The sequence below is a fragment of the Haliotis rufescens genome, unplaced genomic scaffold, assembly GCF_023055435.1.
Source record: "Haliotis rufescens isolate VD_foot unplaced genomic scaffold, xgHalRufe1.0.p SCAF_13, whole genome shotgun sequence".
Lineage (NCBI taxonomy): Eukaryota > Metazoa > Mollusca > Gastropoda > Lepetellida > Haliotidae > Haliotis > Haliotis rufescens.
The window spans coordinates 4,450,190-4,521,161 of NW_025963813.1; the positions used below are offsets into that span (position 1 = coordinate 4,450,190).

General features: G+C 41.5%; 2 protein-coding genes across 4 annotated transcripts; one reads left to right on the forward strand and one right to left on the reverse strand.

Moving 5' to 3' along the window:
* Nucleotides 1-591: 591 nt before the first annotated feature.
* On the reverse strand, nt 592-38,831 carry LOC124152339 (polyamine-transporting ATPase 13A3-like). Of its 3 annotated transcripts, none has more exons than XM_046525244.2 (31): nt 38,651-38,831; nt 36,617-36,702; nt 32,692-32,859; nt 31,345-31,385; nt 30,782-30,851; nt 30,064-30,149; nt 28,717-28,791; nt 27,448-27,517; nt 26,934-27,068; nt 26,485-26,551; nt 26,038-26,169; nt 25,204-25,377; nt 24,806-24,951; nt 24,293-24,493; nt 23,337-23,398; nt 21,779-21,923; nt 20,528-20,614; nt 19,959-20,115; nt 19,474-19,594; nt 19,106-19,302; nt 18,454-18,614; nt 18,047-18,148; nt 14,606-14,685; nt 13,580-13,732; nt 12,575-12,671; nt 11,224-11,296; nt 10,620-10,770; nt 4,040-4,185; nt 3,359-3,447; nt 2,525-2,608; nt 592-2,146 (listed from the first exon to the last, which is right to left on the reverse strand). In XM_046525244.2, exons 1-31 carry the CDS (start codon nt 38,814-38,816, stop codon nt 1,664-1,666), a joined length of 4,005 nt encoding a protein of 1,334 aa, XP_046381200.2. In that variant the 5' UTR covers nt 38,817-38,831; the 3' UTR covers nt 592-1,663. The 3 variants fall into 3 exon arrangements, with proteins under 3 accessions (XP_046381200.2, XP_048250057.1, XP_046381201.2); XM_046525245.2 differs by having other exon boundaries at nt 593-2,146; nt 19,178-19,302; XM_048394100.1 differs by lacking the exons at nt 12,575-12,671; nt 13,580-13,732; nt 14,606-14,685.
* Nucleotides 38,832-61,807: 22,976 nt separating this feature from the next.
* On the forward strand, nt 61,808-69,579 carry LOC124152342. The gene is made up of 4 exons (XM_046525255.2): nt 61,808-62,253; nt 64,904-65,083; nt 65,496-65,721; nt 67,911-69,579. The coding sequence occupies exons 1-4, from the start codon at nt 62,077-62,079 to the stop codon at nt 68,714-68,716; spliced, it is 1,389 nt and encodes a 462-aa protein (XP_046381211.2). The 5' UTR covers nt 61,808-62,076; the 3' UTR covers nt 68,717-69,579.
* The last annotated feature ends 1,393 nt before the right edge of the window (nt 69,580-70,972 follow it).

Below are 70,972 nucleotides of genomic sequence, written 5' to 3' on the forward strand. Positions count from 1 at the left end.
GTTATAGTCTGTGTGTGTACAGGGCCCGGTATAGATGAACCAGCCTTCACAGGTACTGCACTGCCTATAAATATGTTGCAATGTTTAGTCGACAACCTTTTCACCATGGCAAACGCGAAGTTTATTTGTGAAGGTCGAGGTGGGCACTACTTGTTGTTCATGTTTTTTTCTTCAAAAGGTGGGTAATCAGACCAAGTGGAACTGACAACATGTTCGTGGCATGTTCAAGCGTCAGTTGGTTGACGGTGCCAAGTCACTGCTGGAGTACCTGGACATGAACATTGTGCCTCACTTTCCCGGTTACTGAACTCGTCATTTAAAGTTATGATGAGTGAGTGAGTTTGGTTTTACACCACTTTTAGCAGTATTCCAGCAATATCACGGAAGGGGATACCAGAAATTGGGTTCACACATTGTACCCTTGAACCGAACCCGGGTCTTTGGCGTGACGAGAGAACGCTTTAACCACTAGACTACCCACCGCCCCAAAAGGTCATTATAAAAGATGAAATACTATGTTTGAATAAATATAGAATAGTTATGAATGTATAGTAATGAAAAAAATGTCAGAATAAATGTTTTTTATTTATTTATAATTTTATAGTAACAATAAATTATAGTAGTCAATAAATGTCAATATAAATTAAGAAATAAATCTAAATGTGACATGTATAAAATATATATAATTCTGTTTCAAACTAACAATGCAGCTTTGTTCATTTTCTACGTCCGCCAAGGGATGTCACGATACATCCTAATTGTATCTCCTGATACTTTGTACACGATCCGATACGTATATCGATACTCAATTCGCGGCAATTTTGCGTGACGCTGAATATTTAATATTTATAGGGCATAAACACTCTTAAAAAGGCTTGATTGACTTCTTGAATATGTTTGAATATAATTACAATTATATAATAATATATCTGAAATGAAAATGTCAATCAATACTTTATTTTTTAGATAAGGATGTTCTATTATTCAATAAAATAGCAAATTCCCCTTTCACAAAGAACTTTGATGTGTGCCCGAAATTAAATATACTACTAAATGTGAATGAAGGGGTCCATTCGTGAAACGATGATCATACGGATACATGACCTGAACACATGGCCAGTCTTATGGGCACTCATCCCCTATAATAAATCACCAGTCCCTTCTAAGGGCACTTCTGACATCTCAGAACTGAAGTAAACCAATAAATGTCAAAGATCAGATCAGACTTAAATAGACAATGGCTTACAGAGAAATAGTTTGGAAATTCAGCACAATAGAAAAAAGCTCAATTGCAACATGCCATAGACATATGGAGCTGACATAAATATAATAAACATACATCAATCAAATTTTTTCAGGTCATGTTTTTAAAAATGGCATCACTTTTCAACACATGTATGTCACACTGTCCCCTTGGCCAATACTGTTATATAAGCAGTGTCGATATGATTATGTCTATTGAAAAAGTCTGAAGCAAATGATCAACTCGTGCTGGGGTCTTGATTCATACAACTTGACTACAACGTTAATGCCCTGAGTATTGTTCAATGAGTTAATTATGTCAGTGACGTCTTGTTATAGATCTGTATTTCTGCAAAAAAAAGTTCGACTATGAGGATTATGGCCCATGTGAGTAAATGTCAGGGGTCAAGGTCACGACGGGTCACAAGAATGTGGTGTACCTGCCGTTGTCATCAAAACTTGTCACCACCGGATTATCTATCCCACCACTGGAATTTGCAGCGCCATCAGACAGAAGCGGAGTTTCAAACTGCTCCGTGTTGTGATGCCCACCCTCTGTCGATAACTGTCGCTGGGTGTAACTAGCTGCTGCATTCTGGGTATGACCCGGGGTCACCCCGCTGAGAGATTTGATACTCCGCGTCTCCGAGTCCGAGTCTTCGATGAGATCCTCCAGAATCTCTTTCCCGGGAGCAGTGTTGAGATCTTTCGGGACGTGGTGAGCACTGTCCAATCTCTGGAAGACCACTGCTAGACTGACGGCTGACTGACTGACTGGCGGCCATGAGGGATTTCCTGCTATGTCTTCTTCAATGGCAGCGTATTTGGTCTGCGCGGAAGGGAGAGAATGTTTTAAGAAGTTTCGACAGCTTCCCTGGAGAGATGTGTTGTCCATCACGTAGGTCTGTTGACAAAGAAATAGAGGATATATCACTTATGTTGTCACCTAACCTGTTTATCTGATCGGTTGAGGGGCATATGTTATTTCATATGAACCCAGTGGGGATTCCGAGTTGGAACAGATTCCCAGCAACCTACGCTGGTCGTTAGGGGTGACCAAATAGATCGGGCGGTCAGGCTCACTTGGTTGATGCATGCCATCTTATCCCGATTTCGTGGATAGATGCCGTCATAGAGATGTAATATCGCTGTGTGTAGCAAACAAACAGACCAAAGAGGTATAAGCCCTGCATCGCTTCAGGATTTCCTCACACATTAAGCTGACACGCTCTGTTTTACTGAAATACTGTACAAAATTCTGTCCCTCACATCGACTACTCACCTCAACCAGGATAGAAAGCAGGCAGTTGAAGAGGGCAATGCCGACGTGCACCATGGCGTAGGGTATGGATGGGAACACCAGCAACTACAACATCAGAGACACAATGTAATCAAGAAAAAAAACAGCGATTAGCACATTCATTCTTGTCTCTAAATATGCAGATAAGGAGATAACCATTATGCGTTTTCAGAGTTGCGGTTGTTATTGTGAATTTATCCCCGGAAATAATTTTGGGACCCGATGTTAGTAACCGCAGGTTTAAAAAATATGCTACAATTACTAACTAACACCAGCAAATATGAAAACACATTGTTAAATACACAAGCTTATCCGTAATTTTCCGTAGCATTTTCTTTCATACTGAATTCTGGCAGATGTAAGACAAACATTGCGTCAGACATGACAACCGAAGCCAATTAGCAGAAAAATGCAAAACTTGTTGAATATTGATGAACATATAACTGTTATTATCGCTGTATCCATTTCGACAAGACGTCTGCCACAATTTTCAAATTTGTGATTGAGAAAATATACAATGTAGCTATCTAAGAAAGTAGTCATATGCACAAGATTTTCGGGTTTCAAATCCATTGTAACAACGGTAATCAACCAGAACAGACCACACACTCCCACACGTTATACGATGTGCAGTCACTCCACAGAATAAGCAGAGTACGAGATACGAAATCACATTTTATTTTGCATATCACGAGATAAACCAGTGTTTGAGAAGATGAGCAACACCCCGTAGCTGTCGTGATCTGATGACACACATTCAAGCATGTCACCTGAACTGAAGGTGCCTCTCAAGACAAGCCTGACCCCGGGGCCTACCTCAATGATGTCCGCTAGCCCCTGTGGGGGCTGGATCGTCACCCACAAGCAGCCGACAAGACAGATGGCGATGTTCATGAGGAACAAGTCTGGAACCAATCATAATAACTCTTATCTCAGCTTCAGTAATCAGGAGTAACACTGAATATTCACCTCATTAAAATTAATAATGTATTTTCGTTCCGTTTTTAGCAATATTTCAGCAATATTGCGGTATGGGCTTTGTCCATTGTATAAACATACAGATTATATTGCGTTAAAATAACTAAATTAAATAAGTCAAACTATTCTCTCCAGCCAGTACGTCAGAACTCATGCTACCTCTTACAAATTGAGTCACAAGGGAGGAACCTCCCCCCAACCTTGTTAATGAAAGAATATCAATGAATTCCGGTATGTTTTCATTTGTTATTTTCAAAGATATTCAAAATCTACATACTTATATAATGCAACCTACTAAATATCAACATATGCTTCGAAGTAAGACAATGTTTTTTTAAAGAATTTATTGTGAAAACTAGGCAATTTTCCTAACCAATCATGCACAGGTAAACACAGATGTGTATCTCACAGGCCATGTTATCTGCCACAGCAAAATAAAGTTGCCCTCTGTTCTGAAGATACCAGCTATTTAATATCTTTTGTTAGTTTGAAAATACCACCTTCCTAAGTGTCGCTTACAGTTTGAAAATATGGGCTTCCTAAATGGCGCCCCCTTGGAAAAAGCGACGGCCAGAGTGATATATTGATACGAGGAAACCAGAAAGACAGCGGAGTTCTCATAGCTGACGTAGTTGTCGTCCTCGTTGTCGATGTAGGGTACAAACCTGCAACAGTGACGAGAGACATGCAAGCATGACAAGAAACATGCAACAGTGATAACAGTGAGTGAGTGAGTTTGGTTTTACGCCGCTTTTAGCATATTCCAGCAATATCACGGGGGGGGGGGGGGGGGGGGGGGACACCACAAATGGGCTTCACACATTGTACTCATGTCGGGAATCGAACCCGGGCCTTCGGCGTGACGAGCGAACGCTTTAACCACATGACAGACAACAGTGACAACAAACATGCAAGAGTGACAACAAACATGCAAGAGTGACAACAGTGACAAGAAACAAACACTGACGAGAAACAGACAACACTGACAAGAAACGGACAACAGTGACATTAGTTTTGTATCTGTATGAAACCTATACTGGTAATAAATTGTATGAATTTGTCATACTGGACATACTGGAATATTTTAAATCGATTACACTTTTGCGTAAAAATGAAGCCAGTATGACCATTGCATTTTATTGTTTATGAAAACCTGTAGTTTCTAACCTTCCAATGTAATAGTGGTTTATAGTACCTGAAAACGTTAAATAAACTTCCTTGAATACAAAATAGATTTGCATTTCACTGAAGATTGTTTCTTTCAGCTTCGAGGAACACATCACCAGCACAGAAAATGTGGCCACCAATTTACCTTAGAATGTTATTTACATGGACCCATTATCTGAATGTTATGTCAGGTATGCTTCCATGTTGGCCAGTTGTTATAAAAAAACTTATGCCAGACTGTTCATTGAGGGATAATAACACAATATATATATTTGTTCCCTTTCCATGTCATAGGATCCCTTTCCATGTCATAGGATCCCTTTCCATGTCATAGGATCCCTTTCCATGTCATAGGATCCCTTTACATGTCATAGGATCCCTGTACATGTCATAGGATCCCTGTACATGTCATAGGATCCCTGTACATGTCATAGGATCCCTGTACATGTCACAGGATCCCTATATATTTATCATTATCAACTCCCACGGGGAACACACAACCTGCATTGCCCATTTTGTGTTAAAAACGTATTAAGAAAATGGCATTATAACCTGGAAATTGGATCTTCAGTCCCAAAATGCATTGGCATAAACAGGATGGCATTATAACCAGGATGGCGTTATACCCAGGATGGCGTTATAACCAGGATGACATTATAACCAGGAAATGCTGCACTGGGGAAATCTCTTCCGAGAAACACGTGACATAAAATCCAGGGTTGCATTTTAATCAGAGGACTGTAAACGATCCATAACATTTACATCATACATGTAGGACACCAATACATATTTTACAATAAATTTACAACTTTATACTTTTAACTCAATTACTTTTACATAAGAATTATTGTGTCAAACATTTGAATAAGATAATATGATTCATCATCACTTAGCAGCTGACAATCACATTTTCAAGGTGTGTGTGTGTGTGTGTGTGTGTGTGTGTGTGTGTGTGTGTGTGCGTGCGCGTGTGGCGGGGGTCCTAGGGTTTAAAAAACAGACCAAAACATGTTGTGAAAATATTAGAAAATAATATATTTGCTGCTATCTGGATGCAAAAACCAGTTGTATAACAGTTCGAATATAAAATAATAAACCTGACGCTTGGGAAATGGGGAAAGAAATGGTTTGTCTTTGCCTGTCGCTGAAAAAGTCCACCTGTCCTAATAAAAATTCCAGCCAATCCCCATTGCAAGTTTTTAAGTTTTCAAGGGTTCAGTGTTTGTTTTGTTTGTTGATTAACGAAGTTCTCTTCCCAAACCTCGTTAAGCCAGATATAAACAACAAACACACAATGTGGCGTCCCCTGTAGCACTCGCCGAGGCATTTACTCTGCATTGAAATTTCATTTTACAAACACCAGTAGCGTCACTAGCCTTGATCCATATAATTTCAGAACCACGCCAGTGACCGACACTGAAACATCGTACTGTACGACACATGCATGTACCAGGTACCATCCATACTTTGTGGTTCAGAACCATACTCGTCACTGTGACGACATTTGTCTTGCAGCAACACCTGACTGCCAACACCTGACAACAGAAAATGTTCATAACCATAATGCACAGGACATAAACATAAAATAAACAGACGGCACTGTAACGGCGACACCACAGGAGAGATTAAACTACCCGGGCTTTACAATTCCTATGTATACCCCTCAGGGTTGCGCCCTCTACCGTGAATAACCTCCCTTTATATCTGGCTTTACCTTCAAGAAAAAACAATTTCAGTCTAATTCACTCTGTTCAACTGCATGAAATTTCATTTCTCTTCCCAAACCTCGTCAAGCCAGATATAAACAACAAACACACAATGTGGCTTCCCCTGTGGCACACGCCGAAGCATTTACTCTGCATGAAAAACAAAGAAAGGGTTTACAGGAAAACAACCTATATGACAAACCCAATCATTTGGACACACTTAATCTGGCTTTAACACTGTCTCTGATATACCCATCTTTGGCATTCTCACTCTTCCAGCGCCCGTGTCTCTTAAAAAGACGGCCGGGTACACCATTGTTTGCGCAGTGCATAGGAGCAATTGGCAACTAACTCGGCAAACCATGGGAATCTGCCCAATCAGAAAATCTCTTGAATCCCAATTTGTATGACCTCACTGTAGAGGCTGATCTATCCTCATTTAATATGTTCAAACCTTGTACGTTCGGTTTTAAACTTTCTTGGAGGGTAGATATAACATCATATACAATGTCTAACATATCTGATGTAAAAGTATCCACATTCTCAGAATTAGGGTTCCATTACCTAGAATCTAAACGATTTATCTTGTTGTAGTAAGAAGCAAAACTATCTATTGAACTGCCCAGTCATATCTATCAGTCAGCTTGCTCAGAACATCTGCTTGATCATTTTGTTCTCGGGGAATCCAGTCTACTTCCAAACGTATACAGGATCTCAAACACAACTGCCAGATAATTAATGCAAGATTTTGTAAATGTGTCATCATGCTACCCTTTTTAATAATAGCACATACATTGGTATTATCCGTGAACCACTTGACTGAGTGAAAAGCAAGAAAAGACAGAAAACTTGTCAGTACCATAGATTCAGCCTTCAACTCTCGCCATGTTGAACGTTGATTCATTTCGCTTTCGGACCACTGACCATGTGCCAGCCTTCCACCAAACTGAACCCAGTAGCCACCGTGACCTACACCACTTGCATCGCTATAAACAACCCTGGTAGGGGAACTGTCTGAACACAACGATCTGGAAATGTTGAATATTGTCCCGCCAGAACACTAACTGTTCCTTACTTTGAGCTGACAAAAACAATCCAGTCATTCCACGAGTTAGCCGTCAGACAATTTGTACTGAGTGATCTCGTCATAAGTTAACTGAACCAATAACTGGTTTCATAGCAATAATTTGACCAACAAGTGAAGATACATCACAAAAATACACAGACCTACTGTCAAGGACAGAGAGATGTGATGCAAATGGAAAGCTTCTCTAACTTCCTTTCCGGTATAGCTGAAGTAACATGAAATGTGTTCACATGAAATCCTAGCCATTCCAAACTTTGTGAAGGCGCCCATAAAGTACAAATCCAGAACTTATAAGGTCATCTGTAACCCTATCTGATACAACAGCATAAGTTGACATAGAATTTTCAATAATAATTCCATCGTCAAGAAACATCACGTTCTTGAAACCGAGTTAAAATCACCATTTTACAAATTGCCGGGTTACCTTTGTAAAGGACATAGGGCGCAGATGACAAACCAAATGGTAAAACCACAAACTTGTAATACCTCCTGTCCCATGGCCAAACCCATGAAAAGCCGAGAAAAGTTGTGTGAGGAGTATGTATTTCAATATGATGGTACGCGGAATGTATATCGTATTTAACTAACCAATCACCAACTTTGATGTACATAAGAGCGATTTTCCAGTCTTCATATTTGACTGAAAGCTTAAACACATGTTTGATCACCACAGACAAATCAAGAAGTAATCTTTTCTTTCCAGAAGATGGAATAGACACAGACAATGGATTAACAACACAATGCCTCTCACATTCCTCCACTATTTGTTTCCGCACAAGATCTGTAATAGCTTCACAAACAAAATGAGAATTCCGCAACGCCGACATGTTGTTTTTTAATTCCACAGGTGTCGGAGTAGAATAAAATGGTATCTTGTATCCACTTACAATAACATCAATCACAAAATGAGTACAACGAATGTCACGCCAAAACTGTATGCAGCGTCCTAAAAGATCCCTCATTAAAATTTAAGCATTTCCACGCTCATATTCATAATAAGTTCAACTTTACCTTGTTTATTCTGACACTCTGGTCTTCCTTCCCGGGCGACTTGTCGGCGTGACAGTCTCGTCTCCAGTGGCTGAGTTCTCCGCACGCAAAACACGTGCCGTCTCGGGCGAAAAAGAAGTCCTTGAGATGGTCCCGCTGGATACGCCCCGCCCCCAACTGTTGCCTGCGTGACAGTCTCTGTCGGTCTAGAAAACTTATATGGGGTATATCTTGACGATTTTGATTTCTTTTTGTCCATTTTCTTGATAGCTCTGGATTCCGCTCTGGAAATACGCCGATCATCGGCGGAATCATCATCAAGATCATTACAGTCATATTGGCGACCGGTCTCCCAACCTCCATCTGATGAGTCGGATCGCTTAATCAGCTTATTTCTACGCTCAATGCGCGAGACCTCCGCACAAAGTAGATCTTGCAAATAGTCCAATTTTGAGTAAGATAGCAAATTTCATTTGTTTCAGATTTTCAGGGGTCTCTGAATTGAAATAATACTGAAGCCGGTGCCTTTCCCGTTTCCATACGAAATCTTTTTCAGTTTTGAGTTTCTGAATTTCTGCCGTTGTTCGAGCCAGGTTATCATGTAAATTTACAAGTTTGTCTTCAACAGACCTGTCAACTTCTTCTCGACATGTAGATAACTGCTGTAGAATATTATCAAGTTTCTTGTTTATATCGTCAGACAGCTCCATAACAGCTCCATAACAAAATGGCGATAGAACACGTGGCAAAGTTAATAACAACAGACCGCACTGAAACGGCGACACCACAGGAGGGATTGAACTACCCGGGCTTTACAGTTCCTAAATATACCCCTCACGGTTGCGCCCTCTACCGTGAATTACCTCCCTTTACATCTGGCAAGAGAAATCAATTTCAGTCTAATTCACTTTGTTCAACTGAATGAAATTTCATCACTCAGCAATATTCCAGCTATATGACGGCGGTCTGTGTAAATAATCGTGTCTGGATCAGGCAAGCCAGTGATTGATATCATGAGCATCGATCCACGCCAAAACTTCAATGGGACCTCAATTAATAAATTATTGAAAAATAATTTATAGATGTCGCCTTTTCCTTATAGATACGTTGACAAGTTACAGCCACAAACATTTGCTAACGAGGAGAGGTGAGGTGAAATTGGGTTTAACGTCGTGTCCAAGATTATTGCACTTATATAGCAACGTGCATGTACGTGTGTTTGTGTGTGTGGCTGCTTGTACTAGTCCGGACTGATGCCGATTTATAGTGCTAACTCACTGAGATACCATGCCGCAGTTTAACATGAATACCCCACTCAGACACAGTATACTGACTCCGAGCCGACCAGTCCTTGTTTTAGCCCCTTAATGCCGAGCTAATGAACTATCGTAATATTTTAGTAGTTAGTATTGGAGTAGTGGGATTCTGAACATGCTTAATAAAAAATATGGCAGGGTTTTTTTGTTTTCAGCGAGCTTATGTTTTTTTTGCTCCGGCGAAACCGGAAGTGAATCGTGTATATCGAGCGGTATTCTTGCTTTTAATAGCCGCGACGTGGGAAAGGAGTATGACATGATTCTTTTCAGATCAGTATTTCTACTGAAGGTGAGACCAACAGTTATAAAGCTTTCTGCAATGCTTTGCCACCGAAAACATATTAATTAATCTTGTGTGCACTTTAAGAGTTTCATTCTGCAATATTTCCAAGAAGTGTCACTCTGTTCACAACCCCTGGCCGCAATCCTTACAGCTGCCCTATCTGTCAAGTTTAATGGGTGGTGGATGAATTCGCAGTCCTCGCACATTTGTTTCACGTCATCAACAACACATTTTGTTTGTCTGAATGTATTATGTATATCCGCCTTGCATTCATGTTCGGCTCAATATACTCCTCAAAATTAGTTAAGGACCATCATATTCTTTCATGTAATTACAGTTAATACGATATAGTTTTATCATGCCATGATAGATTAACAACAGTAATATTAAAGAATCGGATGGTTCTCAACTTTTTGTAATTAGTATTAGATTCATACTTGGCACAAATGACAACAGTTGGACAGAGCCTGGAAATTAAAAGTTCAGGGTATGTTTCCTTATGGAATGGAATATACTGCCCTGGAAAATCGAGGATGGTGGTGGTACCTACCAGGGTTGTCTCAAAACATGGAGGAAGCAGTACACCTGTGTGGCGAGTTGTATCGCAATCTGTGCCAGTATGGACATGATGGGTGCAGCAGCTATCAGACTGAATGGCGGGAGTTCCTTGACCAGTTCTTCACAAGGACCAGTGCGACCGACTGAAACAAAGGACGCAATTAAAGGAGTGACAGTATACCCGGGGCTATGTCAACCATTGAAACCGCCTGATCAACAATCAGTTTGTCTCCTACAAGAATAAAACAGTATGTGGGGACCAATTCTGTCCGGCACTATGTTCGGAGGGAACTATGACATTGTTTCGTATACGAGTACCATGGTTACCCACATATTGATGGTTGTGCCCACCACAGTGTTACCATGGTTACCCCCAGTTGACATTGATGGTTGTGTTACCATGGTAACCAACATAGGGCATTGATGGTTGTGCCGACAAGTGATACCAAGGTTACCCATGTGATACTGTTGTAATGAACACAGAATTGACATGGATACCTACGCTTGATACTATTGGTTGTGGCAAGTGTTACCATGGCTACTCACGCGTGATATTGATGGTTGTGACGGAGACAGTGTTGCCATGGTTTACTTACATGTGATACTAAGGGTTGTGACGATGAACAAGTCGATTATGAGGAAATCGGTGTCTGTGAGATTCGCTCCGATCTGGTGGACAAGAGAGCAGATTAAAGGTACAGTATACTTTGAGGGTGAGGTTTTAAAACGTTGATCAAGTGTATTACTTTCCCTCTTATGATTGTGTTCACACTAACGTATTAGGTAATAACTGAACTTCGCCAAAAACATAAAATTAGTATTATTTTATGAACAATTATTTCAGCAAAATAACGGCAGGGGAATCAAACCCTGGTCTTCGGCGGGACAAGTCAACATCTCAACAACTAGGCTACTGTTACTGTCAACGTATTGGCGTCAGGACCAGTGAAGATCTGGATGAGAAATAGAGAATCTCACCCGAGTGTCTAAGTTGATAAAAGTGGAAAAACTCTGGGGCTTGCCGAGGGGTTTTTCACATTTATCAACGAGTGTTGATATATTTGAGATAAAAGGACGCGGGGGTGAGATTATATTTATCATCTAACATCATTTTTCAGTTTGTAGACAGAAATAAGCAGTGTCTTTAGTGTAAAAAGTACTGCTTTCAGCTTCAGTAGCAGAGCCATTAGTGATGTCATTTGATTGTGACGTCATGGTAACAATGACGTCACAATGGTCTCCAAAACATCGTGATGCATTTCATTGCAGCGATATCTACAATGTGGATATTGCTTGATCTCTCCCAAGCGATATCTCCCGTGGGAGCCAGTTTTGGATGATGATAGGTCTTCAGCAACTCATGCTTGTCGACTTGACTGTATTGTCCAGACTCGAATATTTACAGACCACTCTCACATAGCAAGCAAACAAACAAACATTGGTTGATGCAGTCACCAAGCCACCATCACATCTCTTGAATAAGATAGCGTGCCAAGCCACTGTAGCTCACCTACTATATATATACATTCAGAGGGAGTCATCCGTGTTGACAAGTCCACTGCTTATAGGGTGTGAAGCTGTAAGCAGGGATACTCTGACACAGGCTTGTACAAAAGTTTTAAATATTTTCATGAACTTACCGAATAATGTGGTTTGCGTCATGTGAGAATGCAACACTCATACAATTTATACTGACTCCGAGAAGTCAAGTCTTTATTTTACCCGTTATGCCGAGTGTACAAGAACCACTTTTAACGTCTGTTGCTATGATTCAGACAAGGAATTAAACCACCGACCTTCCGCTCTCTGGGCTTACCCGCCGTCCACAACACCACGGAGGTGGTTTCATTGAATAGAACGTGCATGCCAAGTTTCACTTCGGTGGATATATAAACTTAATATAAATGGATGAGCAATGTCCGAAAAGTACACTGTCAACTTGCTGACCCAGTATAGAAGCAGGACAGAGATGAACTGTGTCAGACTGTAACACGCCATGAACTTGAAGATCCCGAAGGACGTCACCAGTGCGGCTCGGCCCTGCCTGAAACCATGCAGCAATATGTGGTGTGACACATTCATGCAGGGGTGACTGGTGCATTACAGTCGTGCAGGGATAATGGATGAAGCGAATTCAAGCAGAAATAGTGCATGCAGTTTAAATCATGCATAACAGATCATGCATGTATAAGTTGTGTATTAAAACAAGTTATAGTGCATGCAGTTTAAATCAGGCATTACAGGTCATGCATGCATAAGTTGTGCATTAAAACAAGTTAGGATCAATAATTTATTTGAGCATTCAGGGATCAACTGACTGTACCAAGAGTCCAGAGATCGCTTGGACACAAATCCTTTTCTTCCTCTGCTGCAGTATTTTGGAACAAATTGCCACTGGTTTTCAAGACTATACCTTCTCCGTTTGCATCTGGACTTATGACACTTCTTCAAAATTGTCTACCATCAGTCAACTCTCAATTACACCAGAGGGCTGTATATATGTGTATTTTCTTGAGCGTTATTTTGTATATTTCCAATCCTTATAAAAGGACTTATTATTATTTTCATTGATACCTGATCAAGACATGAATAAATGTAAAGGATGAGAATGGAAATTCTCCTTTTCAGCTGAAACATCTTTGCAATGGAGCGTGGTGTTAATGGGGGAAGCCATCAGATTTTAACAAATTCGCAGATCCGGGGAAAAATTATCATCTCTGAATATACACCACACAAACAAAATAACCAAGGAACATGATTTTGTGGTAACACTGGCAGTTGAAAGTCTGATACAACACCTCACTGACATGGACCCAAATACTCAAGTGGCAGGAATGTGAGGAGTGCCCAAACAGATCCTTCAAAACAATATGCTCAAACATGGATAGGTACATTGTATATTTAATGAAGTATCATTGATGCATTAGAACATGTGGCATGTAGGCTTCCCACCTGATGACATTTGGGACACACTCAATGGTGGGCTTCTTGGATGTGAAAGGGGAGGCCACGGAAGCCTCAGCCTCCGACAGAGAGATGCCGGCATGGGCTGTTTTCAATGCTCCGCAGTCGTTAGCCCCGTCACCGCACATTCCCACAAAGTAACTAGAAAAATATAATTTAAAATATTTAGAAGACTTCAGATGTTTTAATATGTAAGCTTTATAACATCCACCTATAAATTTGAATATTTAAGCTAGTAAAATGTAAAATTTAATATTTCGAACGCTTACGAATGTCTACGCCTTATAACTGTCAACACTTATATAGTAACTGGGAAAAATAATGAAGAATTGTTTTAATTTGTCCCCAATGAACGAAACCAATGCATAAATTCCATAAGATATTTCTCCAAATGAATAGATTATGATTTCAGAATTCAATCTTTCTTGTCACAAAGAATTTCAAACTTTATCAGGCCCATCTGTGACGTGAAATACATCCGAAAAAAGCCCAATTATGAGTGAGTGAGTGAGTAAGTATGGTTTTACACCGTTTTTTACATTATTCCAGCAATATCATTGCGGGGGGACAAAGAAATGGGCTTTACACGTTGTACCAATGTGGGGAATCAACCTCAGACGTTTGGCGTGATGAGTGAACACTGTACCCACTAGGCTACCCTATCGACCCAACTGAACACTGCACTGAGTTGAAGGAAAGACATTACAGACGCTCGCCCCGTGGGGATTCCAGGTTACAAATGGTCCCCACAAACCTATGCAGGTTGTAAGAGGCGAACAAATGGATTGGATGGTCAGGCACAGTGACTTGGTTGATTGCTTGTCACCGAACCTTGATGGCGCGGATTGTTGCTGATATTACCAATCATTGTTTCACCTGGTCAAGCCTTGATAGTTTACACGCCCCCGTCATGTACCTGGAATATTGCTGAGTGCAGCGTTAAACAAGAAAGACAGAAAGAAAGACGGAAAAAAGAAAGAAAACAAAAAACAAAACACAACAAAAACCGCTCACTCTAATGCCTGCAAGCTCTCCACCAACTGCGCCTTTTGTTCTGGGCCCATGCGTGCAAAGACCGTTCCCTTGACAACGATCTGAATAATCCATAGTTTTTCGCATTATGAACAGTTTATTACGTTTAGTTTCTTCAGAGGTTAAGCAGTAAGAGATTCACGTCATTCCCTGTTATCAAGCAAGTGATGTGCAGAGAATGGACAGGCTAAAAACAGGATTCTCCACTCCAATGTAACTACACCCCATTCTACTCTAGTGTTCTGTATAACTCTGCCCCCTACCTGTGTATATATATACTTGTCAGCCATACTCTCTGCACATCACTTGCTTGATAACAGTGTGAGAACCTACACCGAAACGTAATAAAGAAGTTGCTTATCCCAATATCATATCGTTACATAGAAAGGAAAGCCTGGAAAGTATCAAAATATTACAATGTAAATCTTTTATGTTTCAAAAACTTCCTATAGGTATACATCTCCATATCTTTGATATTAAAATCATGCCAATCTTATTATATGGATCTGAAGTATGGGGTTTCCACCTATCCCCAGATGTTGATATAATTCATGAGAGGTTTTGTAAATTAGTATTGGGTCTTAAACGTCAAACCCCGAATAGCGCTGCGAGAGGGGAAGTTGGGATATTTTCCGTGAAGGTTTATCAATATAAGTGAATAATCACTTATTGGTTGCGATTGCCACTTGGAGTTCAGTAAGGCCGAAATGGGGAAAAAATGTTGGGCCTATGATGTTAAAAACCTGTTAAGTAAGTATGGTTTTGGAGACGTTCAGCCCCATCAAGGGGTTGGCTATGTTGATTTATGTATTGACCAATTTGTAAAACGCGGTAAGGATATTGATGTTCAGATATGGAACGATAATATCACAGCTTCTCCAAAGACTTTTACAGACATGTTAAAATATAATATGGTTTGGAAGATTATATTTTAAAGCTTTAGCTACATTTAGATGTTCTAGTCATACTTTAATGACACAAACAGGTCGACAGTACAATATTAACAGAAATTTGAGGTTCTGTCCATTTTGCATAGTCTTAATAGTAGAATCAGAATACCATTTCTGCCTCCAATGTCCATTCTATGCATATTTAAGAGACAACATTTTTCCAAAGTAATATTGTGTTCATCCAAACCAGCAAAAAACTTAAAATGCTATTCGCAAGCTCGAATCCGCCTTTACTAAACACTCAAGGGAAATAAACATACATGCATGAAGTAAAGTGTATTGAGAAGATCGATATATCAACATAATCAACACTGAAAATGACAATCATACCGCGACCGAGAATGACGTCAGAGCCCCCCAAAGTTGGGTGTGGTACAAAACTCGAGCTTTCAGAATCATGGACAATAGGCAGAGTACATAAACAATCGCTCACGTTCAATAACAAGTTATTAGTAGCGTGTGTGACCACCAAATGCCTCAATCAAGCAAAAACTCTTCGACACACAGAAAAAGTCAGTCGTCTAATGAAGTCCTGTGGGATTTGACGCCATTCTTCTTGGAGGGTCAAGATCAGTTCTTGCCGGTTGGCTGGAGAGTGTGGTCGTTGTCGAACACGACGATAAATCAAGTCCCAGAGGTGTTCTATGGGGGACATGTCGGGTGAGCGTGCAGGCCACGGCAGGACGTTGACGTTGTTGGCTGCGAGGAAGTTAGTGACAATTCTGGCTGTATGGGCTCTAGCGTTGTCATGCTGATAAATGACACCACGTGGCTGCTGTTGGAGATATGGTAGGACAACTGGACGAAGAATGTTATCCATGTAACGCTGAGCTGTCAAATTTCCGTCGACGATGACCAGCGGTGTCCTCTCCTGCCCACAGATCCCTCCCCACACCACGACACTCCCTCCACCATATGGTACGACCTCCTGCACGCAACACGCCGCCGTTCGTTCACCCCTTCGGCGGTAAACACGTCGTCTTCCATCAGCCCTAAACACAGAATCGACTTTCGTCAGTGAAGACAACCCTCTGCCAGTCACGTCGTTGCCAACGTCGTACAGTCCGGGTCAATCTCAATCGCAGAAGACGATGTTGCGCTGTCAATAGCTGTCCTCTGTATGGTCTAAAAGCCCTGATTACATGAGCCCTGAGTCTCCTGGCCACTGTCTGTCGACTAACCCTGTGTTCTAAGGCATTTGTCGCCGATGACGTCACTGTCAAAAAGCGATTTCGGAGGTGCAAGGTACGCAAGTACCGGTCATCATAGGGCGTGGTCACCCTGGGTCTGCCTGTTCTTGGCCTGTCAGCGGTCGGCCTTGTCTGTCTGTAACGTTGCATCAACTTGGTAACGGCAACACGGTAGCAACCGAAGGTTTGTGCAATATGGACGTGGGTGGCTCCCATCTGTACCATACCCAAGGCTCGTTCACTTTGTTCAACTGTGAGTCGTGGCACTTCTTTTGTGTTTTTTTATCACTGTGGATGTCTCACTTGCCGTTGCAATCGTTTTATACTCTTACCCGCACGTGCATTTGCAGTTGTCCGTGGTGCACGTGTTTTTTACTTTTTCGCGTGTTATCTCGCAAACATGTAACAGACGATTAACATTTTCTGCATTCACTATTGTTGTATTTAGGTTATGTGTTTTAGATAGACTTCATCGAAAAAATGTTTACACTTTTTCTGAAATTTATATTTTCAGTTGGTAAAGTTTCTTTTGGACGTCAGTTTATATTTTCTTAGCACTTAAGAAACGCAACAGTTATTTTAAAGATGTCATTAGTTATCCTAAGTAGTATTACTGTCCACTGTTGTACAACATTTTGGCGCTCTGTCAAATACATATGTGAGTGTGTATATACTTGTATAATGGGCCGGTGACCTCATTACGAAATAAACAACATCAACTATCGTTACTTAGACAAATCCTATGCACAAATGAAAAGAATTAAAATTCTGTACTTTCGAGTATAATGATCACCATGCTCGTTGATCACTAAGACTAAAATTCATGCCGTTTCAAGGCTTTCAACTCTCATTTTCAAGTCTTTTAGTTGGATTATTAGCCTTCGTCTGTCAATATGTTTTTTTTAAATGCAGCATGCTATATCAGTCGGAAGACCTAAAACACAGTATGAAAATCACTAATTTTCCAAGCAGATCTTTTTTCGCAACCAACAAAATGAAATAGATTAAGACAGTCATGAATTTTAATACGTTTATAAACATTTATATGCCATTCTGTACACATTCAAGGCTTTTCAAGCTAGTTTGGTGATTGTTAAGGCCTTTCAAGCCTGCGTGAACCTTGATTGTCTGTACAAGGCGCCTACATTGAACCAGGCTCTGTGACTAGCTGGATTGCCTGTCATCATACCCTGGCGGCTTGGGAGGATGCGGACAGTATAATCACTGGTGCTTCTGGACCAGCCTCCACTGAGGAATGGACTACAAAAACAAACTTGTCCTACCTTGGACATGAGATCGGGGAAATGCTGTCTGATGACAGCCCAGGACTTCCCTGTCAAAGCGAAATGGAACCTGTCGTTGTCCAGCTGCAGGGCTATGGAATCCTGTAAGTGAACAGTGAGCGAGTGAGTGAATGTTGTTTAACGCCGTAGTCAGCAATATTCTAGCTGTATCACGGCGGAAGGGAGACAATGTGAATGAGTGCCATGAAACCCAACTCGCTCGCTACACAGGAAAACACAGACCTTAGTAACCAGGTGCTTGAGTTAGATGAGCGAACACTTTACCCACAAGGTTATCTATTGCACCTTGAATCTTAAAGAGATATGGATGTAGATGTAGATATGGATGTAAAATACATGTGCATGCAAAATAATTCAGAATTTGAATCTACTGTTTACAAAATGACCTTGCTGTATTTCTTTTCCATCTCATCAGCGAAAACAAACTCAATTTCTGGACTAGTGTTGTCGTCCTGTGGCGGGTAGGCTTGGACAAGGACGATACGGTCTGTGCGGTCCACCATACAACACTCCCGGGCCACACTCAGGGCGGTCAACATGTTGTCACCTGCAGAAAACGTCAATGTACTTTCTTTAAAAAAGATGATATGTGCAAACGGTTTCAATACAATTCTGAATTAAAAAATAAATGAATTAAAATATTTCGTTGTTAAAAATAGAGGCGTGTTATAAGTCGGAAAACGTCCTCGCATCTGTCCCACGTCGCCAGATGAGTGCAATAATCATGCACCTCGCCCCTCGCCCCATCTGTCCATTCCCGAAAAAAGTGGACGAATGATCGGACTTTCTACTGTACGGAAGTGCGTACGTACTGTAGATAAAAGGCTTGTAGACATGTTTCTGATGGCGGCCTCCCGGAGCGTCTGGATGACAGGGTTCGTCTGGCTGCACCTACCTGTGACCATGATGTTTCTGATGGCGCCTCAAGTAGTGTCTGGATGACAGGGTTCATCTGGCTGCACCTACCTGTGACCATGATGTTTCTGATGGCAGCCTCCCGGGGCATCTGGATGACAGGGTTCATCTGGCTGAAACTACCTGTGACCATGATGTTTCTGATGGCCGCCTCCCGGAGCATCTGGATGACAGGGTTCATCTGGCTGCACCTACCTGTGACCATGATGTTTCTGATAGCAGCCTCCCGGAGCGTCTGGATGACAGGGGTGGTCTCTGGCTTCAGGCAGTTCTCCATCACCAGCAGCCCCAGGAAGTTGAGATCCTTCTCCACCTGCTCCCTACAAGGAGAAGAGAAACCTTCGTGGTTAAAGAGCCAGCGATCTCATGATCCCAGTTACCCCCAAGACTATCAAATGGTCAATCCCTAAGTGTACCCAATTTGTTGACAAACAATTACATTACAGGGCAGTAATATGGTAGTGCCATGTGGCTATAGTTGAAGTTATTACCGTGTTATTCTCTGGAGTTTGGCATAGTTGAGTTTCTGTGGCAGGGCCTTCCAGGCCAGAGCGATGACCCGGTAGCCATGCTGTGTGTACGCCATCAGTACATCATGGAAGTCCCCTGGTACTGAAGCAAAATACAGGCGAGGCTGTCTTAGCGCAAAGATTGTCAGATTAGTCTCTTCACGGAACTGTCTTTGTGCTAGGTTAGCTTAAGTGTGCGACAGAAAGAAAGAATTTCATGATTGTAGACATGTTTAAATAAATTGAATCAAATTCTTTCTTGTTAATGTTTTCGAAATGGAATAGTTCTCAGCTTACCTATATGTATAAATGCGCAATTTCTATGTCAATAAAAGCACACAAAGGAAATATCAAAATTAATAAATTAATCCTTAAGACAACTTTTAACAAGAATTTGTCAGTAAATGATAAACTCTTGCATGTATATTTTTAGAATTTTAATTATTAAAGTTATTCCAGCCCTGTACCCGTTTCAGCCTTGGAGAGACTTGTGATCATCTCGGGTGCTCCCTTCACAAACAGGTCAAAGTTGTTGGCACCCAGGTTGCGTGTGATGACCGACATTCTCTGCAGGCTGGAGGAGAAGGTGAACTGTCTCACCACACCGATGTCCTCTCCCATTGGCTGAAATTTCAATGTATACTGATGGGAAGAAATAAGGGAACAGATACAACGTGAATATGTGTTTGACACGACACAATATGTAAGCCAAACATAAGTTGATATTTATGGGCCATGTCGTGATACACCCATGGGGCCAATACCAACACTTTTGTGTAAATCTTACTTGAACACAAAGTAAACTTTCTTATTCTCTCTTGCTCTACGTTACTTTCGTTTTGTCCATCAGTATATCAATAGTTTAGAAAAAAATATTTCAGTTTTTTTAATAGAAACAGTGGCACATCTCCCTTGATACGCCCGAGGTACGGAAACATCACTAAAGACAATGGAGATTATAATCTTCAAGACTTTGCTCCCAGGTCGGTCTGGGTCAGAGATGCCCAGGTGAATGTACAGTGAACGCTGAACTTACCTGATTGCCTCCCCTTACGCGAGGATGTACAATAGTCGGCACAATCATGTCGAACCTCGTCTCCTCCTCACCCGGCTCCTCCAATACCTGAAACACGGAGTGAGTAGGTGGATGGGTGAGTGAGAAAGAGTGTATTGATGTGTGTGTGGATGAGTGTGTGGGTGAGTGAGTGCGAGTGGATGAGAGAGTGTGTGAATAAGTTTGTGTGTATGAGCGTGTAAGTGTATGGATGAGTGAGTGTATGGGTGAGTGAGTGTGTGTGGATGAGTTTGTATGAGTGTGTGTGTGTGTGTGTGTGTTGATGAGTGAGTGTGTGGATGGATGAGTGAGTTTGTGGATGTATGTGTGTTGATGAGTGTGTGCGTGTGTTGACGAGTGTGTGCATGTGTGGATTAGTGTGTGTGTGGATGAGTGTGTGGATGAACCTGTGTTTATGAGTGTGTGGATGAATCTGTGTGTATGAGTGAGTGTGTGTGGAAGAGGGTGTGTGTGTGGATTAGTGTGTGTGGGGATGAGGATGTGTGTGTTGATGAGTGTGTGAGTGTGTGGATGAGTGTATGTGTGTGGATGAGTGAGTGTGTGTGGATGAGGATTTGTGTTGATGACGGTGTGTGTGTGGATGAGGGTGTGTGTGTGTGGGTGTGTGAGCGTGTTGGTGTGTTGATGAGGGTTTGTGTGTGGATGAGTGAGTGTGTGAATGAGTGAGTGTGTGAATGAGTGAGTGAGTGAATGGGTGTGTGTGTGGATGAGAGTGATTGCGCGGATAAGTGTGTGTATGAGTGAGTGTGTTGAGTGATTGTGTGAATGGATGAGCGAGGGAACAGACGGAAGAGTGAGTGTGGATGAGTAAGTGAGCGTGAGTGAGCATGAAAGTGTAAGTACGCGTGCGTGCGTATGTGTGTGTGCGTGTGTGTTGATGAGTGAATGAGTGAATGAGAAGCTGTATGAGTGTGTGGATAATTGAGTGTTAGTGCTTGTGTAAGCACACATACACAAAGTATAACTAAAATCATGTTAAACCTCACCGACACACTATGTTGTGGGATGCATTCAGGACATGCCTCTGCACCCAGTGACCCACCAAGCCATTTACCCCACGTTATCGCAAATACAGCACAAGGGGAGTAATCGTGGGTCACAAAACAGCAATTGCTTGAAGCGTTCCTAAAATCCCCAACAAGTCACTTTCATCAAACCCAAGGATGTCTACTGGTGATTCAGAAACCTGTTGGCACCGTGGGAGGAACTCACCCAATCAACAGCCTCAAACATGATGAGATCCAGGGGGTCCCCAGTCACGTGACCGTCTATAATGGTGAGGGAGTGGCATGTTGCCATGGCACTGATGATCAGCTGATTGTGTAACCTGTTCATATTACGGATTTCGTGTTCGAACCTGTGGAAAGGGACACGTGTGGGTATTAAACTCCTGCAGTTTACGCTGTATCAGTAGAAGCCAATTGGGGACAAGTGTACTGACAGTTTGGAGGACAATGAAACCAGTCGTGTTGTGAGTTTGTTGTTTTACGCCGCACTCAGCAATTTTCTAGCTACAGTGATTGATACCATGAGCATCGACGTACGTAATGTGGACACGGTGACATGCATCTACCAAGCCAGGGAGCCTGATCACCCAGCCCCGTAAGTTGCCTTTTACGAGAGCATGGGTTGCTGAAGACCAATTCTAACCGTGTCAACAGAGTCACTCACACATCAAGAAACCCCTATTTAAATACAGTGGGAACGTTACTCAACTACTGTGAATGGTGAAATTAATGCGTCTACAAAAGAATGCGACCGCTGGCCCCTAGTCAAAAATGCGACTCTATATAGATTCGACACCCCCCTCCTCTAAAGCATCAGTGGATTTATATTTATATCTATGAGCAAGCAGAGATTACATTCATGTATTTATTATGATACCAAGTTTATCGCATGGTTCATCTTATCTTATAAAAACATAATATGAAAAATACACACTGCTTCTAATATTGAGGCATGGCACTTGACGACCCGCTCCAAGGGACACATCATTGTTTTCATTTAAAGGGGCTCTCGATTCCTTGATCTGATACCAGTTGATCAAAAATGAGGAGGACCCTTCTTGGGCCAAGACATAATTAAAGAAAAGTGGAAAACGTTTACAAATCACTCAATATAGTTTTCAGGGGGGTTCATATACTTCTACTGAATATACTATTGAGGGACTGACCATTTCCTAAAAAAGAAAAACACCTTGCAACAATGTATTTTTTGTTGCAGGCAATTTTCCTTTATTTTCACCAGTTTGAAGCATAATTATTATTTTCAAGAATTATCGGGGACAATTTATTTTTTTCGATAAATTCCAGAAAAACAGGACGAGTTTTAGCAGTTTGATTGCATTTTGCATGAAACCCACAACAGTGTTTGTTTCAGTTAACACTTCCGCTCTCGAACCCGGTCGCATTAAGGGGAAGTTTGTTTTGAAGAGTTTGGTATTTTTTTCCAAGGCTCAGCGAGCATGATACCATACGCTACTCCCCTTAAATCTACGGCCTGTAAATAATCGCTTATGGGCCAGGCAAACCAGTGGCTGATAGCATGAGTAACGGTCAATAATGTTGGGGAACAATGAAAGGTCACACATAATGACCACCGGGTTCCAATCAGCAGGTCAATACGGTTGGGGTATGACCAGTCACATATTGTAACCATCCGATCCTCATTTAAATCGTCTCTTGTGACAAACATTGGGTGATGGGGACCTATTCTTCCCCGGCATCCCAATGGGCCCACGGCGTCAGATGATGTCCAATTCACTGCTTACACTCCTTTAGGGGAAGGTGCCACGGCCATCATTTTCATCCCATCCTCCGTCAAGGTCCCTGTCTGAAAACAAACATCAAAATAACAATGGCAGGTATCCCAGACTAGCCCAGTGGGTAAAGCGTTCGTTCGACACGCCGAAGACCAGGGTTCAATTCCCCACATGGGTGTAGCCGATTTCTGGTGTACCTTCTGTGATATTGCTGGAATATTGTTAAAATCAGCGTAAAAGTACTCACTCACTCACATGTGAAATGGGGTTAAGGTCGCGTTCAAGATTATTGCATGTAAAACAGCGAAGTGCATGCACTTGTGTGTGTGTTCAAGATTGTTGCGATGTGCGTGCATGTGTGTGTATGTTCTGAAGCCGGTTTTATAGTGCTCGTCGATCGAGGTAGCATGGCACCCAGTTTAACACCCAGACCAACTATACATGGATATAATATGAAGGGCCAATGACTTGATTTTCAAATTTTATTAACACAACAGGAAAATATATTCGAGCGGAGTAAAATCACACTCTCTCACTAATGCACGCAGGATGGGACAATAACATGTGGACTGCAATTTCGCTGAGATTCTTGACGAATCGAAACACCAAACAGTGATATGAATATGTTAAAACGAGTGAGTGAGTGAGTGAGTGAGTGAGTTGGGTTTAACGCCACTTTTAACAATATTCCAGTTATATCGCGGCGTGTCAGCTTATTGTGGGAGGAAAGCCCGAAATGATGCAGGTGTCAGACGTTTACCACTTCGGCGAAACCCACGAGCACGGGTATGGTGCTGACAAACCTAGAAACATAATAGGGGCGAACCGGGATTCGAACCCACAATCATAGGTTTCTGGCGTGCCCAAGGGACGCAACTCTGCACATCGAATTGCGGCACCTTAGACGACTGGGCTCCCCCCGTGCCCGAAAGTTAAATAACATGCACGCTGTTCAGTAAACTGACCTTGTCGAAGCAGACAACGTTGATAGTGCCGCAGATGTTGATGCCTCGAGGGCTGATGCAGAAGATGCCGGCCTTCTTCAGCCGCTGCTGGGCGAAAACGATGCCAACGCTGAGGGCGGCAGGAAGGGCTGGGGGGACCGTTATCGTCAGTAGATCCAGAGTCCGGATGATGATGTCGCTCACAGTGTCGCCGTTCCTCACCTACACCACACACACACACACCTTAATATGACTGTTTTGTGATGATTGTGAAGCACGGGTGGTCCAGTGGTCTAAGGCGCATCTGTCCATGGGTCACAGATGTAAATTGATTAGTGGGGATTCCGGGAATTGTTTTAAAACATAATTTGCTCGAGAAAATATGGAAAATTTCACCCAAATACAAAATGTATTTTTTTCGCTGGACATGGTTGAAATGGGTTAGAGATTTGAAAACTTTAAATGTTGTCAGTGTGGCTTTTCGAAAGCAAATATCCGAAACACAAATATAGTTTGGCGTGACCCAACACTCACCATCAATATTAATGTGTATATGAAGCCAAGTGATGCGAGGAAGGCAAGGATACCGATGAACCAATAGGTGTCTCTGTTGAACTTGAAGTCCACTGGCTTTGGGAACATGATAGAGCGAACCAACTCGCCCTTCGCTGTCAGGAAGCCTAGAAAACAGGGACAGAACTCATTATTTTGAAGCAAGTCTTGCGTAACTCAATGGTAAAAGTTCATGTCTAACAGGCATGCAGCACAGGACCAAAAGCTGGGATGTTTGAAACAAACGTAAATAGAGTAGGAAACACAATGACCGAATATGTGTACAGAAACGGATATGATCTAACTTCCGCGATCATTTCATATGAAGATACGCCTTTGTAACATCGTTTCTTTCCCTATGCATTTGGTTCTCTTCTTACCGCTTCTGAGGACGACGGCGTTGACTTTATGGCTGCCGTAGTAGCGAGTCTGGATGACGTGAGTACCACAGAAGAGGATATGTCGGGAGTGCTTCTTGATGTCAAACATGGCTTCCTGGCTTGAGGCGTGCAGGGGGTTGGGGAGGGGCGTCTTGGTCACGGGCACACTCTCGCCTGGGCACAAATCACAGAAACATGGGGGCTGTATATCAAACCTTGTCTAAAAGGACAATATCGAACCCGATGAAATCATGTGACCGACACATTTCCGTATCAACGAATCACAGAATATTACAGAACTAGTACAGACCGTATAAAAATATTCATCTGGACAGTGGATGTTCGGGGTGAAGGATTCGCACATGGATTCGTACTAGCGAGGTCTTCGTACAAGGATTCGTACAAGCGAGGTCTTCGTACAAGGATCGTACCAGCGAGGTCTTCGTACAAGGATTCGTACCAGCGAAGTAGCGAGGCGTGTTCGAATCCAATATTCAGCTCAGCTATACTACTTGGTTTGTCAGCGCTAATCCCTTGCTCGTGGGTTTCATCAAAGTGATAGATGTCTTCGTCCAAAGTGATTTTGCACCTACGTCAAACTGACACGCCCTGACATACTAGTAACTAAACTAGTGTGAATATACCTAAAACCAAACCTACTGTGCCCCGAAACACTCTAACCTGTTACACTGTGCCCCAACACTGTTACATCTAACAATGTGTCCTCTACTCTGGAAGCTGTAACAATGTGCCCCTTATCTTGGCACCTGTGACACTGTTGCCTGTAACATGTAACAGTACTGTTACTGTCTTACAGCAGTTTCTGTATACTACCTGTCAGCATGCTCTCATTGACGATGCAGTTGCCGCTGACGAGGACGGCGTCACACTGCATCATGCAGCCGTGCCGGGGCACCTCTATGACGTCACCAGGCACGAGGTCATCTGACGATATGTCTTCGTACACTGAAATACGAATATAACAGTTTGATCTAATATTATTGAACCATTTTCTCGAATAATAACACGTTGAAGAAGAGATCATTTTTATACTGATATAGAATATGAGGTGATATATCCATATCTGTTTTTTTAGTTCTCAATGTGAATTTTATTTTGCACATTTTTCATCACACCCTGTTGATAAACGTCTGAAATACTAATGTTATCCCTTGGCATAAACATATTGATATCGAAGTTTGGTACAAGGACCTGATGTCAGACATGTCTTTGAACTGATAATGTCCGGAGCTGACGATAGGTAGCGCTGATTGTACTTACCGTCCCCGCCACGACACACGGTGACGATGGTGGAGGAAGTGATGGTACTGCGGAGCGCCCTCTGCATCTGGAACACAACAGTGAGTGAATATAGTTTTACACCGCTTTTAGCAATATTCCAGCACTTGGCTCTGCCCCAGCCCCTGCAACCCAATAGTAAGTGAGTAAGTGAGTTTGGCTTAACGCCGCTTTCAACAGTGTTTCACTTATATCATGACGTGTCAGCTTATTGTGGAAGGAAAGCCGGAAGTGATGGATATCTCATACATTTTCTACTTTGTACAGGTATATGAGACTGAAACACCTAGAAACGTAATCCGGTTTTTTTTGCCGTGATTTTAAACGGGCGGTTCAAACTCCATGTTTACCTTTAGCGCCTCGACGACGAAGACGACGATGATGATGATGATGATTATGACGACGATGATAACGACGTGAAGAGTGCTTACCTTCCTCGTCTGGTAGATGGTGATGATTATGGAGAGGCCAGAGATGAAGACAATGCAGCTAGCGTAGATGGTGTAATCGTCAGCGAACCACACAGAGACACTGAACACTTGGAACACGTAGAAGGGGGACAACACCTGTGTCGGTGGAGGGTAGAGGTTGTAGATTAGGATACTAATGACACGACGACCACGATGATGATGGCAGTGACAACGTCGCTGGTGTTACTGGTGATAGAAACGGAGATGTAGATGTTGATAATGAAATGATGACAACGACACTGATCCTAGTGTTGCTGGTTCTGATAATACTGACAGTTACGATGTCGAGGAAGATGTGGTTTGGATAATGAAATAACGACGATATTGCTGTTGCTACCGCTGCTGAAAAAAATCGTGACAAGAACGACGATGGTGGAGATGATGACAATTGTGACGATGCTGCCGCTGATAATTGAACATGACGTTACCGACGGCTCAAGCTGTCATGTCCTTGCGACCATGGACACTGACTTACCTCTTTGAACAATATCTTGATAATCGGTGCCACGTGGACTCGAATAGAGTTGATACCATATAGAACTTGCCTGAAAAAAACACACACACTCGTTCAACATAAAGGCGAAAGTACTTAGTGTATCATAACAGAAACAACAACGCAAGTATTCCAAGCTGAAAAGACTTTATGGTCTAGTGCCCGGAGAGTGTCTAGTGTCCGCAAGGTCGATCACCGACTGCGTCATACGCAAAGACGTTAAAAGATGATACTTGTTGTTTCCCTGCCTAGAGCTCGGCATTAAGGGGATTAAAAACAAGGACTGATCGGCTAGGAGTTTGTATACTGTGTTTGAGTGGGGTATACATGTTAAACTGTGGCATGGTATGTCGGTGGGTTAGCACTATAAAACCGGAATAATCCTTGTAGAATAATAAACTTGTAGAAGCAGCCACATACACATACGCAAAATAGGGGCGGTCGGGTAGCCTAGTGGTTAAAGCGTTCGCTCGTCACGCCGAAGACCCGGGTTCTCATCCCGGCATAGGTACAATGTGTGAAGCCCATTTCTCGTGTCCGCCGTGATATTGCGTGATAAAGCGGCGTAAAGCCATACTCACTTACTTACACACATACACTATACATATGTATATGTGAAATAATCGTGAACGCAACGTTAAGCTCCATTTCGCCTCACCAAGCTGAAAACATCACAATATCCTCCATATAAGTGAGTGAGTAAGCTGGTTGTAACGGCGCTTTGAACACTATTCCTGTTTTCTTCGGCGTGACATCTTCATGTTGGAGGTAGGCCCGAAGTGATGCAGGTCTTACCCGCTAACCACTTTCGGGAAACACACGGACACGGGCATGGTGCTGACAAACGTAGAAACATAATCGGAGCGAACCGGGAGTCAAACCCACGATTATTGGTCATCTTTCCGGCGTGCCCAAGGGACGCAACTCTGCACAGCGAATTGCGGCGCCTCACACGACTGGGCCACCCGTGCTCCCTGGCTTATGATCGTCCTTTGGTCACAAAACTTTTTACAGAATACATGATGCGTTTCTTATCTGCTTCAGTATGTACACATAACAATTATTGCAAGCGTCGTCGAGTCGAGCCGATGTACATATAGATGGGCAATGGGCGTATCCTATTGATAGCCTCCGGAAGGAGATTCTCATATGGATTGACCTGGATAATATCGAGTGATAAAATCAATGACAGTGAGATCTGTTCTGATGATATTAAACTGTTTTGAGCTTTCATGTTCGAAATTACCATACCTCTTTCTTTGCTCATCATACGCAAGGCCTGTTTGTTGGTAGAAGAACGAACAAGCCCTGTCCTTGTCAAACCCCCTGTAACAAGAGGAGCGAGTCAAGCTTATAGCACCTAGTGCGTGTTTGGTTTGTTTGTTAATGAACGCTGTATTGAGCAATATTCCAGCAACACGACAGCGGCCTGTAACTCCTCGAATCTGCCCCAGACAAACCGGTGATTGATAAAGTGAGCACGTTCCACGCCGTCGGGTACGATGACACGCAGTCATCCAGATCACCGATCCATTAGTCGCCTCTTATGACACAAGTAGGTTGCTGGGGACCAATTCTAACCCGGATCCCCGCGGACAGGCGCTGTATGAGTGACAGGCATGAGTTGGATTTAGGCAAACAATTCAAACAAGCTATGAAAACTGAATGAATGATTTACTTTAACACTGCTTTGACCATCAGTTCAGATATATCGTACTCAAATGGAATTAAAGAACACCTGATTTATATATTTATGGCATGACAGATTAACAAAAGGCATATGAAAGAAGCTGGTGTTCTTCAACTTCTTTTCAGTAGTATATCACGTGGTGTCAGTTAGGCGCGCGAAGAAAGCCCATTGGGTCACAGTCGTTGTTTGAACAAACGGGTATGGAACTGACAGACCCAGGGTCATAATCTGGGACTCGAACCTACGACCAGCAGATCCTGACAATACAGTCTGCATCGTGAGATTCGGAACGTAAGATCAACCTTAGCACTTACAACGTCAGAAGACATGATAGTCTGGTTCAGCTATACCATGACTGACAGTTTTAGTGTGTTGGGTATGAAACAACGGTAGCCCAACCGGGGGGCGACACTAGGCCAAAACAAAAACAGTATTTTCAGAAGACAAAAAAACATTGAATAAACTTTGTTTGTTGTTTAACGCCGCACAGGTAAATGATTTCGGTCTGTAAATATTCGAGTATGGACCAGACAATCCTGTAATTGACATCATGGACATCGATGTATACAGTTGGAATACGATTACATGCAGCAACCAAGTCAACCAGCACGACCACTCGAGCCCGTTACTCGCCTCTGACGACAAGCATTGTTTGCCAAAGACCTATTGTAACCCAGATCTTCACGGGTCGTGTATGGGTAGGAAACCACGCTAGCTCAGCCACGACGTGACTCTATGGCTGTGCACATGATTTACATCCCCAGGCAAACACTGAAATGATGTTTTCAGAATAACATTAAATAAAGAAAAGGTTAATTAGGATGCTATACATTCAATTGCTTCAAGGTATTAAAAGACAGTCTTTCGATGTAGTTTTCGATATTAAAGTAATTGGAAAGACATCTCACCTCAGTCGGGTAAATTCTTTCATTTCTTTGTCCCATATGTACTTGATTTTCTTACAAATAAAGTACCGTATCAGACCATCTCTCTGCTGAAAGAGAAATAGAAAAGTCACAGTGAACGCCCAAAGCTAGCACGAAAAAAACGCATAAAGAACCGTAACAGTGGCGGGAACACAGCCTTGTCATCAGCCGTAGCGAAGACAGTACACAGCCGTAACACTGCCCTTACACATTTTAGCTCAAATAAATTGTCGCCGCTGCCTCACCTGTTCATCTCAAATAGGGGGCACACACTTATTGACATTGTTAATTGAGTTGCTGCAACCAACTTTTAGAGCGTGTCGTTTTGTCGCTTGTTACACGGAATGGGTTTTGTGAATTAAAATGTTATGATAAAACATTGATAAGATGAATGATCAACTATTACGTTGTTGTTTTCAATAATGGAACAATGGCACCACTTTATATGAAGCAGGTGCTTTTTCATACCAGTATTTTTGTAGTCATATGAAAATATGAGTTCTTTAACTTCATTTGAGTAGTATATATTGGCTCAAGTTTTGGACCATACGAGATCGAACATATATAGATCGTATTACGAAAAAGAAATTCGTGTTGCATTATCAAATGTTTTTGTCTCTCCGAGGCTACAGTTGATGCTAAATCGGTCCATACAACTCGGGATAACACTCTGGATAAATCACGAGTAGTCACATCTCACCTTGGCAGATTCGTTGGAGGTTTGTGATTGATGCACGGTCTGTGAGTTCTTGAATGGCACAGTCTGCTCTCTGGTGGATGGCGTACATGACTTCATTCACACATTTGAACACGTTTGAAAGAATTACGGATCATTCATTTGACGCATTGATCTTCATTATGCTATTATTGACAAAAGACGTGAAATAGGTTGCATTGCCACACCAATGTGGGTTTTAAACCATGACCAACATTCAAAGAACCCTAGCAAGTTTTACACAACTTTGTTTTGATTTCCGTATTGAAAAGAGATATTCAAAACGTCTGTGCTTATTTGGAAAAACGCTGTGTGTGTCGCCCCTGGGTGATGCTCGTGAAATATGCCCCTGTGCGTTTGGCACGTGCATCTCGTTCTTTGGCGACTGGGTTTATGAAATGCACCTCCCGGGCCAAAGAAACAATACAAACAAAAAATGTGGATTTTTAAGGACGTTATTTTAAGTGCTATAAATTCGACTGCGTAATCTGGGAACATGATATTGTGGTGTTGGGTCATGTATGACCATTGTAAGCTGTGACACTTACTCCGTTTTCACTGTGGAGTTGAACCATTGCTTCCACTGGTCCTGAAAGAAAAGGACAAAATTAAAGACTTTACAACGCCTCAATTATGTACAACTAAAAGTCACCTTCACAAGATATCCATACACTAAGTAACGATATCTGTCTAAAAGCTATCGAAGTGATTTGCCTTGCCTTCAGTAACACTGTTGTAGCCTCGGCCAGTGAGCACCTGGAGTGGGTGGCCTTACCTTCAGTAACACTGTTGTAGCCTCGGCCAGTGAGCACCTGGAGTGGGTGGCCTTACCTTCAGTAACACTGTTGTAGCCTCGGCCAGTGAGCACCTGGATTGGCTGACCTTACCTTCAGTAACACTGTTGTAGCCTCGGCCAGTGAGCACCTGGATTGGCTGACCTTACCTTCAGTAACACTGTTGTAGCCTCGGCCAGTGAGCACCTGGATTGGCTGACCTTACCTTCAGTAACGCTGTTGTAGCCTCGGCCAGTGAGCACCTGGATTGGCTGACCTTACCTTCAGTAACACTGTTGTAGCCTCGGCCAGTGAGCACCTGGATTGGCTGACCTTACCTTCAGTAACACTGTTGTAGCCTCGGCCAGTGAGCACCTGGAGTGGCTGACCTTACCTTCAGTAACGCTGTTGTAGCCTCGGCCAGTGAGCACCTGGAGTGGGTGGCCTTACCTTCAGTAACACTGTTGTAGCCTCGGCCAGTGAGCACCTGGAGTGGGTGGCCTTACCTTCAGTAACACTGTTGTAGCCTCGGCCAGTGAGCACCTGGAGTGGGTGGCCTTACCTTCAGTAACACTGTTGTAGCCTCGGCCAGTGAGCACCTGGATTGGCTGACCTTACCTTCAGTAACACTGTTGTAGCCTCGGCCAGCGAGCACCTGGAGTGGGTGACCTTACCTTCAGTAACACTGTTGTAGCCTCGGCCAGTGAGCACCTAGAGTGGGTGGCCTTACCTTCAGTAACACTGTTGTAGCCTCGGCCAGTGAGCACCTGGAGTGGGTGGCCTTACCTTCAGTAACACTGTTGTAGCCTCGGCCAGTGAGCACCTGGAGTGGGTGGCCTTACCTTCAGTAACACTGTTGTAGCCTCGGCCAGCGAGCACCTGGAGTGGGTGGCCTTACCTTCAGTAACACTGTTGTAGCCTCGGCCAGCGAGCACCTGGAGTGGGTGACCTTACCTTCAGTAACACTGTTGTAGCCTCGGCCAGTGAGCACCTAGAGTGGGTGGCCTTACCTTCAGTAACACTGTTGTAGCCTCGGCCAGTGAGCACCTGGAGTGGGTGGCCTTACCTTCAGTAACACTGTTGTAGCCTCGGCCAGTGAGCACCTAGAGTGGGTGGCCTTACCTTCAGTAACACTGTTGTAGCCTCGGCCAGTGAGCACCTGGAGTGGGTGGCCTTTATAAACAGATGTGGCAGCCAGTAGAAGAAGAGTCGCAGCAGCCCGACCGTGATGATGATGAAGAACCACACGACAGCTGTTTTCAGTGTATGGGGCCTAAACCCGGAGATTTCCTGTGACAGTGAGTGAGTGAGGACATTTTACAAAGTAAAGTACTGAGTTTGGTACTGCGATGTTCGCTGCCGGAAGTAGTCAGTTACGATTCGTGCACGGTGGGTATGTCTTATCGTCTTGAAGTACAAACTGTGGGCCAGCATGGCGCGCAAACGCCACTGCTATTGGCACCAGTATGTTCTATCGATAGTACTGTCCAATGACCCTTCTGAGGACAATGTGCAGTGGCGTTCTGGCCGCCATAGTAATCCTGACCCAAAGCATTACCGACCCACCCCTAAATCTGTGATGTTGCCTCACGTTGACGTTCGTTGGCACGGCAATGCCTATCAAGGGAGTCAAGAGAGAATCTGGAACATCTGAAAGCTTTACACGAGACCATCGGCGATTCCCCCAGCTTCTACGCTCTAAACACTGGCTAGAATGTGACGGTTTGGTAACGGTAGTACAACAGGCGATCACTGAGCAGGCGAATTAGCTGCATGCAGCGCTAGGATTTTGTTTGGATATCATTTTTTCAGCTTCAGCTGCAAAACAAGGTTAAATCTATGAGCCTAAATATTATTTTGGGAGGAAAACATCTTGCATCAATGTTTTTTTGAGGCAGAAATATCTCTTTTTCTTTACAGTCTGAAGCATAATTATTTAAAAAAATAAAATCCGAGGTCCCAAAAATATGAAGTGGTCGGTTCCTTAGGACGATCATTAACATTTCGTGTCAACAGAAATCTGTTCTACGTTATGCAACTCATAGACTGAGACACATTGAACATATGACTACGTCTGGCTGAAAACAAGGATAGGTGGATTACGAGCATGTCACCACTGTCTCTAACCTCACGTAATGAAGGGACACAGTCAAAGATAACGTATTGAACAATGTGAGCAAGCCTACGGCTGCACTCGGCTTATTCCTTTACCTATATAATACTTCGGGCAGCAATGGCCTAGTGATATTGAAAGATTTACTGTAAACCGCATACCGATTGATCTCCGCAAATATATAGTTCGTACAACATCACGTCCGATTTGAGAAAAAAACCTCATTTTAATAGAAAAAATAGACGGTAAAATACAGTTTCGATATCACTCAGCAAGGGCGACGGTCGCGGCAAGGTTCTTTTGTGTAATGTGATAGTTTCTGATGAATCCTGTTCAATGTGGATTCCGCACCATGATGGCAGAGATAAACTATACACCACTGTGGTGAGCTGAGTGTGAGCATAGATATACTGAACAACAAAAGTTCCTGTGACATTGAATAAGATTTAATGCTATGTTTATGTTTTTCACCAAATCTGAAACAATTTCGGTTTGGAACAGATAAAAGACTCCTGTTAGTGTTCAAATGGTTTAATTTGCCATACTGACTTCAGAAAATCCGTTATTTCATAAAAAAAACCACGAACATGTCAAAATGTCAATTTACAAATCAATAGCGTGTGTGTCCACCTCTGTTTGCGATACAAGCAACACATCTTCGTCTCATGGAATGGACCAAGCCTCGCACAAAGTCCTGTGGGATATCTGTCCATATCTGCTGGAGCATGTTTCGAAGTTCCTGGAGTGTCTGTGGAACACGTGGTTGACGTCGAAGGCGCCGATCCATCTCATCCCACGTGTGCTCGATTAGTGAGAGATCAGGGGAGCGAACCGACCAGGGGATGACATTCACGTTGTTTTGTTGAAAGGTAATGCCTGGGCCATAACAACGCAAAAACGGTAGAACAACAGGGCCGATGATCTCGTCGCGGTAGTGCTGTCCATTGAGATTTCCCTCTACCACTATCAAACGGGTCCTCTGCCTTGCTGTAATCCCACCCCATACCATAACGCTGCCGCCCCCGAACCGATCTTCTTCCATGACACAATGATTGACGTAACGTTCACCTCGACGTCGGTACATTCGAATCCGTCCATCGCTGGGGCTGAGGTGAAAACGAGACTCGTCAGTGAATAGAGCTTGAGCCCACTGCATGGCCGTCCAGCGTAGACGCTTTCTGCACCACTGTAGACGTGCTTGACGGTGGTTTCCTGTCAAAATGGGACGTCTGGCGGGTCTTCTGGCGACAATCCCTGCACATCTTAGGCGACGACGTACGGTTTGTGAAGATATTCGTCGGAGGCCAGGGATGCTTCTTGCAGTCACTGTTGCTGGCTGGAATCTATTTCGTATGTGTGTTGTTCGAATCCAATTATCTTGTCGATTAATGGTTACGCGTGGCCTGCCACTCAGAGGATGGTCTTTGACTGCATTCGTCTGTTACCAACGTTGCCATAAACATCAATTGGTGTTTCTGTGGACGTTAAATTGTCTTGCAACATCGCGTTGACTCGATCCTGCTTCAAGCATACCCATGGCTCGCAGACGCTCATTTTCGGACAGGCGTGGCATTTCGTAATGTTGAATAATTGCGTAATTTTGTTGTTTTTCTGAGTGGTTGTTGTCAGCACGATGCTAAACAATGCAAATGGAATCCCGTTAACGCACATGTTTTTATACCCATTCTTGGGTAGTGAAATGCATAGGGCTTGCGTTTTTGTGACTTGATTCCATACATGTACTACAATATTAAAAACCAAACTTTACTTGTTTGAAAAATACACTAAAATATTGGTGTCACAGGAACTTTTGTTGTTGAGTATATATGTAACTAGCGTCGTCTTGGGACTACACTTGTGCACAATGTGGCTCGGCAACATATCCCCAGATAACGCATAAGCAAACAAACTGGAGCTATTTATTTTAACAGGGTGCTGGTGTTGTTGGTTTGTTGCGGCAAAAGTAGACCAGTCCAGAGTACATATATTGACTCTTCTAGATAACATGATACACTGTACTGAACAACCGGTCAAAAGAAAATACACACCCATGTTTGAAAGTGGTGAAACAAGAAGTTGTTATTCGGTGTTGATGTATTTGATACGGGTATCCTGGGCGATTTTACATTCATCATGGCAACGAATATCTCACAACAGGTACCTGCACATGACATCTCAAGGGTCGCAATTTTACAGTACACAGTTGTCATCGTATCCCAATTGCGTGGAACGATGCTCACGATGTCAATCACTGGATTGGCTGGTCCAGACTCGATTATTTACAGACCGCCGTCATATAGCTGGAATATTGCTGAGTGCGGCGTAAAACAACAAATTAACAAACAAACAAACAGTACACAGTAATGAGCAGAGTGAAGTTTGAATTTTCAAGTGAATACTTCCTTTTGTCCGGCAGTGTATTAGGTTATCAGGCGAGTGTTTTGGGATGGTGCATATGCTATATTTGGAATAAACTTTGTATTTAGCGAACCTTGGCTTGAGTCTGATTTTTTTTAAATGAGGTATCAATTTTCCAAGTTTAAAATACCAGGTATCGATTCCAAAGTGAGACGAACTCAAAACCTGAGTGTTTATTCCTTATACAGGATATTTACACATCCCAAAACACACTTGTGTGATCATTTCTTTGTCGTACAATGTCATTCTTCTGTTCTGTCGTTGTAAAAGTATTGATATCTCATCTCTCAGAAATTGTATCTATAAAATGCAAGTTTTTCTTGAATGCGCGCATTAACATGTTAAAGAGGCAATATGATAACGTCAGGCACATTATGTTTCCAGGTGTGTATTCTAGCACAAAAATAGTTTGTCAGAGATCGTAATACTATTACGTTACATGTGTCTGGTGTCCTTGACATAAACATTGTTTGTTTGTTTCCTTCCATTAAAGTGCTCTTGACATGAATGTGTTACCATCTGATCCTCCTCCTCTGGGTTGACATAGAGTCTCCCAGCCTTCATAGGCGGTGGCCCCGTCTGTGCCATCATCAACGCCGACCCTGCAAGACAGGACATAAATAACTCGAGTTATAAGGAGTCACAGTAAACAAAAATAGGGATGGAAAAGACTAACGTCAAGGGGAAAAGATTGTCAATGAGGTGAATAGACACACAGAAGAGGGATTTAAATAAAACAACAACACTATAGTATTGCGTTAACCTAACTGTTAAATAATGTCCATTCATTGAGTGGGTGTATTGGTTGGCTGCATCCGTCAGAGTAGTGAGTGAATGAGTTGGATTTTACGCCGTTTTGAACAGTGTGTCAGTTATACCATGGCGTGTCAATATGATGTGGGAGGAAAGCCCGAAGTGATGCAGGACATACGCGTTTACAACTTTGGTGAAACCCACGAGCACGGGCCTTCTACTGACAAACCTAGGAACATAATGAGGGCGAATCTGGGATAGAGCCCACGATCAAAGGTTTCTGAAACGCCAAATGAACCCAACTTTGCTCCTTACACGAATGGACCACCATTCGATTTCAAACTTAACTACACTGATAACAGTCATTGTCGGAGTCCCTATTGCCACTACACACCGCCTTCTTGGTCCAGTGAGTAGAGCGTCTGCCCGGAGAGCAGAAAGTCGGGGCTTCGATCACCGGCCGCGTCATACCAAAATAAATGGAGTTCCCATGTTAAACACATGCATGGTAGATTGCACTGTAAAAACTGTCTCAGTGCAGACTAGTACAAACAGCCACACACACACACGTACATGCATGTCGATATGTAGGTCCAATAATCTTGATCACGACACTGAACCCCATTTCCCAGTCACCTATTGCCAATGTACATTCCTAAACCTCCGTCAGGCCCTCTCGCAACCGTGAACCACATTGGTGCCCAGGGGAGTCCCCAGAATCCCATTCTTATCGCAAAAACTTCCCTAAATGGGGAATCGGGTGGTCACAATGTCGGACCCGGCAGACCTGATACCATCACACCATAGCGGCGGGGATCAAACTCATGTTTACAACAGGTTGCAATGATGCAAGGGTACAGCTGGAGTGTTGCTGACGTAGGGGTAGACATCAGACAAGGTATATTAAACAGCTTCTGTATTGTTGCTTCTCCTGATTTCGACAAGACCAGAATCGACTGTTCAGAACCCAAGATTTGGACACAAGCACAAACTTGTATAAACGCGGCCATTTATCAAATGGATTTGTAAATTTCTCTCGTTATGAATAGAACTAGTTCATAGTTGTCTGCAGTTGCCTCCCTTGGTCGTGGCAGAATCTGATTGGAATCCCAAATTTGCTCGGATTATACTGCTTGGTTTGTTTGCATCATATCCGTGTTTCTTGGTTTCACCAAAGTAGTAAACGTCTAAGACAAGCAACACTTTGAAATATTCACTTTTGAAACTGAAAAAAACAATGTTTCTATGTGTATACTTCCACAAACGCAAAACTATTTTAAGTCTTGTTTTGTAATTATTCCTTGCCTAAGTGGGAACATGAAGCTGGGGTAAACAATGACACGTCAGCTACATCTCAGACGTGTTCCACTTCATTGAAGCCGAGAAACATGATCTGGGCGAATCTGGAAGGCCAACACACTGGGGAAATGTAACACGTTTTCAATGCTCTACCAACAATACACAACTGTTCAGGGAATATTGCATTTCGGGGTCGTAAGTTTGTTGTCACACTGTCTCGTCTCTCCGGGTCACACAGCTGTCTGTCTAGAAAATGGTCTTTATTTATCATCATCATCATCATCATTATCATCATCATCAAGATTTGTATGTTCACGGCCACTACGAGAAGAAGTCAAATTTCGTTCACTGACAGAAATGCTAATATGCTTTTATATATTTCTGTTTCCTGCTTTGAAGTATGGTACATCTTTCATATATTTTCTAAATTACTGGTAGCACACTATCAAACCTTTGTTTTATATTCAAAGATTAAAATAAAAGTATATTAATACAAACGTCGTTTTGTGGAAACCTGGTCGAGGTTTGTGAAATGGGGAGGTGTCACAATAGCGACCTTTGCTTCGCTTGGGTCCAAAATCAAGGGGTGAAAAAAGGGTCGCTCTGGTGAGACAACTGTCGTTTTGATACGGAGAGCGTCTAAAAATACAAGAGAAGCACGCATTGGGCGAATGTTACGAATTTAAAGGCATAGCACATCGACTGAGGTTGGTCTCTCAGGAGTTAGAATCTGACTTCTCGGTGATTTGTATCACATTCCAACCAAATTCACATTCACAAGACATAACCTGAAACATGTTGTTAAAACATATGATCATAAATGGTTGTGTTGAATTGTCATTCACTGCCGGTAATCGGGCGAAGCAGATTTTGATCAAGCACTGCAATGACCTCCATGCATCGGTAACGTACTTACATTTATTTCAGAATTTACATTTCGATAAAAGTCTTCCTACAAACCAAAATGACGCCATCCAATACAGTTAAGAAACGTCCAGTTATTCCTTGCATAAAACGTCATTTGGTTTAGAAATATATCTAAATATAATTTATATTTTAGAAACTGTCTTGTAAAACACAGACGCAGTTTCCATCAGTTTAGAATTGAAACTGGACGACACAACAAACAACCAAGATTTGAGAGAGTGTGTTAACTGTGTAACAAATTGTATATGGAAGATGAGAACCATTTTACCCTTGTTGGTGATATGTATATCAGGAACTGTTAAATGCCAGCATTATGCTGTCTCAATCCTTCTTTAAATGTATTAAACATGCTCATGTCCAGTAAAAGTGAAGATAACTTCAAGAATCCTGCAATTCTATACATAAGTCTACAGAACTAAGAAGAGCTGTGATAGGACAAAATAGCATTGTCTCTCTGTTGTAACACTATGTGATATGGGCCAATGGCCGACACACTTTTGTGAATAAAGCCGACTGGACTCACTTCGACGTCGCTAGACGCGACCACGACTATCAAGTGTAAAGTGTAAGGTGAATCGTGACTCATCGGAAAAGAAGACTCGTGACCCTTGAAGATTACCACAGTTTGGACGTTGAACACCATTGACGTCTGTTAGCAGGATCACGGTTTGTAAGGGCGGCACAACACGTGGACGTCGAGTAGGGAGATGAGCTGCCTGTAGGCGATTTCTAACCGTCTGGCGTGTAACTCGTACTCAAGTAGCCTGATGAAAGTTTGCAGCAATTTGATTCGCCGTTTGGGTTTGATTTCGGAGAGCCTGGTTTCGGTTCAATCGGTCCTGTCCTGTTGTTGACCTGGGACGCCCTGAATGGTGTCGATCGTCATAATTTTGGGTTAGTTGGTACCTGTTCTATAGTCTGCTATTCACAGACTGTGAAACATCGGACACTGCACGCCAGTTTCCAGCATCGCAACATCTCGAAGATGCTCCGCGCGTTGCAAACGCCGCATCGTTAGTTCATACACAGACAATGAATGAAACCAAGTAAATCACAACTTATAATAAGCAGAATAAATAAGATTGACATAAATAATGATCCAAAGAGATTATTCGACTAACGCTGAAAGTGGCGCTACTGCGTGAGACATGTGCAAACTACAGGATGTGTTTTGGTGTTTCGTTTTACAAATAAAAACGTTCTTGCATAGGATGTTTGTCGTCAACACTGATCTTTATTCTAATACTTGGTGTTAACATTTATATTTCATGATCCCCTACATTTTTCATAGAGTATATAAGTCAGGATACCGGATAACTAGAACATTTTTCCAGGTCCCCACGAGTTCGACACAACAAGGATCGACTATATTATTACATATAATACACACAGGAAAGAACACAGACAACGAAAACATATATATTAAATAAAAACGTATTGCAGCATTAACAACCATTTCAAAACCGATTAGTTGTACGGAGACCCACATCATTTCGGGCTTTCCTCCCATACGTGCTATTACATTTAATTCATTAACTTTAACAAATGCAAGTTAACAATGTTTTAAGTCAGCATCGGCCGTTGCGAGAATGCCAGTTGAAGTGGATCATGCGTGTTGACGCACACTGAAAATCTTTTTCGTAATACAATTTTCTAATGGTCCCAAACATAAGTCAAAATATATAAGGACAAATGTTACTGACTGCGTTACAGCTATATTGATGATGTTACAGCTATATTCATGATGCTACGGCTATGTTCATGATGTTACATCTATATTCATGATGTTACAACTACATTCATGATGTTACAGCTATATTCATGATATCACTGCTATATTCATGATGTTACAACTATATTCATGATGTTACAGCTATATTCATGAGCATGCATCGTGAGCATGCATCTACGCAATTGGGATACGATGATATGCATCACCCGAATCAGCTAGCCTGACCACACGATCCCGTTTAGTCACCTCTTTCAACAAGCATGGGTTGCGAAATCAATTCTAACCCAGATCTGCACATGTCGATTTTGATATATTGCAACCCCGAAATACAAACACCATCATTGTAGGCCATAATATAATTTTAACATCTTTCTCGATGATATATATTCATTGACTCCACTAAACCCATAGATACACATCTCCATGACCATGTCCCAATCACAACTGCGTTCTAAGAGTTCTCAGCAACGGGTTCCTCTGAAGAAAAATCCAATTCTCACCAAAAACAGATCTTCACCATATAAAATCCAGAACTGCATCCTGATAGAGCTGGATTCACACAGACAGCGATAAACAAAAGTATTACATAATAGAAATGTCTCCCAACCTACCTGGTGTGGAGGACGCCTCACGGTAACATGTACACGGAGCTGTGGCGATAACAGACGTGACCTACATTTACAACAAACATGTCAAACCTGAACTGCCGGCAACAGAATGTATACACCAGCGATAACAGACGTGACCTACATTTACAACAAACATGTCAAACCTGAACTGCCGGCAACAGAATGTATACACCAGTAGTATAGGTAATGAGGGTTCTGCCGCAACTCCACTGGAGCCGGATTCATATACCTATACTGCTACTACAGGTGGCATTTTTTATGCGTAAATGTTGATGCGATTCAATGATAGTCATGAGATTAAGGTAAATTGACTCTAGCTCACCAATACCTGGGGCCAATCATTGCTTCAGATGAGCCTAAATGGTAATAAAAATATTCTTCATTATTTTTATCGATAAAGCGATATTCAACATTTTTATTAAGTTCTTCGTTCATTTTACTAGGAGACCAGACTATATAACTACACTCTTCTTGTAAATTGATAAGAAACAATTGATAACCGTATTTGGTTTGTTTGACATCACTGATATAATAAAAACCTTGTGGTAATTCTCTCCATTTAATAGTTTTTTCGATCTCCATTATTATATATATTTATGTAAGCATTTGTCTAAATGTGATCAAACGATAGTAAGCAATCTATTTTTAATCTCCAACCAGTTCTTTGGTTTTGGCACGGAATAATTGACGCGCTTGTTGCCTCCCCTGTTCTATGAACTTTTTTTCTCATCCTCGCTAATACCACTGGTCTTACGAGATTTTGATCGAATCTCCTGCTTCATTTTGTTGTATTTGGTGAGCTCCGACAGCACTAAACGAAAATCGTCCTCAGATATCTTACAATCGACCATTGATGTCGAAATATGATCCTCAATGCTGATCAACTTTGCTTCGGCGAGTATCCGAATACTATCGTGTTTTAATGCTTTCTTTTGTAACCTACGAGAAATGAATTTTATCGCTATTCCTGCCAGTCCCGAGACTCCAGCGGTTATTTCCATACCGAGCACGATAGGCGCGGCGATTATAGTTGATAATAAACCGAGACCCGCTACACCGAGTCCCATGCCAGCTGCTACAAGCGCGGTGTCAACTCCGTCCAGAGCATTCACGGCTCTGCGATACTTTTTATACAATCCAAGTCTCAACTCCCTATCCTTCTCTATTCGATGTTTTATGTCGCTTATTTGATGTAATCGAAATCCATCAACAGTTTCCATCTTTTCAATTGCTTCATCCAGCGCTGGATATAAACTCATAGTGAAAATTACGATCATATAATAGTCTTTAATTGGTCTTGCTTAAATGTTTTGAGACTATACATCAACCTTATCAAATGTATATTATACGGCAAGAATATCTTAGAAAGAGAAATACTACCACTTTTAATAATTTGAACCCCCTCGAGGGTTGCAACGGGCGCTGCTCCGATATGAATAATACTACAACGTCGACGCTCGTGTTTCTTGAGCCATTTAATCGATAGACCTGGTAATATTTCGAAGGCATCTTCCGGTACATCTCCGAACAAGACTTCAATAATAAGAGTAGAAATATTAGGTATTGCACTCAAGTTCTGTTTAATATCTTCGAATTCAGTAACCAAATTTAAAGTAACGTTTTTTAAGGCCGGACGACTATATAACATATGACCTGGGTTTTCTGGCAGGGGGGTGACTAACACACTTTTTCGTTTTGACGGGATATAAGCCGCGAGTACGATGCCACTATTTATTATCTTAGTTAAATTATGGCCCTTACCCATCATCACATAAGGTGGGGTAATGACGATATTCAGTAGCCACTCGATGTTTACGTCGACCATAGTCCATTTATTATCGTTGTTGCGAATAATATTGTATGAAGTGTTTTTAATGAGTCTACTAACGTCGACATCGCTTAAATCTTCTAGATTACCCGTGAATGTGACTTCTTTCCGCTTGTATACATTATCGTGTAAGTGTAAAGCGTATAACTTACCATTCCTACCGGGTTTATCGAATCCTTCTGTGTCTCCGAGATCGGAAAGCGCAATTGTATTACATTGTCTGAGCGTTCCAGGGCCTGATGCATCAACCATTATTTTTAATATGGAGTGTTACACTTAAGTATCCTATATGTACTGGTTGGTGTTTTACATCTAATACAGAAATTTTGAGGTCTGAAATAATACCACGCTTCAATTTTTTATATTGTAATGACGAGAAAGATTCCGTTCTACCGCTATTATATTTTTCATTTTTCACTGGAACACATCTGAGTAGAGTTGAAGGACTTTCTAGTTGAATATTATTTGTGGTGCTTATTTGATCAAGATGGATGAACAACTCTTTATAGGGAACTAAATCGGGTAATTTAACATCCAGATGTATGCCAATTAAGCGAGAAAATTCCCATGTAGCTGATTGTTCCAATAAAAATATATTTGGATTTCTAGTGTCTAATTTCACTGTCCCAGTCGCCTCATTTTATGTGAGACTAGCTCCATTAGGCTTAAAAATTTCATCATTGAGTGAGCTTACGCTGTAATACCCATCAGGTATAGTAATGGATTTGCCAGTACCAGATGGATTTAATAACCATATCCTATTATTATCTTTTGCAGCATTTATATTGGTCTACCGTGGGTAATACGTTACATCGCATAGAGCGACTTCAAGCTGACCATCCGAGTTATCGATAGTACGAAGCAGTTGAATAGACTGACCATTTATTATTCCCAGGAGTGTAACATACATATCAAATATACAATGATACTATATCATAACTTAAATATGGAATCAACCATTATTTATAATATGGAGTGTTACACTTAAGTTTTACATCTAATACAGAAATTTTGAGGTCTGAAATAATACCCCGCTTCAATTTATTATATTGTAATGGTGAGAAAGATTCCGTTCTGCCACTATTATATTTTTCATTTTTCACTGGAACACATCTGAGTAGAGTTGAAGGACTTTCTTGTTGAATATTATCCGTTGTACTGATCTGATCAAGATGGATGCACAACTCTTTATAGGGAACTAAATCGGGTAATGCATATACAGTCACTGGTTTGTTGGCTGGTAATAATACTGACTGTCCAAATCCAAGTGTAATTGCTAAGTCCTCGTCAATAAGTATACTTGTTTCTCCAGTGTATATTTTCACTGTCCCAGTCGCATCATTTTGTGTGATACTAATTCCATTAGGTTCGAAAATTTCATCATTGAGTGAGCATACGCTGTAATACCCATCAGGTATAATAATGTATTTGTCAATACCATTGTTTTCACCTGGTATAATCATCTCATTATTTCTTTTTGCAGCACTTATATTGGTCCACAGTGGTTAATACATTACGTCACAGATAGCTACTTCGAGCTGTCCATCTGAGTTATCGATAGTATGAAGCAGTTCAATAGACTGACTATTTGTTATTCCCGGGAGTGTGACATACATATTAAATATACAATGATACTATATCATAACTTAAATATGAAATCGAGACAGATAACTCATCTATCGATTATGGTAAATTCCTATGGTACTAATTTTTTCGTTAAATTCCCTGATATCTTTGAAAAGTACAGGGTCACGGCAACTAGCGATAAAATGGTGCACGATTGGTTTCACAATCCGATGCAATTTTGGCAGAATCAGTTAAACTTTACCATATGGTGTGCCACAACGGGATGTGGCGTATCTGTTAATGCCCCAGGATATATGCTAAATAAGTCTGTTTTATTTTTTCACGTGTATTATCAGATTAGACGTATACTTAAAGAAATTAATGCTCCATTACTGCAGGATCGAGCGTGGAATTCCACAAATAATAATTATGATAGGTCCGCGTATGAGCGTATTTGTCAGGAATTTAATGTTTCTACGAGTAAAGATTGGCGCATTAAAGAAGCAAAGCATGGTCTAGGTGTTCCTTACACAGAGGAAAAAATAACCGTCAAAGAAGAAAGCGATAATTTAGTTAAAGAAGATAATAAAGGTTCATTTGATTTCTTTAAGTTGGTGTGTACCAACAAACTTTACTCAAGAATGTTTGATTATTTAAAAAAAAACAGTCATTGGTATAAAGGCTGGGAACTTTCGAGTAACGATTGGAGAGGGGATATTATGAGTTTTAAGAGTGGGTCTATTTATATTGTTAAAACATTTATACAACTGAACGATACCGCAAACGCTTGGAATGAATTTCTTAATGATAAAACGGAAAATAATTTTACTAACCCAGGATTTGTAAGATTTAATGAATCGATAAGAACTTATGTATGGGCAATTCTCGGTGCACAATCGCAAAAACGAACGTGCTTTATCGGTTCTTGGACAGCGCTCGATGTGCAAAAACAGTTTCTCCAAAACGTAGAGGACGCCATTAATTCACCAGTTGACATACCATCGTCTATAAAACGTTTTCAAGATGTATTACAGTACGCTCAATCCAAAGTGGACTTCGTTTATGCGCCGGGACTATACATGTCTCCGAGTAATATGGAACTTAAGATCGGTCAAGTGATAGGCTATAATAATAAAATTGTTATCGCTACCGATAAACAAAAACCAGGTATAAATTCAGATATTAACGTTGAATTAATAACACAAACAATCACGGGCGAAAAGGGAATAGTCAAGCCACAAACATCACATGTTTCACAAACATCTGCTAACGCACAAGTGCCACCGCATATTGAGGCTAAAAATCAACAACATATCGATGAAAAAACAGCGCTTGTAGTGGGTGGAGTCGCGGTTGGTTTACTCATGATTTGGTTAGCGAACTGATTTGGTTAAAACGTTCTTAGCGGATACGTACAACAGCCCTGCAATTGCTACGATCAGCCCCCACAAGTTTTGACTAAGCCAAGTGGTGGTCTTAGCTAATAAATTCAATAGCCAGCGAGCTTTCCCAGTGCTGAACCTAATGCTTTTAAATGCTTTTTTATCCACTCTTTTATACCATCACTGGGCGGTGATCCACCACCACTTGTACCACCTGTGCCACCGGATAACGCGAGAGTCAAAGTGGATATGATAAATCCCAACGCGGTTAAAATACTGGCAATGGTTATTCCCTGTTCTCTGAACAATGTTTTAATTTTATTGGCCAGTGTAGTATCATTGTTGAGGACTTGATCGATAGTTTCTCGAATTCGACTGATTTGCGAACGAAGTGCCTTTCTATTACTGGAAGCTGCTTTGAGGCGGGCCGATCTTTCGTCTTCTAAGTTACGCAATCTTTCCGCTACGCGGCGTCTACTGAACTCATTGCCCGCCTGTTCAAGTTTTGTTTACTCGTAATCTATATGCGTGTCGATTTCGGATATCTTGGCCATATTATTCATGAGTTCTCCCCCCATTGTTCGCATTGCCTTGTCAAGACCTCGTAATTCCCTAATACTAAACTCCGAGGATGGTACCTGTAACGTTGAATTATCGTAGTAGGTATCTAAGATTTCTTCAAGTCCGTCCGAGGCCACCTTCGAGGAAGCTTCCAAATTATCTGTATTGTCGAGTTCAGTACGCACAGTTCGAAGAACCTTAGTAGTCTTCGCGGAAAGTTTTGCTCGTCGGTAGTCCACAAAACCTAATTTATCACGAACAGTGCTGATACCGTGTTTATTGGCTATCGTAGACAAAGCTAGTGGCTTACGAGTACTAGAATGCATAAGATCAATATCCGTTTCGCCACGCAGTCGCAATATTCATTTACTATCTATCGTAAACTTTGAATATTCACGAACAATAGGACTATTATCTTTAAAGGTATCGTAATAATCATTGACAGACGATTGTAAAAGTTCATCGTTAAGATTCGTGCCACCAAAGTTGGTTTCATCAGTATCTTCGATTGGATTCTGGTTATCAAAGTCATCAAAGGTATCTAGATCTAAGTCATCCATTTTTATATTAAACATAGGGTACATGTTTTCAATATAACAATGTCTTTGCAATACGGACGCAAGTTAAACCCACAACGTAGACTTCGAGATCCATTAGGGGTCAAAGCAATTCGTCAGTCTGTAACTATAACTAATAATCCTAGTACAATCGATCAGAATCAAACGCTTCTGGTTCGCTTTCCTAATCTCGGCGCACACGATGTGTTAGTTCCGGGAACTGTCCGACTAGTATTTACGTTTGGTTTGACTACTACAGACGTTAACAGGGAGCCCGTTCAGAACATAGGTCGTGCTATCGTTAAGAAAATCGCGATTTAAATTAGCGGTAATGAGGTTTTGAGTATCGACGATAGCGATGTATACTATTGTTACATTGATCTCAGGAGAACGGATAAAGAGCGGGAAAACTTACAATACCAAGGTATTTGTAATAAGAACACATTGAGACTGCGCGTAGGTGCTGAAAATGGTGTTGATACCAACGAAAAAGATAAGGCCGTTGCCGACGCATTAGGTAACCGATTCTATGTTCCCCTAGACTTTGAATTACTAGATTCCCACATGCCCTTTTATCAAGCATCCATAGGCGATAGGTTAGAATACGAACTCACTTTTAATGACTACGGTAGAGTAATCAGATCTGGTGAAGATGCTAGCTATTCCATTGACAATATCTCTCTGGAGTACGATATGATAACGGATCCCGAATTAGCCAGACAAATTCGTAACCATTATTCGGGAAGTTTAGCCATTTTGTACGATCGCGTGCTGCGACACCGAAAGATCACGAGGGACAAAAAAGATACGATGTGGAATATCAATCTAAACGTCCCCTCGAGGTCGTTGAAGGGTATTTTAATGTTTCGAGGACCCCTCCGATGCGTTTAAAAAAAATACCGAGAAGTTCTACAACCCCAAGATTACAAAAGTAGAATTGACTATCGAGGGCGTTCCTAATCAACTATATAGCCAAGGAATGCAAGCGTATCACCAGTGGGATGAGATTAAAAAACTTCCTTCTATAAAACGTTCCCCGGAAGTTATCGCGGTCGTGAAAGATCTGTCTCTCGGGAGTGTATTGATGGGTGAATACCTCACCACGAAGTACACGCTATGGCTCGACATGCGAACAACGGACGATGACCAACTACACGGCAGTGGGAGGAGAATAGAAAATGCTAGCGAGGGTGTCACCATACAGATTACGAAGCTCCAGGAATCGGCTGGTAAATTAAACATATATTTGTACGTGATTATGGATGCGCAACTTAATATACAGAATGGGCAATTCGTGCAAGCAATCTATTTATAATCTTTTACCTAAAGATCCGCACTGCGCTATCATATGTGGGCAAACGGGCTGTGGAAAAACAGCTTTTATTCTAGATATTTTAGAAAGTCATTATAGGGACGTTTTTGATCATATTATTATTCTGTGTCCGACTATAAGCGTTAATAAAACATACTTATCGAGAGATTGGGTAATGAATGATGACGGGGTACACAGAGTCGATCCGGGCGATCGTTTACAAGACTGCCTCCCAGTATGTCACGAAAAATACAAAGGAGAATCAACCCTTTTCGTAATAGGCGACTGCAGCGCGAGTAAAGAACTCACCAAAAACAAAGATATGCTTTCGTATTTAGCATTCTCCAGTCGGCATACTCAACATAGCGTTTGGTTTCTTACTCAAAAATACAACTCTGTCCTGAAAGATCTCAGAGAGCAGACCAAATGGGTAGCACTGTTTCATTGCAAAGACAGAGATTCATTCGAGGAATGTTTGCGTGAAAATGATGTTATTTATACCAAGATTAAACGAGACAAAGTCAGAAAACTGTCAGCGGCAACGAAGCACTGTACACTCGTATTAAAAACTGATCAACCAGCTGCTTATGCAATTGCCTAGCAAAATGTAGCAAAATTATAGCAAAATGTAGCAAAAATGTAGTAAATTGTAGCAAAATTATAGCAAAATTATAGCATATATAGCAAACTGAACATAAGCGGTTAATATGACATAAAATGTGGTTCGAAATCCTCATTCTTTCGCAACAGTTCATTATTACGGGTTGTATTGGATATGTCATATTATATTATGTTAGACTTAAATATCTCCTTAGGTATTACATCATGGAATGCGACGAACTCATCGAACAAATGCTCAAAGAATCTGATGCAGATCAAAATGTAGATAAATCTTTAGATAAACATAGAGAAAGACTCGCGGCTTTGGTAGCCGGTGGAAAACGTTCCCAATATTTTTGGAAAATTATACCATCGAAAAAATTGATAACATGACCGACGAAGAGATTAAAAAACTGTACGTGCGTTACGAGTCTAGACTGGGAGCTACCATGACTAAAACGATAGGGTCTTCTATATTACAACTATACACAGTCGTAGCTAGTACGTTTCTCCCTATCCCAGCAGAACATCGCATGTATTTATGCGAATCTCTAGAGAAAGACCCATTCATCGACCACGCTATAAGCGCAGTGAGCTGTGAGTTTTATCATAGATACGGAATGTTCTTAGCTCCACTCACCACAGCTTTAATAACGGCTAGGTATTGTCAATTTAAACATAGATGCCCACTTAATAATATAAAGAACGAAGTTCAAATAAATAATGGAGACTCAACAGGTGACACCACAACAGATTGTGAACACACAACAACAAGTGAACGAGGAACAACAAGTGAACGAGGATGTGAATGAGAAAATACAACATGTGAATGCACCACATGTGAATGAGAAAATACTAAAACCCAGAGTTACTAAGAACCCCCCAAAAATAGCCGCAGGAAGAAAGGGAGGACTGGCGCGCATAGCGAAACTTATAAATAATTCAAATATTAATCCGATTAAAACATGGGCACTAGTAGGAGTTGTTGGTATAGCGGCTGTCTGGTTATTTTATAAGACCGGAGAAGAGAAAACGTCACCCCCAATGTCACATGAGCATGACTACTCCAGTTACAGACGGTAAAATGTTGGTAAACGCAACGTATCATTCAGCGGTGGTCACCGGCTTGGCCATTGGCTATTGGCTATGCCTGTATGGCTAAAATGATTACTAAAGCCACACCTCCCAAGATAGATTTTAATGGATTTGATATAGGTATGATGGTTCTGGATATTTGATTAGCAATGGCAACGAAGGATATGCTCATCAAACAAGGGCTTTTCCCGGAAGACATAATGAAGTAATTAATTAAACATTTGAATATATTATATTCATATAAAGATTTGAATATATTATATTCATATAAATATGGCAACGATTGCGATGATGGTGGGTGGAGCTATTGTTAATGCTCTAGCTTTTTCGGGAGTAATTTTTTATTTTCTAGTATGAGAGAATCAAACGCTAAAGAAGTTGAAGAGGAACGTAAACGACATAACAATGCTTTAGAACAACTCCAAGCAGCCCAGTCACAATATACGCGGCAGAGAATGAAGAGATTAGATTTTATTCATGAAAAACTGCCTAAGGAAGGACATTCAATTCAAACGTTTAAGGATGTCGAATCTGCCATGCACGAATACTACCTCGTTTATGGGAAAAAACTCGACCCAATACCGAGACCAACAATGAGTCAGTTTTATACACCGTCAGAGGCTAAAAAGAACCGCGAGGTCGCATTTGTGATTATGGGATTGACTTCTGTATTGATTTTCAGCTATACCATGACTACACATAAATAACCACAGCTGTGGCTATGCATAATCAATATCTCACCAGTGTAGATGTGATTTGCATTTAGATGATATGATAGATGTATAACCATGAATAATTGCAAATTTACACTCATGGGTAAGACGTCTCTATGTAACCGGCATACACAATTATTACATCAAGTGCGGAAACATAAACTATACGTGTTCTGTATGCGGGATAGGGGTCAAAGGTCGTTATTGTTTATGTAAGGAACACGGTGCTGATAGGGTAAGGAACCAGATTATTTATGCTAGGAAGAGAGATTACATCAATGAGAGTAATAGGTTGGGGAGAATACGTATTTAGATATATGAAAACAACCAATTAGACATTTGTCTCATTTTGCATATACCATTCAACCACAATGCTTTTTGTCAGAGAGTTGAAGGCTATGGCAAAGCAAAGTGGTCTACGTGGATATTCTCGAATGAGAAAAGCTGAATTGATATCCTTACTCGGTTTGGAATACAACAAACCCCAGACTGTTAGGGAACTCAAAGCTCGAGCGAGAAACAGTGGGCTGAGAGGTTATTCTAGAATGAGAAGAGCTGAATTGATCGCTTTACTAGATAATAATGATGATAATAATAATGATAATGATGTTGATAATAAACAAGTAGAATTAATATTTGTACCCATATCCGCCGGCGTTGGTAAATATCTAAGAGGTTGGAAGATGGATATTAATTCCAACATGGATGTTAACGATATTAAACCCATCATATCGAGTAAAATTAACGAGGAGTTAGATGATTTACATAGTATAAAATACCAGCTGACGATTAAAATGTTATTGAGTAAAAGTAACACAGACGATAGCACCGAATATACCGAACCATATTTCCGTAGCAATCAAGAAGTTATAACCGAATCTGATACTATAAACGCATCATTAGATACGTCAATTCAGAGAATACAGGAAACTTTAGAACGCTGGACTAATAGAGGTTCGGGTTGGGGAGTGGATAAAATCGATAGTTTATATTTAGATATAGCAAATTATATGCCCTTCAAAGGTGGATCTTATATAGATTTACCCCCGTATTATAAGAAGAAAAAAGCCATAATTAACGTAAAAAATAAATCCGATGACTGTTTAAGAATGATGATAAGATCTGCATTGTTCCCCGTAGATTCTAAAATTGCAAATAGACCTTCTAGCTATCCCCAAAACGATGGACTCAACTTCGATGGTATAGACGAACCTACACCAATATCACAAATTGATAAGGTGGAAAAGCAAAATAATTTAGCTATAAATGTTTTCGGACATTCTAAAGGAATTGTTGTACACAGGATAAGCTCCACTCCGGAACATATTCCCAGAATCAATTCATTTCTGATCGAAGAAGATGGTAAATATCATTATACGTGGATAAAGAGTTTAAACAGGCTATTATACGATCAAACAAAACATAAGGAAAAGAAATATTTCTGCGAAAGATGCCTACATGGGTACAGCAGAGAAGATCTATTAGAAGCGCATAAAGAAGACTGTAGAGGTGTTGGACAGAATGCTATCAGGATCGATATGCCTAAAGAGGGAAAAAATATATTAAAATTTGAACATTATTGTAATCAAATGCCAGTACCGTACGTAATTTACGCTGACTTCGAAGCGCTTATCAAACCCATAGAAAATACTGAACGCAATACTGATAATAGTTTTACATACAAAACTCAAGAACATATTCCTTGTGGGTTTGGATATATAGTTGTAAGGTATGATGGGGAAACAAACCCGCCCGTGATTTACAGAGGTCCCGATGCAGCGGGAAAGTTCCTGGAATATCTACAAAATGAAGAGAGAATAATCAGGGAAATATTATCGTGTAAGAAACCCATGCGTATGACGAGGGATGATTGGAGGGCCCATAAGAAGTCAACGAGTTGTCACGTTTGTAATAAACCCCTGGATGGGGATTCCGTAAGAGATCATTGTCACGTCACGGGTAATTATCGGGGAGCCGCGCATAACGAGTGTAACTTGAAACTAAAAATGAATTCTCAAACAATCCCCATCCCCGTTGTGTTTCATAACCTAAGGAGATACAATTCACATCTCATCATGCAAGCTATCTCAAAGACCGACGGCGGTTTAACGTGCATTCCTAACAATATGGCAAAAATACATATCGTTCTCGTTGACTAAACCTATACATTATAGGGACAAGAATGGGAAATCTAGAATAAAGCAAAGTAATGGGCTTAGATTCATAGACTCCGTACAGTTTCTGTTATCTTCCCTGGACAATTTAGCTAATGCGAACAATCCCGATGACTTTGCGATAACAAATCAATATACCGATAAGATAACTCGTCATTTGTTGCTGAGAAAAGGTGTATATCCTTACGAATATATGGATGATTGGTCTAGATTCGAAGAAACTGAATTACCACCCCTCGAATCTTTCTATAGTAACTTAACAGAATCTAAAATAAACCGATGCCGATTATGAACACGCTCTGACGGTCTGGGATAAATTAGGTTGTAAGAATTTAGGCGATTATCACGATCTGTACTTAAAAACCGATGTACTGTTACTTGCCGATATATTCGAGATATTTAGAAAGACATGTTTAAAACAATACAGCTTGGACCCGGCATGGTACTATTCCAGTCCCGGACTATCGTGGGATGCATTGTTGAAGAAGACTGGCGTAGAACTAAAACTACTCACAGATTACGATATGCACTTGTTTATTGAGAAAGGATATAGAGGTGGAATATCGATGGCGGCGAAAAGGTATTCTAAAGCTAATAATAAATTAGTGGAAGGATACCATCCAAGTAAACCCGACACGCACATATTATATCTCGACGCCAACAATTTGTATGGATGGGCTATGAGTCAACCTTTACCAACGGGTTGTTTTGAATGGGTCAATGAGAATGATATCGAAGTGAATGATGCGAATAAAGGGTACATACTAGAAGTTGACTTGGAATATCCAAGTTCGTTACATAAAGACCATAACAGTTATCCGCTAGCTCCCGAAAGATTAATGGTTAATAAAGATTGGATGTCGGAATATCAACGCTCCTTGATGGGTAATAGTAGGTTAGCTAACGTAGAAAAACTCGTACCAAATTTGATGGATAAGACAAAATATATAGTTCACTACAGAAATCTCCAGTTGTAGCTATCGTTAGGTATGAAACTTAAGAAAATACACAGAGTTCTAAAGTTTGATCAAAGCCCTTGGATGGAGCCCTATATAAGGTTGAACACAGATTTAAGAAAGATAGCTACCAGCGATTTAGAAAAGAATCTATATAAGCTCATGAATAACTCAGTATTTGGTAAAACTATGGAGAATCTAAGGAAGCGTGTAGATGTTAAATTAGTCAGATCTAATGAGGAAGAAAGACTCAGGAAACTTATAGCCAGACCGGCTTTTAACAGAAGCAAGATATTCGATAACGACTTAGCCGCGTTGCATATGCAGAAAAGTAATATAAAATTCAACAGACCGGTGTACGTCGGTATGAGTATTCTCAACTTGTCAAACCACTTGATGTATGACTTTTATTACAACGAACTTAAGAAGCAATACGGCGATAGATGCGAGGTGTTATATACCGACACAGATTCTTTGTTGATGGAAATACAAACCGAGGATGTGTATAAAGATATGGCAGAAAAAATAGATATGTACAACACGAGCGATTACCCAAAAGATAATCCACTGCACAGCGTTGTAAATAAAAAGGTGTTAGGTAAGATGAAGGATGAATGTGCTGGGACCCCTATAGCTGGGACCTAGGAACTATGAACAACTCTTCTCGTGCAAATGCCCTACCCGGTCCATCTTGAAGATAATAAAGAATAGGCTCTCCTTCTTTCGTAACCAATCGACTAATGTTATATATCTTAAGAGACCAAATCGGATCGGTGGCGCGACGTAAGCCTCCTTCGAGATCACCAGGCTGGTATAAATATCTTACCCTTACTCTATCCGGAAGTTTTCGTTCTTTGCCTCTCCTCGGTGCTGAAGATTCGGAAGTCACGGATTTCATTTCAATAGCATCGGATGGTTTCTTCCCTATTAATCTCGTTACTTCATTATTCAGTGCTGATACAACGGCTGATAATCGTGTCACCCATTCGGTTGATCTCAATCGCTCGGATTTCATTTCGATCCCATACTGATAGCCAAACAAACGTTCCGCTAATGTCCTGTTAAATCTTTCGACGATAGCTTGACTGCGGTGGGCCTCTCTTTCACCAAGCCTAATTTCGACATTGTGCTTTGTTAACAGTTTTGTTATCGATCCCATAAACTCGCGACCGGGATCTACTTGAAATAGCTTAGGCCATTTTAGTGGTCTGCGTTTATATATGCGACTCAGTGCATTAGCTACCTCTGTTGATTCTTTCGAGGTTAATGGCTCAGCCTCTTTGTATCGACTAGCCACATCCACTACTGTTAAAGCGTATTTATACGTTTTGCGTTTTACCTTATCGTGGGGAAGAAACAAGAGGTCAGCCTGATGAACTTCATTCGTTGTAAAAATATCAAACTTCTTCCTCGGTATATAACGTGATGCTGGTAAATATATTTGCCACATCTCTTGTTTCTTTAACCAATCCTTAGCCACATCTTAAGATACCTTAGCCGCGGTGGCTAATTTTTTTATTGCTCCTACACCTTTCCAATATCCTCGTGGGCTATAGTAAATTTTATTCATTATTAATTAATATTGATATTACTTTTAAAACGACTTTCGTTGAATCGCATCATCATTTTTATACTAATAGAAGCAATGATTGGCCCCAGGTATTGGTGAGCTAGAGTCAATTTAACTTAATCTCATGACTATCATTGAATCGCATCATCATTTACGCATAAAAAATGCCACCTGTAGTAGCAGTATAGGTATATGAATCCGGCTCCAGTGGAGTTGCGGCAGAACCCCCATTACCTATACTACTACACCCATGTTTGATGGTGGCTAAACATAAAACAAACAAGAACTAATTATTCGATGGTGATGTATCTGATACAGGTACTGCGTTGAGTTTTGACCTTAGGTTTGAAGTGTTTCAGCGACTGTTTTCAGCCAAGTAACGTCTTTATAACGTTTGTATTCTTTAAGTATATACTTTCTTTTGCCCTGCAGTTTATATGACTTATCCAGAGACAATTACATGTTTTATGCTGTTGTCTACATTTTATACGACCTTACCCAGGCTCAGGGTTTTACTTGTGAAAACACATGCACCTCTCATTGTTGGTCAATTGGACAGGCGAGAAATTCGCAGTCAGGCGATTTGCCACCAGTTTGCTATGTTGTTACACCCGATAAAAATGAATGAACCCTGCTGTGACCCTTGTCTCACAACAGCTGAGGACAATGCAGACATAGTCAGGTTTAGGTATATTCTGATATACATTTGTTTATGTATGTAGAACAAGCGACCACCTACAGTGTTTACATTATGGTATCTGCTCGACCCTTTATCTCAGCTACCCCGCACACATTAAATGAGATTATCTGCACTGCCTGGACGAACACGGCGTTATAGTCTGTATAGGCGTTATTTCGCTGAGCCGATTTCGATCAGCCTTACCAGGATCCCTGTCATTAGCAATGATGTGTGGAAAATAAAACGGACTTAAATTAATTTTTCAACATGGATTTTTATCCTTCACGACCGTCTGTCCACTGTTCATGAGAAAAGATACTGCTTTGACACACGTTATAAACCTCCAGTGACATCATCCTCTTGTTCACCAGTCGGGTTAAATCTCATAAACAGCATCTTCCCGAGGCAAGAGAGTTAACTGACTTTAAAAGTCCAGTTTCCACCCTTGCCGAACTAGGCTGGAATTCCCGGGCTCGATCGTAGCGCCACCAGTGGCTATTACGAGTAATGTCCTTTCTATGCCTCTCCTATTGACCAATCAGATTCAACCTCTCGTATCACTAACATTTGCTTCAAACAAAACGGTGGCGACCAGTCAAGACGATCTGATCGATAATCAAGATCTATATTGTGATCAAACGAGTCTTACATCGCGAAGTGCATCAAATCACGTGAGCACCTTGATCAAAAACCTGAAAAGATATAGAAAATATTTGTTGACAACGAGTTAGCGGTGCACATGCTTTGCAAATCCTGCAGTCGACCGAACTATGCATGGCACTTTACGAACCGGATTTCGATTTCGGTGCGCGATTTTGATTGGACTATGCATAGACTCGTTAGTCCAGCCAAAATGTAACTCCATAATACCAGCCTAGTTCGGCAAGGGTGGAAACTGGACTTTTACAGTCAGTTAACTCACTTGCCGCGGGAAGATGCATAAACAGGGGCGTTGTGATGTCCCCGGGATTTTATGGGATACGTTATACTATCCCGGGTATTTTGTTTATACAACTTCCGTTCAGATTGTAACATGTAATGGAATGTAAAATCAAATTACGAATGTTTTGTTTTTCACTCCCGAGGATCCAACACGGATCCTTCGTATCTGTAACCCAGTGAGTATACCACGAGGCGACAGAGGCGCTGACAAATCGCAATGCCATTTTGAATGTCTTTTTCAAGAATCGTACGCCAGAAACAGATATTTTACGCCCGAATCCTAAAGTTCATGGAAAGTTTGTTTGAAACATAAAAAAGTGGAGACAAATGTTGTTTTCTTTTTTCGGTTTATAAGTAAGTTAAAATTTATCCCGCGGATGCTGGTTTTAAATATCATACAAACCCTTGGACGTGCTTTACCCTCCACGTTAAATGTCGCGCCACAATGACGTCATTATCAAGGTTGATACGTTTGGTTGGTTTGTTGTTCAACGCCGCACTCAGCAAAATTCCAGCTATATGACGCGGTCTGTAAATAATCCAGCCTGGACCAGACAATCCAGTGATTAATATCATGACCATCGATCCACGCAATTGGGATCGATGACATGCATCAACTAAGTCAGCGAGCCTGAGTCGCGTTTTACGACAAGCATGGGTCGCTGAAGACCTATTCTACCCCGGAATCTTCACGAGTCAGATAAGTTTGGTGTTTAGTTAATTGAGATTGGGTTCTTGTTAACAATGGAATTTGTGTCATCAGTTTAAAATTCAGGAATATCTAAACCATTGAAGTATAAACAACTTTATTTTGCATATTTGTATCCATCAGATTAATCTGTTTTATCGCCAACATGTTTTCGAGTATTAGTTTCACGGTAGTGTAAACTTGTGCCTTACCATATTTATATTGATCGGATTAAATATTTAGCTCACCCGGACCGAAGGAAAACTTTAGGAAGATGTCTATCACCATGATTGATTTTTTTCATAGCCTGAACATGAAATTAAAACCAAATTGTGAAATATCTTAAGACTTTCCTTCGTAGAAACCACAAGGTAGAGAGATGTGAAACAAGGATGTGGGATTTTGCTTTGTTCGCCGCAGTCCAACAGTTATAATTGTTTTGGCAAAAATATATATTTTTAAATACATTCTTATTTATTTTCTTTCTTTATTTTCTTCTTAGACATCAAGGCCTGGGAGCTGAGATTTCATGCAGATGTTTAGGATCAGCTAGGACCAAAAATTTAAAGTATGCTTTTCAATGGTGGGAAATGTTCAATAATCTTTTCCTAAACCTGAGTATATGAAGGACACTCAACTTTCGCCATTGTTGATTGTTTAGATGAAGGACATTGTTGATGCTTTGGGCAAAATGGAATATCAATAACATTCAGCACACTCAGTACCTACCTGGTGGTAAGCAACAGTGCCTTGCCCCGATTATTAGTAATGTAAAAAGATACGATGTTTTTAATTCCAATGACCCACATTTTATCGGCTAAGGAATTAAATTTCAAGAAATGTTTATTTTAAAAAAGCGTTGCTAGGTAAATAAAACAGGAAATTGCATTCATGTAAATATTTCATATTATTGGGTGAACAATTCAACAAGGAATAAAACACGACTTATCACATATTTTATGTTCATATATTATATTGTAATAAAAGTGGGGAATATTTCAACGACAATCAAGACTATCTCACCGCCCTGAAGATACAGGTATCATTGTTATGATCTAAATATAGAACTTAACTGTTCCCGGAGACAGGATAGTGTGATCACATCAGATACCGGGCATCAAATCAGAGGAACATCAATCCTGGAACGTTGGACTTGCCAGGGGGCTGGCTGTTAGAGAAGTCTCTTTTCGGATAAAATATCACAAAATATCATCAACCGTGCGTTTTTATATGTGTTTAACGATAAGGCCTGGAACTTGTCGTTTCTTCTCTGGCTGAAATAAATTGAATCAAGATTCGGTTGTGTTAGTAAATACATTGACATGTTGACATGTTAGTGCGCGTTAGTGCATGTAAGTGCATGGTAGTGCACGGTAGTGCATGTTAGTACGCGTTAGTGCATGTTAGTGCGCGTTAGTGCATGTTAGTGCGCGTTACTGCTTGTTGGTGCGCGTTAGAGCGCGTTAGTGAATGTGAGTGCAGGTTAGTGCGTGTTAGTGCATGTTAGTGTAAGTGTACATGTGAGAATGTCTGATATGGGAGCAGTTCATAAGTTTGTGAAAATGGTGAAATGTAAGTGAACAAATTGGTGTGGCACTTAGCCTGCACAGAAACAGTACAGAAGCATCAACAAAATGAACACTGACACTGAGGTTATGTCCTACATCCTTGGCTCGTTTAAGAAAACTGTGGAATGCCTTGTTCTCATCATGAGTTTTGACAATATTAAGGCCGGGCACAAACTGGCTTCACAGATTGTGGGGAATGAAACCCGGCCCATCGGTGTGTCAAGCGAACGCTTTAATCTCTAGACTATGTCACGACCCATCAAAATAGACAATGCGGGACATATCAAACTGGTAGGGACACATGAGCGGTGAGTGGTGGGGCACAGGGTGTTTGGGCGTCTGTGCTTGTAATAAGAGGCGACAAACGGGATCGGGTGCACAGGCTCGTTGATTTGGTTGATGAATGTCATGGTATACCAATTGCATATATAGATCGATGCCTACGCTACTCGATTAGTTACAGACCGCCGTCGAAAATCTGAAATATTCCTGCGTGCGACGTAAACCAACAACAAACAAACACATCCTGGAAAAACCAATAACTTTTCTAGGGTTTACATCAACAAATAAACCGTTAGTTGGATATTCTGGATGTTCCGCCAAATGACCTGAAAACATACTCTGTCCCAAACCAATATTGATTCCATTGAGATTCAAACACTATAGAAGAGTTACACAGGACGGAGCTGAGGTTAAATACCAAACATGAATACAATTTTACAGGGCAACAAAAGTTTCACTCTTTGGAAAGGGACGTGCTGAGGTTTGATAACATACGGGGGACACGGGTGGCCCAGTCGTCTTAGGCGCCGCGAATCGCTGTGTTGCGACCTTTGGGCACGCCAGACACCTCATTGTGGGTTCGAATCCCGATTCGCCCCGATTATGTTTCTAGGTTTGTCAGCACCATACCCGTGCTCCAGGGTTTCACCGAAGTGGTAAACGTCTGAGACCTACATCACTTTGGGCTTTCATCACACATTAAGCTGACACGCCGCGATATAACTGGAATACTGTTAAACATGTTAAAAGCATGTTACAATGTTATTGTTATAGTGCGGCGTTAAACAAGAAACAAAATCACATCGGAATGGTGGCTACACACAGTTCAAGGATGACACTTGTGGTTTCATACTTACAGTGGATACAATTTACACGCTTTTCAAGGATTGTACTGAGATTTCATTAAAATAATTGCAGAGGAATAAACGTTCCACACTTTAAAAGGAGTGAGTGAGTATGGTATTACGCCGCTTTCAGCAATATTCTAGCGAGGGACACCAGATATGTGCCACCACTTTAACAGGAAAATGCTGAGGTTTAATAACAAAGGAACAAATCTTGACCCTCCTCTCAAGTGATGACAGAGGAATAAAGGCCTGTAAATATCGAGTCGAGGTCAGACAAAACAGTGATTGATACTGGGAGCAACGTTCCATGCTTTCCGGATAAGATGACACGCAAATAACAAAGTCACCGAGCCTCTCCATCCATTTCGTCTCCTCTCACGACGGGCGCCTTCTGTCACCCGGAACCCCCACGGGGATGAGGGTGTGGGATGTCAGCAGTACTCCGTGACGTCACACGGTACAGAACATTGCTTCTTCTTATAGCATGCATGTTCCGCGGGCAGTTCTGTTTTATTGCTTTTCAGGCTATAGCTTAATAAAAAGCTAAAAAACACGTCTTCCCTCATTAAAATTATTCTTTATGCCCAGAGGATTTTTTTCTCGAGACATCCAATTTCGCACGCAAAAATCTGAAAACATTTTGTGAAAAAATCCACACACATATCGCCCTAATATATCAGATATAAACACCTACACGACCCCATTCATTACGAAGCATTCTTCCGCATCTGATTAGAAATCACATCATAGGCCTCAGGGATTACAGTTAGATCACCTCTTGATGCCAAATATTCCTGTTCGGGGCTACATACAACCGCATAACAGCCCCGAGCGCGTATACGTGTTATAAAAAAGTTGGCCAGGCAATGGCTACACAATCGCTGGAAGTCCTCACACACCTATCCCACTACCGCCAGAGGGCGCTGATGACGTTCCGTGGTCGCTGCTGGCTGTGGGTAGCGATGTAGTGGATGACAGAGTCATCATCGCTTCCTACTTCGTCGGTGGTGGTAGGGTACATGTATAGGATTTCTGATCAGAAGCGTCTCAGTTGCACGACCACAGGGTTGGATTGGATGAGATCTCAGAGCCTCTGGAGGTGCTGCATCTGAACGTGGGCTAGAAACGGTTTTGAAAGCGGAAGCTGGATTACATCCGTTGATGTTGTAGTCCATAGGTGCGTTGATGATCTTTTATAGTTGAGAGGGACGTTGTTGCCTCCATACACCCTTATTGCAGCCGTGTCCTTTATGTAATCAACCTCGCTGGGATACCTATCGCTCAAGAGAGACGAATCTGTTTTGAGGTCCCGTCGATGATGTTGTTCTTGAAGACGTGTTTGTTGTTTGCTGTGTGTGTTGGGGCTCTCGCTCACGTGATCCTGTATGACCCCCCTCAGCGTTCTTCTATCTGGAGGCACGGGAGGATGGATAAGACGGGATTAGCCAGGAAAAACTCGGACGACTTTTCCCTCAACTGTGGCGGAATGGGGGTGAGAATTCATGATGGTTCACAGTAGGAGAAACTTAACAAATGTGATCTGAAATATTTTCGTCTTCCGAAATCCATGTGGATGCATTTAAAATCTAACATATAAGTTTTTGCGGATATGATAAAAAATATTTTGATGTGTTTTATCACAGTCACGTTCTAACATCCTTCTTACTACTATGATATTCTAGACAAGGCCTGAGAGCGTGCCAGAAACCAATGATCATGGGTTCGATTCCCAGATTTGCCCTGATTATGTTTCTAGGTTTGTCAGCACCATATCCGTGCTTGTGGGTTTCACCAAAGTGGTAAACGCGATAGAACTGCCATACCTCGGACTTTCTTCCCACATTAAGCTGACACGCCGTGATATAACTGGAATACAGTTCAAGGCAGTGTTAAACCCGACTCACTTAATACTTTTATGGGTGTTAGTAAAAGGTGGTACATGGTCAACAGAATGATAAAACTAACAAACGGAACGTTTCAGTGTAGTCAAATTGTTATTGCACGGTGCCAAAAGCCGTGCTTAAATTTGTTTTTGGTTTGAGAAAGTTACATGGGGAAATATGTATACAACTTTTTTGAAAAATAAGACACTTTATCTCTCACATGTATAAGTGCATATGCGAAAGACATAGATAATTACGAAAATGTGTTTTTAAAAAACAACATTCTGAACTGATTCTGTAATTTATGACACTATTTTTTACATGTTTGTGTTAGTCGGGCACAATGATCGAAGGGAGTTAACTCATAACTTAGTTATGCGATGTAAAAACATTGTGGCACTGTTTTACACTGTTTCGGCGACTGTTTTCATCCTGGTAACGCCTGGTAATTTTTTAGTCAGGTCCTATTTTCAAGCGCATACTTTCTTTTGCACGGCAGTTTATCAGCGGGTATAGACATATATCATAAAGTAGAATTGAAGAATAATGAAGGCAGATATCTGTCGATAGAAAAGTCTTTTCGAATATGTCCAGTCTGTAATAATGGTATAGAGGATGAATTTCATTTTTTACTCATTCGTTCATGTTATAATGATCTCTGAAAAGAATACTTACCGGCAAAACTTTGCCGATATCCTAGCATGAACCATTTCAAATCTATTATGTGTAATAACAATGAAGCAATCTTAAACAGTTTATCAAGTTTCCTATATTACGCTTATGCAAAAAGAACAAGTAGTACAATTCAATTATGACATAAGTCATGTGTCACGTTACTTTACCGTTGCATCTGTGAACAATTGGTATATTGTGAACTATTATTGTATATGGGCCCGAGGCCTTCATGCAAACTACCAACTTATTTAATTGACGACAATATTTGTAATGAAGAGGTATACCCGATAGACCGAACCCTGTTAATCCGGAAGCGTTACATATACAAGCACAGGCAATGTTTTGTTAATTCGGACGCATTGCCTGCCGGAACGTTTACAAATACAAGAACTTTACTTCATATCCAAGTTTTGTTGATCCGGATAATGTGAACAGTAGGAATCGGATTAACGAGGTTACAGTGTATATTTCATTTTAATAATTCAAACAATAAACTTGACGGACCATCCCACAGCAATTTGTGCTGAATTATTTCACCGTTGACAATCCTTGCGAATAAAGATGCGTATCTTGCGATGAGGCTACTGAGGTGTAAGGATGGGAGTCGTGTACTACACGAGTGGATCAACCAATTACATTAGTGTAGGTTATAAATTGCCATGCCCCCCTGGGGACATAACGGGACTTGGGACCACCAGTCGGCGTCAACAGGAAGTCGTAACCCCCAGGGCAGTTAAAAACTTCTTGATCAGAATAGCTGATTACTGTTTTTTAAGTTCTTTAAGATATATGGCTCCAGATCGCTGAGATTATATCAATCAAACCTACATTAAAGAAATGTGACACAAGGTTGTAAATAAGTATATATGTTATGTTGCATATTAATGTTCATGTTAGATGCGCTAAAAACGTAAAGTGAAATATCAAGATCACTTTAAAAAAATGTATTTCCCATATTAGAGCCAAACCCGCTTTCATATTTCATTGGATTTATCAAACAGGACAAGATCGGGTTTGTTGGCCTGGATACGTCTGACGCTGTATACGGGCCTATTCCAAAGAATTTTGTTTTTATCATTTTCCATGACGCCCTTTTCAAATTCTCCGTTTCTGGATGGACCTCTGCGTCAAATCCACATGCATGGCGAAGACGGAAACAATATGATCGAGCCACTCCATCATGTCGCTTAACATACTGTGTTTGTGCCAAAGCTGGAAATCCATTGGCAATGTGTTGGACAGTCTCATAAAATTCGTTGCTTAATCTACATTTCATATTTACATTTTGATGCAAAATCCCACATTGACGGTTTCCAGTGGGAAGTGACTGGTCCTGAGCTGCAAACAGAAAGCCTTCTGTTTCACTTTTCAGGCCAGTCGACTTTATCTATGCAAAGGACTCTGCAGGGTTGCTGAGCTTCTCAACACTCTGCACATGGTTCGTTCAGATAGCCTCTCCTTGAAAAACTGATATCTGAGGGAAAGAACATCTGAAGAGCTCATAATCAATTTGCGCTTGCATGAACCTATGAAATCCAATGCACTGAAGTTTTTTAAATTTTTCTATAATGTTTATCATTGCAGATCCAGCACAGTACTAACGGAGGTACGTGTGGTGTGTGCGGGGATGCCTATGACCCCCGCCCGGTGCCTAACTACCCCCACCAGTACCCCGGGATCTACTCCCAGGGTATAATCTCCGGGTGCTACACCGCCGGATCCCGTACCATGAACATAGAGATCTGGATCAGGGCCTACCATAAGGTAAGACCACGCACCATGGCAAACCACGTACCTGACAGGCCACGCCCCATGAGAATTATCATATTGCGGATCTTGTGACTTTATCTCCCTTTCTGGACGATCTCTACGTACATGTACGTTAACAATTGAATATAGCATAGTATTTATTAATAAACACCACAACAAGCACATGACTCGTTGTTCCGGAATTACTTCCACATGGACGATTTTGGTGGGAAAGGTACCGCCCTGTAAATTGGATTTCACCCGACAAGCCTATTTGAACCGTATGCCACAGACGGAATCTATCATAGTCACCACCTTGGAATGCATGGAAAATGATTCCCAACTTGCCCAAATAGTGGTTCTAATTTGTACTTCAGATCTGTACGAACTTGTCTGAACTCAAATAAGTCTTGATGTTTCCTCCCAGGGTTACTTCGAGTTCCGGTTGTGCGCAAACAACGACTACACTCGCCCTGTGACGCAGGCGTGCCTGGACCAACACCAGCTGACCATCGAGACGGTGGAGGGAAAGAGCGTCGGGACGCGGTACAGACCCCCTGTCGCGATGTCCGGGGGTCGCTACAAGCTGAAGCTGGTGTTCCCCCTTGGGATGCAGTGTACGCAGTGTGTGCTTCAGTTCATATACAACGCAGGTGAGAACGGGGAAGCATTAGGATAGTCGGAGTGAGTGGAAGAGTTTGAACGCCCCAGTCAGTAATTTAATTACCCTCCTATAACATTTTGAGTTTGAGTTTAGTGAGGAAAGCATTCAGATCCAGTCGGGTTGCAATGAAGTAGTGATATTGAATAAATCTACTGTAAACCATGCAACGCCAGATCCCTCCGCACATAGTTCGTACAGCAAGGCGGTCGTGTTGAAGTTAGTCTGCGCTTAAAAGAAATTAGGTTTGATTTGAAGACAAAACAGTCACAGGTTCGCGACTGCCGTCATGTTTTGTTGTGTCCTGTGATTGTCACGTGCGTTTCCGAGGGATAGCAAGGTGTAGATAAATATTCGGAACACCAATCTCTCGACTCCAGCCTGGGCTTCATTCCCCGAAGTCATGTTAGTACGACTATCTTAACTCCCGTACTGTAATGTCGTAATTCTGATGTGACCTTGTTGAACAACACCTTGTGTCTCGTTCAACAGACCGATCCTTGCGCTGAGACGATTGTACCTCCCTTATTGAAGCATGGACTTACGAAGTCCTAGCGCTGAGACGATTATACCTCCCTTATTGAAGCATGGACTTACGAAGTCCTAGCGCTGAGACGATTATACCTCCCTTATTGAAGCATGGACTTACGAAGTCCTAGCGCTGAGACGATTGTAATTCCAAAATTGAAGCATGGACTTTCGAAGTCCTAGCGCTAAGACGATTGTACCTCCATTATTGAAGCATGGACTTACGAAGTCCTAGCGCCATGACAATTATACCTCCCTTATTGAAGCATGGACTTACGAAGTCCTAGCGCTGAGACGATTGTACCTCCCTTATTGAAGCATGGACTTACGAAGTCCTAGCGCTATGACGATTGTACCTCCCTTATTGAAGCATGGACGTTCGAAGTCCTGCGCTATGATGATTGTACCTCCCTTATTGAAGCATGGACTTTCGAAGTCCTAGCGCTAAGACGATTGTACCTCCCTTATTGAAGCATGGACTTACGAAGTCCTAGCGCTGAGACGATTGTACCTCCCTTATTGAAGCATGGACTTACGAAGTCCTAGCGCTGAGACGATTATACCTCCCTTATTGAAGCATGGACTTACGAAGTCCTAGCGCTGAGACGATTGTACCTCCCTTATTGAAGCATGGACTTTCGAAGTCCTAGCGCTATGACGATTATACCTCCCTCATTGAAGCATGGACTTATGAAGTCCTAGCGCTGAGACGATTGTACCTCCCTTATTGAAGCATCGAATTACGACAAAAATTATTACCAAAAGACGTTTAAAGATGGTACTTGTTGTTACCCTGTCTGGCGCTCGGCATTAAGGGGCTAAATCAAGGACTAGTCGGCTCGGAGTCAGTATACTGTGTCTGAGTGAGGTATTCATGGTAAACTGCGGCATGGTATCTCAGTGTGCTAACACTATAAATCGGCATCAGTCCGGACTAGTACAAACAGCCACATACACCCGCGCATGCACGTCGCTATATAAGTGCCATAATCTTGGACGCGACGTTAAACCAACTTTCACCTCACCTCACCTCACCTAGCGCTGAGACGATTGTAACTCCAAAACTGAAGCATGGACTTTCGAAGTCCTAGCTCTAAGACGATTGTACCTCCCTTATTTAAGCATGGACTTACGACAGTCTAAACGCTAAGACGATTGTACCTCCATACTTATAAAAAAGCAAGGACTCAGGACACATTGAATCCTAGACTTACGACAGCCGTAGCGGCGCTAAGACGATTGTACCGCTCATACCTATTATTAATAAGCATTGACCTCCGACAGCCGTAGCGTTATTTAAAGACGATTGTACCTCCTATTTTGAATCCTAGACTTACGACAGCCATAGCGGCGCTAAGACGATTGTACCGCTTATACCTATTATTAATAAGCATGGACCTCCGACAGCCGTAGCGTTATTTAAAGACGATTGTACCTCCCAATTGAAGACTTACGACCGTCGGGGCGCTAAGATCGCTGTTTGTCATCTGCGAGGTGTTTACACTATCAACCACTCGTTTTAGTTCAAGTTATCACAATTTTATGCCCTCTCAAAATGTATGTCCAACAACGAATTACATATTTTACAGATGAGAAATAATGAGAGAAAGGAAATGTGGTTACGTTTGAACGTATTTTGTTACATGTTCGTAGGCAACAGCTGGGGTTGTTCCGCGGAGGGGGTCTGCGGTGTGGGACTTGGAGACCAGGAACAGTTCTGGAATTGTGCAGACATCGCCATACTTCCAAGTTGTGAGGGAGTGGTCGGCAACATGGCGCCAAACGCGACTCTACTGCACGCCCCAAGCAGATCCCAGGAAGAGATCCAAGCAGAGACTCTGGCAAAGGCTTTGGCGCAGGAAAAGGCTGAAGCTGAAGCACAGGCGAAAACAGAGGCCGAAACACTGGCGAGAGCTGCCGATGAAGCACAGGCAAGAGCGGAAGCACAGGCAAGAGCGGAAGCACAGGCAAGAGCAGAAGCACAGGCAAGAGCAGAAGCACAGGCAAGAGCAGAGGCACAGGCAAGAGCAGAAGCACAGGCAAGAGCTGCCGATGAAGCACAGGCAAGAGCGGAAGCACAGGCAAGAGCAGAAGCACAGGCAAGAGCGGAAGCACAGGCAAGAGCAGAAGCACAGGCAAGAGCAGAAGAGGAGGCAAGAGCAGAAGCACAGGCAAGAGCAGAAGAGCAGGCAAGAAGAGAGGCTGAAGCACAAACAAGAGCTGATTCTGAATCCCGGGCGAGGGCAGATGCGGAGGAAGGGACTGGCGCCCATGGCGAGACTGATACCAACTCAGGTGCCAGTGATACGGGTGGGGGAGGACCAACGTCAGCCAGCCAGACAGGGAGCGGGCAGTGTCGTGGGTCCGGGCCGTGGCATGGAAATTCCGATATGGACAACTGGTGTCGTGTCAACTGTGCACTAAACAATTGTCCCTCTGTTACGTGTACATGTGACTAATCAGCGGCGGGCACGTGTTGTAATCTGTGTCTACTGTGATGAGGGAAGAGACATTTACCGCGAATAACATCATACTCACCCACATTAGAAACGCTCTACGAATGTACCTTTTGATTGGAATGACAATTGAGATTTATGTTTCAAGTTTAAACTCTTTAGCTGGTTCTCCCTTTTTCACGCTGTTCAATGGGGCAGGGGTGTCTTGTGTCCTAAATGTCCGCCACTCACTATCCTAATTGCTGGTCAGGAATTAGTGACAGGTTCGTCCCTGATCTATCTGTACCATGACTGTGTTCGTGATGGCGTGATATGTATTTTCGAAAAGCATATTTGACGAAACAAATATCATTGACCAAAAATTATCTCCAATGCAATTCCCTATTTTGACTTGTACCATGCCTTTGCACGTGTGTGTGACGAGTGACACCGTTGGAGCAGGACATTCGAATACCTGGTATCATATCTGTGCTTATGATAGAGTCGAAATTGTACAATAGCTTCTGTTTTAGGAGGATTTCTTATGATAATGTAAATGTTTCTTATACATCTGTCCTTATTAACAACGTTTCAGTTATTAAGAATATAATAAAAAAAGTAAGTGTTGCCATGAGGTTTGGGGTACTAACCTGAGAAAATTGTTTTCCAAATCATTTCTAACTCACCATGCGTTTTGTTCTCTAAAGGCCAACCTTTAAAAACAACCTTTAAGTCTTCAAGGGTGAAAAAAGTGACGTCGTCTAAAGTTGTTTAGAGTCAAAATAACATGTAAAATGCAAACCTTCACAGTTTATATTCTTTTGCGGGATCAGTACCTCCTGTATTGTTTCTTACTGTTTGTGAGAATATAAACTATATAACCCGGAGTAATTTGTACCCTTGTAAATACATCGTCCCAAGTGGGACACAAGGTTGTTTCTCGTCACCTTTTAATTATAACAGCATTTCTATTTCCATTTCCCAATCACTAGAAACGGAAACGTTCCAACACGACATCCAGGGTTTCAAAACCTCGCAGCCCTTCCTGATTTCCCCCCTAAAAAAAAAATAGCTCCTGGGCGGGTTACGTCAAAAAGTGGAAGGGAAAAGAAGTGCGGATCCGGAAATGAATTTAGCCTACGATAATTATCTAAAGGGTCGGTTGGTGATGAGAAGCATGTTACCTTATTTACCAATATATCATTTTATACAAGTAGTGTAGACTCAATACAGACAACCATTTATCATTTTTAAGGCGATATCAAATTTATTATTTGTCGTTTAGGCTACGGATGACGAATGTATATTATGATTAATCCAAAGTTTAAAAAACAAGGAGTTGATTCATTTATTTTTCTCGTACGAACAACCGAACTATCGATGGGCTAACAACCGCAATAACTATTTTCGGTAACTGAAACTTGACAGGATTACGACTAACTCGGTTCTCCTTTTTCCCTGGGGTCATTTCGCCCCAAATTTATGATTGACTTTTTTTAAAAAGAAATACATTCACAAAAAATTCTTAAGGTAGCTCCGTTTGATTGTACGGGTGGAAGTATTCAACACCCACTCTGCACGCCTACTGAGTTTTAATTTACAATATATATTTTTCGACAAATAGCCCTGTGATTTACGCCCGTAAACCAAAAGCAGAAACAAAGTAGGATAAGAACCTTTTGTGGACCACTGGAAATGTAATTTTAAATTTACTTAAACCAATGAACCATTTGTTGGAAAATTATCAGATAACTTTTTGAATGCTGACAACTATTTTTTCTTTCTTACACTTGAAAGGTTTGGATTTCTGTCACGATCAAAGCAAAAATGTTGATTAATTTTCATACTTCTTGAACGAAGCTGATCTTTTTACCGCATGCTTGTACTGTCTTTACCTGAACCTTAACAACTTGGGGCAGAGGCTGTCTCTAGATTTACTTATCAGATCAACAACTTCAGAATAAATCTTTTTGACACAGTTTTAGTTTTCCTGGTACATTGAGGGTTGTCCTAAACATATACATATTGACCAAAGGCTAATTCTCCTTCATAACACATCTGATACAGCTCCTTTCAGAAGAAAATCTTAACCTTGTGCTCATTTCTTAGATTATGGAGACCCTATGGGTAAAGACGAGCCTTCAACATACACAGACCTTCATACACAGGCCATTTTAAGATTGACAGAGCTTGTATCGGTCTACATATCTGGTTTTGTATTTAAAAATAAACACTGTATGTTAAAATAAATGTTGTTGTTTTTCTACCATGCAGCATTGT

Coding starts and splice junctions, on each gene's coding strand:
- LOC124152339 (XM_046525244.2), bottom strand. CDS start 38,816: ATGCGTGCTTCTCTTGTATTTTTAGACGCTCTCCGTATCAAAACGACA. Junction 13,733..14,605: donor GAGAGCTTGCAGGCATTAGA/GTGAGCGGTTTT, acceptor ATATTTTTCTAG/TTACTTTGTGGGAATGTGCG. Junction 12,672..13,579: donor TGTGTCCCAAATGTCATCAG/GTGGGAAGCCTA, acceptor GCATGGTTTCAG/GCAGGGCCGAGCCGCACTGG.
- LOC124152342 (XM_046525255.2), top strand. CDS start 62,077: ATGATGTTGTTCTTGAAGACGTGTTTGTTGTTTGCTGTGTGTGTTGGG. Junction 62,254..64,903: donor TCAACTGTGGCGGAATGGGG/GTGAGAATTCAT, acceptor TTATCATTGCAG/ATCCAGCACAGTACTAACGG. Junction 65,722..67,910: donor TCAGTTCATATACAACGCAG/GTGAGAACGGGG, acceptor ACATGTTCGTAG/GCAACAGCTGGGGTTGTTCC.